General features: G+C 35.7%; 1 pseudogene; it reads left to right on the top strand.

Moving 5' to 3' along the window:
- The first annotated feature begins 7,694 nt into the window (after positions 1 to 7,694).
- LOC143146817 (large ribosomal subunit protein uL10 pseudogene) lies at positions 7,695 to 42,337 on the top strand (annotated as a pseudogene).
- Positions 42,338 to 60,948: the final 18,611 nt, after the last annotated feature.

Raw genomic sequence — 60,948 nt, 5'->3', positions numbered from 1 at the left:
ATCCGATCACGCAGTCATCACGTGCAGTCATTGTCCTCGGTGTTTCGTCTCGTTGGACGAACTATAGTTCTTCGTCACAGAAGAATCTTGGAGTGCGAAATGGTTAATAGTACCGGACAAAAAACGAAGGACATACCACGGAATGATTTCAACGCGTGGAACTTACAATGAACCCGTACCAAGGAAGGGAACTATTCGTGTTAAAGTGGCCTACATTTGTCTCCTGCCAGGAATGCTCGCCGAAGTCGCTTACCAAACGCGAATTTTTTTCTCTCCGATGAAAAAAGACACCCTCGTAGAATCCCCTGGACGAGTTCGAGCAGTCGTTTTCCCGGCCACTGTCGGTGGATAGTTATCGCGCCACCGACACACAAAAGTGTCATGGTGTCGAGGAGGTATTAAGGCTCCGTGAGTGATCCGACTCGTCTCAGGGACGTTTCTCCGGCTCGTTTATTCGGATCGGCTCTGTCCACCGAATTGACCCGATCGGAATCACCCTGGAATCCCAGCTTTCGATCTCCTTCCCGTATGTTCACTGTTGAGGATGATCCTCACGACCCGCGAAACCCGTTTCCGGACGGACTGGCGCCCTTGTACGATCTAAGAAGCTCCATAGTCGCGGCTAATGGACCACGTTGGTGAAATCAATCTGTGTTAAATTATTCTTGGCTCCGTGGTCGCGAAGAGGAAGAGAAAAGGAGACGAATCGCAACGACGTCGCACGATGCCTGTGCATCGTTCACAAGTTGCCCCGAGACGAGGGCAAAAACACGAGCCAACGGTATTTGAATACGAATTAAATCGGTGCAAGACATCGCTGCAAGACGAATTTACGACACGTATTCGAGGAAATGAATAATCTGGACAAATGGATGGCCCGAAAAAGAACGTTTCAACCTGAATCTGGGTCTCCTCGTTCGACCTAAATAATATTAACCCTTTCCACTCGAGTGGAGATCCTACTCGATCGCCACTTAATTCCATGTACTTTCTCCAATATGGAAAACCATCGTGGTTTGGAATTGAAATTAAAATTCAATCACTCCTTCCTCGTAAGATGTAAGCATATATATATGAAATGTTGAGAATGTTCTGTCAAGAGAGATAAGGGATCTCTCTCATTAAGACCGACCACGTTGCGAAGCGACTGGCTCGTAAAGAAAGAAATTTAAAGAAGGAAAGAAAATACACTTCTCTCTCTTCACTTTAAATAAATAATGATTCCTTGCAACTTGCAATGCTCGAAGGATCAGATCAAAACTTTCAAAGTAATCTTCTCGAGGACATTATTGGGTGAATTGAACTGTTTGATTTTTCTTTTTTTCTTTAAAGATTTAATAGTGTACACCTTAGTAAAAATTGTAACAACGACTCTCAGTATAAAGTAATCTACAGGCGAAATATCTGATGAAAAATGCAGTAAAAAATCGGTAAATAAATCCAGAGAGCTCCAGTCTTTTAAATCTTTCCAGTTCCATTAACCAGCCATACCAAATACGTTGAGCTCGATGCCATAATAATAGTTAATATTCTGGTCTACGCCAATGTCATTCACTGTTGTTGTATCTTACTCTCTTTTGTATCTCATTTTGTTTCGTTTGCTTTCATAGTTAATATTCTGAGTTTAGGTCTACTCCAATGTCATTCACTGCTGTTGTACATATCTTACTCTCTTTTGTATCTCATTTTGTTTCGTTTGCTTTCATAGTTAATATTCTGAGTTTAGGTCTACTCCAATGTCATTCACTGCTGTTGTATCTTACTCTCTTTTGTATCTCATTTTGTTTCGTTTGCTTTCATAGTTAATATTCTGAGTTTAGGTCTACTCCAATGTCATTCACTGTTGTTGTATATATCTTACTCTCTTTTGTATCTCATTTTGTTTCGTTTGCTTTCATAGTTAATATTCTGAGTTTAGGTCTACACCAATGTCATTCACTGCTGTTGTATCTTACTCTCTTTTGTATCTCATTTTTTTTCGTTTGCATTCTTTGTTACGTGATGAGAAGAAAACGTGTTCGACTTAACCAATAATATCCAAGATTCTGAAAAGTGGTAGGGACTAGGTGAAGTGGACGATCGATTCCCCTTGTCCCTTGCGTCGTTTAGCTTGTGGGTAGAGTTTCATCTTCTCGGTTCCCAATAGTATTGGCCGTCCACAAAAAGACGGCAGAGCGTGTTTACATCCTCGCTCCTGCCATAGTCCATTGCCGCTCGTACGATCGCAAGCAAGAATCGCCATTGGCCGAAGACGGTGATAAAGACCGACAGCGGTAATTCCAAGTCCGAATGAGAACGAATTCGTAGATAAGGTGCATCGGCGTAGGTTCCCAATAAAGTATCAAGTATTCATAAACAGAACAATTTGCTTGCTGAAAGAGTATAGTATAAGATGTGAAGCTTGTTGGAAGAGTTTTAAAAGGAGAATTAAGAATTCGGTATCTTTTGTTGAATAGAGCACTTGGTAGTGGATTTGCATCACAAAAGAAATACAGTTCGTATAGTTTCATTTTGTTTGTTTATTTTTTTTGGTACAGTAGGTGAGAATGAGAACTAGGGCGAACTTCGACAGTTGTCATTTATTATTCGTCCACGAAAAGAAGGCACAGTGTATTGACGTCGCTACTTTAGCTTTAGTCCGCTGAATCCTCTATTATCACAAACGTTGGCCGCTATTGGTGACGAACACTGACGGCAGTGATCTCAAGTCCGAGTGAGAACGAATTCGTATTAAAGTGCATCGGCGTAGGGTCCCAATAAAGTGTCAAGTATTCATAAACAGAATAATATGCTTACAATTTAGGTACTACCGCTGATTCGATAAGTTGTTCGTAATGAAAAAATGAATACAACTTAACATGCGTGATAATCATCAATATTTTGAGAATTATTTACAGCGGAAAAAACTAATTTGTATTTATTAGAAATAATATAAATCCGCTTATACTTATTTCTATTAAGATAACCTCTATATAATTCAAATTTACCCAAAAACAATGCATGTTAGTATCGAAACGAGTATAACTTTTACGATTTTTAATGTAAGAAAATGCAAAAGTTGTACTTGCTTTAATTTCAGTATGACTTGTTTTTCTGTAAATCGTACTTATACAGAATTTATCTAAATAGAAATATGAGTATAAGTGGAGTTATACTATTGTTAATAAATACAAATTAGTTTTTTCGCTGTAAATAACTTGGAAAATATTAATGCTTATTACAAATATAAAATTAAACTAATTTTTTCGTTATAAGAAACGTATCGAGTCAGTGACAGTATTTAAACAGGAACGAAATCATTCTGTTTCTTAATAACCAGCATTTGATTAGAAGGCTACGCCAATGGCACAATATTCTCTCTCACTCGATCTCGCTACGGTCGTCGTTGATCTTCGTCACCGTCTTTGGCCAATGACGATTCTTGCTCGCGATTATACGATCGGCAATGGACTATGAGAGGTACGAGGATGCAAACACACGAGGATATAAACACACTGTGCCTTCTTTTCGTAGACGAATGATACAAGCGAGTATTCTTTCTCCTCGTTCGTCGAAGGGTCATTTTAATCACCCGAATGCTTTCCAGGCGCTTTCAGGACACAGTGTACGTGGCATAACGTAACTCGTGCTGCAATCGAGAGATATTGGGTCCATTTATAAAAAGAAAGAGAAATAGAAAACGGAGAAAGAACATTTTCCGTAGGAAGCTTCCGTTTCGAGAAAATTGACTTTGAAGTTACTTCTGGTGTGTATCCAACAATGGCACAGCAGAGGTTCTCCAATTCCGATCGCTATTACGTTTCAATGCGGCGCAGACGAATACCATGCTTGTTAAAGTAACGCAACACATTTTCCTTTCACCTTCGATCGATTTTCCGGGGCTCTTGCGGCGAATATATAAAAATTAAGTTGAGAACCCCGGGGAATCCTCACTTGTGCGGGCTCGTGCACAACGGATTTTCACTGTCGCTTTTCTCGAAAACGAGTGCTCCTGCAGAACATTTTCATTGTGCACTTTTTAGGCACTTTTCACACGTTTCAACGCGAGGTGCCACCTTCTATAAGTGTAATTTTTCTTTCACCACCGATTACGTCGCGCTCCATATAATACTTGTTTTTTTTTTTTTTTTTTTTTTTTTTTTTTTACCTTTGAACAGCAACAACCTCGACTCTGTCCACGGGTTATCTTTCTTCTAGAATCGAGAGTTTAATCAATGAGGCGATCGATCCCTCGACCTTGTTCCGGTCCCGTGACTCCTACCAACGCTTTAACAACTTGTTCGTCCCTTGACTACAATCATTAAGGTAGCAAACAGTGTATGCTCGTTAATTATAAGTTTCGACTTTATCACGCGTAAGTACCAAATAAACTTTATAATCACTATGTTCCAAGAGTGTCCATTTCCGCTCGAACTACATAATTATTCACCGAGAACTATTTTTGTATTGCACGATTCCCACAGCCATTCGAACGTGGGCAGAAAAATAATTTTTAGCGAGCTTTGATAAAAAAAAAACATTTGGCAGAACTTATAAAGGCAGATCCATTGTACAAACATTTGTTTTTTAATACTTCGATGGGAAAACGAACTTGATTTACGTTTCGAAAGATTTCTCCTCCCTTGAAAAGCCCTGAAGCGAATCATGCATATTCTAGCATTGGCTTAAAAACTGGAGCACTTAACTGGTGATGTATTAATATTTATATTTCTGTTTTTGCTTCTATCGGATAGTTACAGCTTAAAATATTTTTTATACATAATCGAAGAAAAGGAACAAGAAAGAACAACAAAGAGTGCACACATAGGTGATAAAACTCTGACGCATCGTGTCATTTTGAGTATCTGATTACAATGGTACATATTTGTAAATGGAGTAAGAGATTCTATTGTTGCTCGAAGTTTCAATTAAATCGATGACCCGAATGTCGTAAACTCTTTTTGACAATAGAGTTGGAGCAAAGCTACTGCGAGCAATCGGACCCGAATTTCTCAGCCTCGTCTTCTTTTCAATTCTGAATGGCAATTTAGACTCCAAAGAGATGTGGTCAGTCTCTGGCAGAAATTCGGAGGACATGGATTAAATGTAGTAGATATGTACATATGTGTATATACGTTTTCGTTCAATATTTAAAACTTGTATTATTCACGAGAGTTAGTAAGAAACCAAGGTTTCTTATTTTCTCAATATTTTTTATTGCAATTCGTACAAAAACCGCGAAAAAGGAAAATCTCGAAAATCAAAAGAACGTAAGCTTTTGAAATTTGAACATAGAGTTTTTCGTATTTGGCGCGCTAGAGAAATATAGAAAAACACCAAATATTTAAATCCGTTGTTCGTGCAATAAAGAGGTGTCAGGTGAAGATCTTCTCAGAATTTGAAGCGATGCAACTAGTTTCGAAAATACGAATTCGAGAAAAATGAGTTTAAAATGTTTGTAACATACGCTGCGAACAGTACACTGTTCTCTTTAAACGTTTGTAATTTTGTTAATTCTACGAACTCGAGGAAATCCTTTCGCACAGATATTTTCGAAAGCGTATATCCCTTAAGTGATTGCTGTTCTTTCATTCTTCTCTCTGTACACATTTGTCTCATTCTAGCACAAGTTTGTAAAATCCCTTTTCGGTAAAAATTCGCTTCGCATCGATATCGTTTGTTACAGAAATTGTACCGCCGTTGCATTGTTCATTTTGAACATTCGTTCTCCCGTCAGAAAACTTTCTGCACCACTCTCTCGCGTGTTGCACATTTATTGCTCGTCCACCGAAACTGTCTATGAATACCAGTGGGAGACATGTGTTCCACCCATAAAAAATCAAATTACGGAACGAATTTTCAAACGAGATCGTATTTCAAATTCCGTTGCCATTATGGTCCGCTCTAAACAAATAACCACTTGCGTCAATGGTCTGGATCCTGCTGCACAAATACGAATACTTACCGACGAAAGTCAAGAAACAAAGTAATTATTTTTTAATTCAAAAATTTTTGAATATTCGAATTTTCTTTATCTCGTGAAATACGTAATGTAGAATTAAAGACAATACGAAGAAATAACATCTCATACATCGATAAGCAATCAATTTTGTTTCCAATGTACTTTTCCAAAGATTAATTATTATTTGGTCAAAGAAACAAAATAAATCTTTGCGACAAAAACCAAGAAACATAGTTCGCTTCGATTATATTACTACTTTTAACAAAAAAAAAAAACCGGTGTGTACATGTCTATTAATTTTACGATAATCTAATATTATTTACAAGAACTTGAGATAATTCACATTTTGGGATCCGTTTATTATTTAGTACGCGTGGGTGGGAGAATTCGACGAGAATTTAAGTCTAATGCAGATAATGACAACTTAATCCTCCAAAGGGCTGTTCTCGAGATACAAGCCCTCAAAGGGAGAAGATTACACGGTTGGATTTTGTAAATCACAGTGACACTAAAGAAAGTCGAATGTACACGTGTGTGACCTTATGCTAGTAAATGTTCAAATTCTTGGCCGGTTAATTCAATACACAAGTTTACTTGCTTTCCAAAAGAGGAACAGACCGATATGTACGATCAATAATCCTACATTTGGTATCTTTGGGTGACGTTGATTCAACTAGGAAGACATTACTTTTTAAACAACCACACAAGATTTAGAGGTGTTGAATCTGGTGAACACGGTGCAAAATCTACGGTTCTACTCTCACCAAAATAGTTTACGTACAGTCTTACGAACAATGTAAACACTATGTGCAAGAGTTCCATTCAGGTGAAACCATAGGCGTCGCATTGAGCGTAGATCAATGTCGGTTAGTTGAGATGGCAGTTCATTTTGAAGAAATATATCATAACTTCGAGCTGTCAAATGACCATTAAAGAAGTTAATGAACGGTCTTATCGCATATCCATTCGCTAATCCTCACAGTAGGTTAAAAAACCATTGATCTTGTTAAGGTATCAGCCTGGCACTGGGGATTTCAAATTGATCGTTAAGAAGAGTTATGACGATTCGTATTACATTTGATAGGTAAAATTAGCTTTATCCGAAAATAGTATGTGGAAACAAATTTGCAATCTTGGTTCATTTTTCGACGAGCTCGCGAAGAAAAGAGTAACTTTCGGGTCTTCTAGTTCCGTAATTTCATTCCAGAAATTTTACTTAAAATTTAATTTCAATTTATTACACTCGGGACGGTTAATATTTCATCTAACTCTTCCGGACAAGTCCTCGACTAAAAAATGATCAATTATGCTACCTTTGTACAGTCACTGTACTGCAATCGTTAGAAATTATTCATAGGACAGAATGGACTGTAAATTAAACTGAAAAGGACCTGCTCTTGATAAACAAGTGAACATTTAAATTCGTACAATTCCTGAAATATACATTTTTATAAATAAATAACTAAACAAAACAAAACTAATCGCTAATTGTATAGTTCTAATTTAATTTTCACAATTTTTCAATTCGCTGATAATCATTATCATTTATCTGTCGGTGCAATACAATCTGGTACGGATTGTATTTATTGTACTTAACGTACTGTGTAACACGTACTATGTAACGACTTTCAATCGGACTATGGTTGACTTGATGATTTAATGCAACAATTCCTAATACAATAAATCCAATTATCCGGTCATACGTTTCCGAGATTCCGTACGTTTCGAGATATTAATGTCCACGGAGATTAAAATGGGAGACCCTGGTACGCTCAATGGGCGTGAAGATGTTGCTGCCGCGTATAGAGTTAAAATTGATTTGTTTTCCAATTCTCTCGCGCAAATACGCGGTCGCTACGGACCTTTCCTGGCAGGTAACGCCCAATTACCAGGTTCGGTTCGTCGATTTCGGCCATCGGTAAACTAACTTCCCCTGAAAATTCCGATCGGGTTGCAAACGCGTTACGAGCAATCGTGTTTATCCTCCGGCGAAAACGAACGCCCGCACGAATTTGCCAAAGTGGCGTCGTTAATTATTCGCCGAGGGAGTGCGAATATCAGCGCGTCGGTTTCGAACAAAATGTCCGTGAGCGAGATGCACACTCAGCTGGCACGCGAACTATCGTAAAAAGCTTTAACACTCGGACGATGGACCAGCGGACGATTATTATCCGGCTCGCGAAAAGAAGGCATAGCGTGTTTACATACTCCCATAGCGATTTACACAGGAACGAGTCACATTAAAATCGAGACAAGCATAACCTTTTATATTTTCTTAGATTACAAATTATAAAGGTTATACTTGTTTTAATACCAACGTGCATTGTTTTTGCGTAAATAGTTATTAAATATCAAGTCATTCGACAGCTCGAAGTTATGATAAATTTCTTCAAAATGAACTCTCATCTCAACTAACCGACATTGAGTAACTCTTATTAAAGGTTATGCAAGTATAACCTTTTATATTTTCTTAGATTACAAATTATAAAGGTTATACTTGTTTTAATACTAACGTGCATTGTTTTTGCGTAAATAGTAATTATATAGAGATTATCTTAATAGAAATAAGTATAAGCGGATTTGTATTATTTTTAATAAATACAAATTGGTTCTCTTCCCGGTAAATAATTTTCAAAATATTAAGGATTATTACGCATATTAAATTGTATTCATTTTTTCGTCACGAACTTATTGAATCAACGATAGTACATAAATCGTAAGCAAATTATTCTGTTTATGAATACTCGATACTTTATTGACAATCTACATCGATGCACCTTACCTACGAATTCGTTCTCATTCGAACTTGGTATCACTGTCGTCGGTCTTCACTGTCATTGACCAATGGTCTTCACTATCATTGACAAATGTTCTTGTTTGCGATCGTAGAAGCGGCAATGGGCTACGAGAGGAGCGAGGATGTAAACACGCTATGCCTTCTTTTCGTGGATGGTTAATTCTGGATCTATCGGCGCTGCTGGGTCCATTCGGACCCTGACGTAAACACACGTAAGATTATCTATAACTCATTGGTTTTACAAAATATAATACGAATAATAATAAGAATAATGAATGAAAGAAATGTGTCAGTACATATATATATATGACGTCATATTGGCTCCGTATTGTTTGTGGTGACATGACATACACAAACATTGTTTATCACTATTCTGCACAACGAATTGCAAGGATTTGTGATTTCCTACGTACACTGTACATACGGATTTGACAATTATTACACTTAACTCTACACTTATTGTTATTTCCAGTAGATATACAATATATATAACGTCTTCTTTTTCGAACTATTACATTTATTGATTTTACTATTTTACGGCCTGTAGATTCAAGTGACACTTTCACTCGCTACTTCTTTAGGTAAAAATATACTATTATTCTCAAATTCGTTTGCTGTCATATCGATGTTAAATTGACTCATCAATAATGGTGACTCGAAGTAAAATTGACTCATCAATAATGGTGACTTGAACTCAAATTGACTTCGCAACGACTAATGGTAAACTCGACGTCTCAAAGAATCTTGCATTAAAATCCATTATCTCGTTATTGTTAAATGTGTCGAAACAAAATTCATTATTACAACTGCCGTCACAGAAAATACAATTTTGTTTACGAAATATTATAAATATAATAAAATTACCGCGAAAAACACAAATAATAGCTTCCGTAAAAGTAAGACATACCTCTGTCCAAGGATACGTCAAATTAACGTCATTGGATGTCACTGCTAGCGATACAGTGCCAATTTGACGTCACGTCACTACTAGCGATACGGTGTCAATTTGACGTCATGTCGCCACAAACGATACGGAGCCAATATGACGTCACGTTACCATGCAGTGCTATGAAACTAGTGTTCACCACTTGGAGGTTAACGCTGACTTTTCTCTCGTTTTTAAGTTTCCAAGCACGGTGGAATTGGCTCGATTTTTCTTCTCCGTATTTTGCTCGGTAATGACCTCACGCATGGATCTTCGGCGCGGAATCGGTGACAAATCGCTTCCGATTCAACGTCCCCCGTGTCGCTACGCGAATCCAACAACCCGGAAGAAATACGCCCCGACGACCGATCGATAAAGCTTTTGTCGAAGTTTCATTAAAATGCAACAGCCAGGTAATCGCGTAGCTCGCCACCGCGGCGGCCAGATTTTTATACGAATCGGTAGAAACGAAAAAGACACGATTATCGACAAAGGGTATACAGTCTGTCCGAAAAGAGGGACCAATTTTTTACCTAGAAGTAATTACCAGGAAAATCCACTATTTATCGGTTAGTACGACCTCTACTCTACGGACGAGTTACGAACAAAATCTCGGTTCTTGTCTACTTTGTCTTTCGTAAGGAAACATTTCTGGTTGTGAGCGTTGCGTACGTTGAGCGTTTCGAAGCTGTGTTCTCTGGTCCGAAAGGACCGAAAGTAATTCAAGTTTCAGAAAAATCAATGTTTTGCATAACTCGAGCCAAATTAGTCGAATTTATCGAGCAATTAACCACGGTACCCTTCCAAACGGTTTAGTCTTAAATACTCTTCCCAAAGTACAAGTTTTAGTATAGATATAGTACTATCAGCAGCTGACTTGAAGTCACATGTGCGCCAGACAGAGCCCCATTGGCGTAGATACCATCTGATAGTAAGTATTTTACTATTATAGAATCCATTTAATAGTGGAGAGCAATTTTTGCTAGTTTTTTTCAATATGCTAGGAAAGCATTGGTTATATAATTACCAGTAGAAGTAAGTAAAATTCTTTTCAGGAACAAAAATAATTTAATGAAAATTTAATTTAGGAATAAATGAAAATGAATTTTCATTCATTTCAAAAAGGTTATATGTGGTGTGTGGTGCACAACTGTCGCTACAATTTTTCAAGCACTTACAATAGTCTGATGATAAAATGTTTCAGACAAAAGTTAATCAGTTTCTGGTCAGCTACAAAATTTACATATAAAAGAATTTTCTTGGTAAGTATTATTACACGCTTCCATGTGTTGATGTACAGACAAAATGTATCCATTGCTTTCTTAAACAGATGTATACATTTGAAAAAAAAAACTTAATTTTTCTGATTTTTATTATTCTGTTCGCCCTGTATTTCTTATACTCGGTAATAGTAACGTTGAACTCTGATACCTTTGGAGCATTGTTCTCTTGGGAAACATAGCTTAATACTTTTTTGTGAAAAGTGGCTAGAGCCAAGTTGGATTGTGTCGTACAAAATATTTGATTCCATTGAAGAAAATTAATTATACTTCAAAATCATCTTTATTACTTCACCCATAGAAAAACTGTCGATATTCCATAATATTTTTTTCTGTTGTATTAAATAACTTTCATGAGATAAAAGAGACGTTTCATGCATTAAGTATAAGCATAAACGAAAACTCAGCAGTTTCCAAGCTTTACATTTATATACATACTGAGATGAGCACGCATTTGAAATCTATTCCTACGATTATGGCAATCTGCGTGGCTAAGGTTCAGAAGTGTGGCTCAGGTGGGAATGGGCGGTTCGACCCCTCTTTGCCCCTGTGTCTATTTCTTTATTCACTTGCACAAGTTTAATTAGGTGTGCGAGGACGTGTAACACTTTAATTAAGCTTCAAAGATTGCATAGTGCAACAGTATCTTCGGTACAGATCTCAATAAACATGTAGGGTTCCTCAGAAATACATGTCCGTATTTCAGAGGATAAATTTACACACTAAGGTAAATAAAAAATGTCCTTTAAACGTACGTCTCGTATACCTTAGATTTCGAGTTACACGAATTGAAGAAAATGTTCGAAATGTAAGAAAATCACCAAAATCACCCTTAAGAGGAAAGTAGGAACATGTTATAGACCAATGTGGATATCGTTGAACAATTTTCACTTATTGTTAGCTGCAAGTCTGGAAGGCTGATTGAATACGTTTGGTCCGATACAATTTTGATTTTCTTCCAAGGATTAACTTCCAAACTCCATACAGTACATTGACTTACGTTGAATTCACGATGGATTTTAAATGGCTTCGAAGTAAAAATGTTAAAGGATGAAGGGCACACTTTAAACATTTTCTTCGATCAGCCAAAATTCGAAAACTATGGTATACAGAGTGTACACTCCCGTACAAACAGTTTAGGCTTAAATACCCCTTCCTGAAGTATTCGGAAGAGTGTATTCTCAGTGCCCACAACTTTCCTTAGAAATTAAGGAAAATACGATAAAATAATAGAATCTTTGTCGAAAATGTTTGTGCAAGGTGAGTCAAGTTACGGGTCCGTTTAGACCCAGGACATTCTTTGATCACTAATCTGACGCGACTTTTACCATTTCCACGAAAATGATCGTTCGAGTCTCATTGTCCTTGAAACAAAATATTACAAAGTAGCCATTTCCATAAGCTTCAAAACCTTTATTATTATATATTCAAGAAAAATCATTATTATATATTCAATTTAATATATTCTATATTAAATATTATTATATATTCAAGAAAAATCATTATTATATATTGAATTTAATATATTCTATATTAAATATTATTATATATTGAAGAAAAATCATTATTATATATTGAATTTAATATATTCTATATTAAATATTATTATATATTCAAGTTATTTTCAATCGTTTTCAAATTCTTCACAATACTTATTTTCATAAGGATACAATAGAAAAGAACAGAAGTAACTACGATTCTATTTTTAGATTTCTTTTTCACGCACGTAGAAAGTATCTAGCTCGATCTAGTTAGGCAACTGAGTCTTAATTTTGATCGTAGATCTAATTGATTTTCTTTTTCTTTTTCCAGTACACTTTCTGTTAATGTGTGTCGAAAACGGTTCACTATTTTCGATCGAACCAGCTATTAACATAAAAGTGTCGTAGTAACAGGTTAGAGAAATATCTACAATAATTATCACGTGCTTAGAAAATATGGTTATTAAATCATGCCAGTCACGTTCTTGTTAGGTAGACTGTATTTTCCGCGAATCCTCGCGAAAGATTAACCCCAGGAACAAGAGAAACTTCCAACTCCTCGTTTCGTTAAAAATATGGCGAAATATGATTATTCGCGCGAGTAAAAGTGGAACGTTGCGCACGATGGACGCGCGAGAGCTCATTAGCATAAATCGTAACCAGGAAACGACAAAAGCTACAATCGCGTCCTGTTTTCTAATTACGAAAACATGGCCGGCCATAACGCCGGCACCGATCGTTATGAATCTTTCCCGGGTAGGATTCATCGGGCTGAAACACGAATAATAAGCGCTTGTGCACGATCGATCGGAATCAATTTACGAGCCGAGCAGATGTCGACCGTTATTTCGATAGCGGGTGTTTCTCGAAATCTCGGCCCGATCCGGTTTAAAACGGTCGGATGAACTGCGAAAAATTCGGTCGAAAATGTTGTTTCATGGCGGTTTCCGCCGCATCGGTCCGTGCTACGTTATATTATACGCGTTTACACGTTTACTCGTGACCCCCGCGTTCGTGGTCGGTTTACACCAGCCACGCGTCACGGGTTTCAGCGAGCGCGTCAGTTGTCAAGCACACGCGCCTCCCAGCTGTTGCGTCTTTCGATCGTTTGGCCGCTGAATCGGGGGTGAGACAGTTTACGAAGATGACGTTCCATCTGAAGTGATAAGACGAAAGAGGAGTTTCGTTAACCCTCTCTGTTAGTCAATCCTTATCGTAGTTACAGAACAATTTGTGCGATCTTTGTATAACGTGCATGCCAGTATTCTTTCGCTTCTATCACGAGGGAAATGTCACGAGTGACTCTCATCGATTTCGATGAAATTTCGCAGGTTTGTATATATATAAAAATCGTAACCATAATTATAGCCGTAGATGACGAGCCAGTTAAGAAAAAGGAAGCGCTTTTCCGGCCGAAATTTACCAATCCTTTAACTTTGCACGTGAGTGCATATATATAAGTACATATTTCATGTAAACAATTCTTAAGAAATATTTTACTTATTTCGTTTATTCAATAGTTATTTATACCTATAAGTAACTTTTCTTACAGTTTTATTTAATAGTTATATCTACCTATAAATAACTTTTCTTACATTTTTATTTAATAGTTATATATACCTATACGTAACTTTCTTTTCATTTTTATTTAATAGTTATATATACCTATACGTAACTTTCTTTTCATTTTTATTTAATAGTTATATATACCTATAAACAACTTTCCTTACATTTTTATTTAATAGTTATATATACTTATAAGTAACTTTCGTTTCATTTTTATTTAATAGTTATATAAGTGGAATATTATATAATATCCATTCTTTGACTATTTTAGTCGTATATATACTTATAAGTAACTTTCCTTACATTTTTATTTAATAGTTATATATACTTATAAATAACTTTTCTTACGTTTTCATTTAATAGTTATTTATACCATACTGTGTACACGTCTCACTGTGCGACGCACAGTTTTAAACATACTTCCAGAGCGAAAAAATTGTTATTCCTCTAACAGTTTTATCGGTTCGTCGAATATTGTTTCGGATAGCGAGTTATGATACCGTCCAACCCTCTGTAGACTGTTCTCGTATAGTAGAATATGAAATTCTGAGAAGACGCTATCTCTATGGCGAATTAACGGCGTAGAGTCGAGTGGAGATTGAATTAGGGGAAGTTCCCCTAGCTAGTACCGGACAATACCGATGTCTTTGAAATTTAACACCCGATGACCTCGTCGATTGCAGATGACTCGGAAGGGATAAAGCAAATGGCGGGAAGATCGCGTCACTGTTCACTTGTCCACAAGTAAGGAAATTAGTTCATTGGTTCGCTGAACAAGAAACGCTGGATGGCTTAAATCAAAAAGTATCGTATGTAACAAATTACAGCGATTACAAGAACATGAATCGTATTATTATTCATCTTAGTAAGTATTCTTTTAATTTCCTTTTGAGTTTTGTGTATAGTGGATTGGTTTCAACGAACGTGTCTTCTTTTTTAAATCTTTTCCCTTGTTCCTTGTTTAACAGAATATGTTCGTTGTCCCTTACAAGTTTCGTTGCAAATGAGCAACTTTTCAACGTACGATCGTATATCTTCCCTCGTTTTTCGAAAAACGAAAACATTTGAACGCTTACAAATCTATTCATCGGTTCAACTAATGAAATATGTATGTTAAATTGATGCAATTGATGTAATATCTTGCATAAAATAAGCAACGGGTCTGAAGACTATATAAATAAAATTAGAAAATAATTCAATAATGTAGGTTGTCTGTACAATACATTTATTGTAAACATATCCAAGAAGTAGCCCATAAAAGTATTCGAACGGAATATTGAATAGTTACTTAAATTAAGTAATTTAAAGTTTTAATAGGAAATTGTTCCATCGTTTTCCATTGAGTGAATTAACTTAGAAATAACATTTGAATCTATTGATTACCATATTTTAATAACGTTTCGTTCTAACGCTGTTTTCGAAGTAATAACTATATTTTTCAATCTTCTTACTTTATTCCATTATGTTTAACGGTGTTTAAATCGAGATTTTACGGTGGATGTGGTAACACGTGTGGAATATTATATAATATCCATTCTTTGACTATTTTAGTCGTGTCGCCTCAATGTGAACGTGCTAATACGATGAAAATCAAACTGAACTCTCGGTTGGATACAGAAACGTGATGTTTGCCCAATAACTAAGGCCTACCGTACGAGAAAATTGTTATTAATATTTGACCAGAGCAGACTCGAGAAGGCTGCCCAGATCAGTGTCTACTGTGCAGGTGTGACTACATTTATGGTACTGGTAATAAGTGACTTGAGGGACGACAAGCGTGTGGTTGAAAAGCCTATTTAACCCCTCAAGCCGATAGTTTGGCATGGATTAACTGATGCCTCAGGTGGCAATAAATTTGGAGGGATTTGATAAATTTCTTTAAATTTACGTAAAATGAAATCTATCTCATCCGCTCAATTTCAAATTTTAGGGATGCGTTAACAAAACACCGCACAATAATGTAAAAATAGTAACTTTATCAAAGAAAAGTGTTAAAAATGATACAAGTATTATTACAAATTTTAAATCGTACTAATAACATTGAACCACTGTTTCGAGTAAAGTCCTATTTTGCAATTTCCATAGAGTCCCTTTTTGTAGTTACTCCGTTGTGATACTTTAGTGAACACCTCAGACGATTTCGTTGTTAGAATATTATATAGAATAATAATGTAATATTTAATCCAGATATTTGTAACAAAATTTTACTTATACAGATTCCTACATTTATAGTTCCATTTTGTTAGCAATTACAACGTATTATTCGTTTTATAATTTTACAATAGAAATATAGAAAAGATATACAATGTTTATGTCGAATGAAGTTCAGTGTACAAAATACAATGTATAACTTAAAATTCAATATAGTAAAAATAAAAACAAAAGGAGTGAGGTAGAACCCAAGGATGTACACCGTTGAATCAATGCACGAAGTGAGGTTATGTTGACGTACGGTGTACGTCGAACCAACCTAAAGGATTAAGCCTTTCAATGCTGCATATCTTTGACAAATATGTCACGAACCCGCAGAATACTCCATCATTTGCGGCATGTCTCAGCACTGAATACTTTATTTTGTACTTCGTATAAACACGCCCACAGCGCTTGTAGTGTCCAATTCGGTAAACTGTGTACACGTCCATAGCGCAGATTATGAGACGTGTATACACGCTCGTAGCAAAGTAGGCTTCGAGTTAATTGTTCTATTGGTAATAAAAGATTCCGGAAAGAAACAGAACCATTGTAGCCTATCTGGGCTTGCTCTTAACATGGTTAAACAATGTAGTATATTCAAACGATAGCAAAGAAATATAATTTTATAATTTTGTTTATTGTATGCAGTGACATAACTGACCGATGATTATTTTCAAAGGACTGTTTATACTTCTTAGCCTTGTTTGGAATTGTGTTTGTTACGTTGTGCGATATCGAACATTTTCTCAATCGAGTTATAGTCGTGAACGTTACTTTTTCTAAAGATGTCATTGACTTATTCTTTTAATAGTTTCTTTACATTCTTTAAGGGAGATGTTAAAAAGTGGACAAATTTTGGGTAGCTTTAGCACTTCAAATATCGATGAAGCATTTTTTCTTAGATTTGTTGTAAATAATTATAATTACATTCAACCACATTTCTACATGTTGCCCAATATTGGAACAGAAATTGAAGAAAGAAACGTTTGTGTATTTTCATAATATAATACGTAAGAAAAAAGAATAAACAAGAAATAAAAATTGTCTTGTTAGATAAGCTGAACAAGATTAAACTTTCTCATAAAATTCCATTGATTAAAAAGTATCCTGCTGAAAAATCATTTTCCCATCTTTTGTCAATGTTACAAATGGTAACGAATTGTTGTTTAATAACAATTGTTGATAAACCGTAACATTTAATCTACTTGTCATAGAGACTATTTTATTTAAAATTTGGTACAAAGGAAGCTTAAATCTTAAGAAACCACCTCCCTGGCTTTTTTTTTTTCTTACATCGTGCTGATAATAATTGTACTCCGTAATAAACATGCCTATGCACATTTACTTCCAACCTGCAGTTTTTCAATATTTCGTTAAATTAAGTTTATAATTTTGTAGAAAATTTTTTTGCTTCCAAAAATCATTGTGAAAGTACTATTTTTTTAGACATAAGATGTAAATTGAAAGGCTGATGACTGTCCAGGTGCACTGTATATAATTTTAAGATGTTCCACTCCTCTAACTGAAAGGAGCGCCGCAGTGAAGGGGTTAACTTGCAACGTACTTCGTCAAGATTGGTACACTACCTGAGTTTGCGACGTGGACGTGATTTTCTCGCTGTTCTTGGGATTAAGAATTTTTCTGCACACTCACACTTTTAGTAAATTATAGCTAGGACCCTTGGAATTTCACTTGGAGCTTAGAACTCTTTGAACCTCTATGGCCCTTCCTTCAACCTTTCAGCTACGGAGCACAATGGGCCGAAATGCCGAAAAGTTGAACAAAACTCGATGTTTCGAAGCAAAGAATCGAGTTTAAATGAATCGCGATATCATTGTACAATATTTTAATTTATACGAAACAATAAAAATTAACGAGAAAAAATGATTACTATATGATTAAGTCGTAACTTTAATTTGACTTTTATCGATTTGAAATGTTTCATGTCCGAGGGTGATCTTTGTGGTTGGAAGTTTATCTAAAAGTGTCTAAAAATTACAATTTTATTTAAAAAATGATTTGCTTCTATTAATCGAAAATTGATGAAAAAAATTAATTTGACGTCTGATTCGTGAACAGTGAGATCGAAAACTCTAATATGAAGCGTTTTAAAAGCAATTTTAATAAATTTCTAATGTTTTCAATGTTTGTCCGGTTTTCGGTGTTTCGGCCCACTATGCGGCGGGTCTGCCGTGTAGCTGTACCCCTGTACAAAGAGCTCCACCGCGGACTGTACGCAAACTTCGTTGAATACTGTTGCTAGTGCATCGGTGAGCGAATAATTGCGGATCGAAACAAACGAAGATGCTGTTATTGCATTTAAATAATGTACGTGGCTTTCAAAACGGAAAAACAAGTGATCGACCATAGTGAAAAATTCGTTAAAAAGAGGAGGTGGTGGATAGCCACCACAGTGGCGTAACGTTAAAAAAAAATGACAGACGGAAATCGTTACAGTGGCGTACCGTAGCTAAAAGGTTAATACTTAACGAACGTATGTCACCTCCTACGTGACATTACCGTTTTCATCGGATATACGTCACGTAACTTTGATCGTAGCAGACATACAAATAAATAATATATAAATAAATGACTAAAGCTTATGTATGTAGTAAAAATTATTACGACGTTGGAAATCAGAAATATTTTTTGATTTTATGCAATCAAATTTCTTTTTGTTTCAATTAGTGTTTCAAATTGTGAATTAAATCGAGTTCAGCGAGTTGATGCTTGGTAAGGGTTAATACAAAGTTAATATTATTAATATTGTTAAAACATTATTACTCTTGTTTTAATATTATTACTACTGTTATAATATGGTTACTATTATGTAATATAATAATATTAATCTATAGTATTTGACTAAAAATACGCAGATTTGTAAGTGAGATGAAAAATTTGTAAATTTACCGAACAATCCGTAGAGGTGGCAACACCGTTCTCGATCATTGCACACTTTCAGTCGTACCACACACAGGCGCTCCATTTCCTTGCTTTTCACATCACGCGTACCAATTTGAAAATTACTTTCTCGCAACATAGTTTACACGAGGTATTAAATTTTCCAGCGTTTCAGCAGTAAATTTACATCCATTAAAACAAAGGCATATCGATAAGTTCGAACGAGCGATTTACCGCAGTTTTCCGACGCGTTTTAGCAGAGTGTAGGTTTGTTTGATACAATTCGCACGAAATTAAAATTGCAATGGCAACTACGCGGTATATTTGCGTGTTCTCAAAGAAACCCAGGTCCAGTTTGGCCACGATCGTACCATTGTTGCCCTGTGGCGAAGCAGTACCATTTGTTCGAGCATTCAATGCATACGACCATTTACGTTAACGCTCGAAGAAAATGGTCACAGTAAACATTAATGCTTCGATTGGTGAAATGAAAAAATTTCTAAACACACGGAACACTAAGAAAGAAGTATCACGATAAGTAAAAAAAGAGAATGTACGAGTGCAGGTATACACAGCCGATAACTAATACAAATTATATCGGCGGAATGGCAAGTCTCGTTGCAGTATCTAGACTTCTTAAATTTTCAAAAATTTTTGAACGTAATTTGAACGAATCGAAAGATTTCACATTCGTACAAAGATGATTTAAAAATTTGTCTTTGTTCTCTCTTAAATCGATAAACGTAAATACTACTGTAAGAAAATTTGCACAATTAAAGAGATGTACCCGATACTTTTTATTTTTCATAAGTAACGTAATACATACGTCGAAATACTATTAAATAACTTGTATAAAGCAAAAATATTTTTTCTTCTTCTCTTGATATCTTCTCGCTTTCATTGTTAAAACTGAAACGAATGCCTATTACGAAAGTCGAAAAAACGATTACTCATCATTTATTTACTTATATACACTTGTATTTAATATGTATCGTATATTGTAACGCAAAGTAAATAATGAGAAACTTTTTAGAATGTCCAGTTTGCACTTACATCGCCTCTGTAGTTGATCATGAACAGTTTGATCCATTTTCATAAATGAACCGTAAACGTGAAAACACGATTGTAAACTGTTGCAAACCGCGCGTTCAAGTATGTTTTGCGTCACTTTTCAAGACTTTTACGTATTTATGTAATTATTGTATTTTTATTTTCATTTCTTAATTATTTTAATAGTCATCCTGACCAATATAATATTTTATATACATATATACATTAATTTAAATTAAACGTGTCGAAATTCTCTTTTGAATCCTGACTTTTGCAGCAGCCACTCATTCGTTCCTGACATCTCACAAATTATATATTCTATGAACTAATTTGTTAGTAAGGAGCATAATTCATGTTACGATGAAATGATTTACTCTTTACTTGAACTTTAAACACAATTCAGGGTGTCCTCAGTTCACCGTGACCTCAGTTCACCGTGACCTCAGTTCACTGTGACCTTAGTTCAATGTGACCTCAGTTCATTGTGACCTCAGTTCACCGTGACCTCAGTTCAATGTGACCTCAGTTCACTGTGACCTTAGTTCAATGTGGTCTCAGTTCACTGTGACCTCAGTTCACTGTGACCTCAGTTCACTGTGACCTTAGTTCACCGTGACCTTAGTTCAACGTGACCTCAGTTCACTGTGACCTCAGTTCAATGTGACCTCAGTTCATTGTGACCTCAGTTTATTGTGAGCTCAGTTCATCGTGACCTCAGTTCAACGTGATCTCAGTTCACTGTGACCTCAGTTCAGCGTCACCTTTAAACTCAAACATTGTGTGTATTCCTTTAAAGTTACAGTTCAGTGTAATCTCAGTTCAAGAAGTCATTTGGCCAGTATTTTTCCAGTCTTCTATGCGAGAAAAAAAAAAGAAACTAAAAACAGTCGAGTTCCAATGCTGAGAACTTATCCGGTGCTAAATCCTGGTATTTCTGGACAGGTATATTCCTCGTGTGCCCGAGTTCTACCACGGATCGTGTCGACGATAAGACTCGCCGCATTGTTCGTACAATAGGGGAGCTGTTACAGAGGCAAGTTGTTTATTTATTTATTTACGGGCACAAACCCTTTAGTACACAGATAAAAAGAAATACAAAGGCAGCTAGCTGAAGGTAAACAACCGACGAGAGAGACTACATTTAAAAATAATGCAAAAGCTGAAGAAACCGAGTGAAATACCGTAATTGTTTACATTGATAAAGATTCTATTGATACGATTAAATTGGCCGTAATGTGTTCGTTTTCACAGCGAAGAAGTGTTTAATTCAAAGGGCAGTAATATTTCTAGGCATATCGTTAAAAATTTAGTATACCAAAAGTAGATTAAACACGAAGATGAGAGAGGCGTACCGGCTACCTTCAAAGGGTAGAATCAAAGGGCTTAATCAACTCTGAATGTAAAAAATATCATGGTAAAAGATAAACATTGGTTGACCTAATTTAAGAGCAGCAAAACGCAGAAATCTGTACCTTCTACCACGTTACACAAATATTTCCGATATGGGCACCATACAGTGCTGCAGTATTCTACACGAAGTCGCACAAATGAATATTATCAGGTTGTTCGGAAAGTCATTTCGTTTTCCAAAATGGAGAATATAGAATTTAATAAAATGTTTATACAGTCTAAAAAAATCGTGTTTTATTTTCACAAAAAAAAAAAAAAAAACGAAATTACTTTCCGAACAACCCAATACAATAACCTGATTTTATTAATATCGTGTACGAGTATATATAAACATAAAATGTCTCGAAGTTTTAATAACGAAATCCAAAGTTTCAAGGTAAGTAACATTAATTTAATAAGGTGACATCAAGATTTTCGACATAGTTAATCCTTGTCGTGCCACTCCTGGGTCTTTCTTGACCCAGAGAGACCTTCGTATCGCTCAATTGTATTACTAAAGTGTTTCTTCAAAATTGTGCGAGTATTCAAGTTACGGGTCCGTTTGGACCCACGCGTGGTCTCGTTCGTGGTCCCCTAGGATTAACATAAGATAACGAAAAATTCATAATTTTTTATGTTTCGTACAATATTTTGAAATTGAAATGCATTGTGTGCTTTCGTGGAAGATAATTGCTTGTGCTAGTTGTTTATAGTTCGTTCACGTGTTACAATGGTAACGAAAGCAGATAGTAATTTCTCAATGACCGTTTGAATTTTTTCCGTCGAAGGATCCAATATAGCTACGTAAACCAGAATTACCATATTCGAACTGGTACTCACTTAATTACAAATGCGTTATTATTTTGAGCAACAGGTTGTAAGGCCGTCAAACGCTTTGTACCGTGTTCTCGTATAGCAGAATACGAAATTCTAACAAGACACTATCTCTGCGTAAAGTCGGCCAGAGATTGAATTACGCTTGACTCGGTTTGTTATGTTTATTTCGAGAAATGTGGTGTAAGAGAGCGTCGTAACGTAATCGATGAAAGTTCGTCGATCATGGAAAAAGTCGACTCGATGTTGGCGTGCTAATACATCAGAGATAAAGCTTAATCCTTGATTGGATACAGAGGCGCCATTTTGTTCAATAATCTAGCATCTACCGTGCCTCGTAGCGAGTGTTGTCGCGTAAGAGAAAATTGTCGTTAACATTTAATCCAATCATTACAGAGAAGAAAATTTTAAATGATTCGCAATAAAATTTTAATATTAAATTCTACCACTCATCGTTCCACTATTTCGAATACTATTGTAAACTTACTTTAAATATTACGAGAAACGCTATTATTCGAATAATCGCTTTCTCGTTTTACCACCTTCCATTTTTATGTGCAAACATTATGCTGCCACTGTAAAACTTCCGTGGTGTTTCATTAAACTACTTTTTTAAACGTTCTTTTTTTTTTCTAGAGTCAATATTATCGAATTTTATGCCCGTTAAAAACAACGGAACGAAAGAGGTAATAATCCGATGTGGTTGCGGTAAAATTTTCCAATTGAATTCGTGTAACATTTTTTGCACATTTTTTGCTACACCCGGTCTTGCGTTATCACGATGAAAAATCACGTTCTCCCGATTTTAAACTCTTGGACGTTTTCCCGTTATTTTTTCCTTTAATATCTGGAGCTGCGCACAATATATATTAATTGTTTAATTGCTCGAAAGCAATTCGGGGAACAAAATTTCTTGGTAATTCCGTCATATAAAGAGGAGAATTTTGCGTGGATGTGTACCTGGTTTTGCAACTCCATCCGGTGGATCTTCCCTTCCGGGGTTCAATTTAGTTTCCTTTGAGGATTGTCGTACAAAATCCACTTTTCATTCCTCGTCATTATATGTTTCCAGAATTGCTCTATTTTATTGCGTGCCGACAACGATGTTACCACGCGATCAAAGCGATTACGCTTCGTGAGCTGGTGTAGCTATACATTCAGCTTTGGCACCATTCCCATTTTCTGTAAATGTCTTTAAATTGTTGATCTTGGAATGTTTAGGGTCTGTGACATTTCTTGCACCGATAAACTCCTTGTTTATTTCTCTCGACCACTGTTACTTCGCGACGCATAAAAATTCATAGAAATAGCGAAACGATCAACGGAGAAAAAGTCAATAGCCACTCGTTTCACGTCAAGAAGGAAGATCTCTCGACCAAGGCACGTAAATTGCGAAGGATTATTGCATTATTTATTTAACCTTTGCGCACCGTTGAAATAATCGTTACACTGGAGCAGTTCGAATGAAACGGACACGCCTGGAAATACGTTGCACAATTTAAATAAATTTTATCGTCGTTTATGAAAATAATTTATCATAAATGTAGGATGTGAAATTCGTATTATTTACATACTATGCTTACGCAAAGTGCAAATAATTCTTTTATTTGTACAAAGCGTCATTATTGATTTCGGTTGCTTTATAAGTAATTTGAACTTGATCAAAGTAACGATTTAAAATTAGTTTGTGATAAATATAAACTAACGTACATTTGTACACTTTTTACAAATGATTACTGAATGTTCTTTGCGTATGACTTTTACATGCCGAGCAAACAGAATAACGATATCGTTCAATATTTATTTTTGGTCTTGCAGCTGGAAACGATTCAGGTAGTATTTATAACATATTAAATTCCTATATGTTTTTAAGTATTTAAAAACAAAATTGATTCTTCGATAGCACGGTTTTAATACGGGTGTAAAATTTTATCAAATCTTGGTCCAATTTATTCAGGAATAAGTTTGTATACTTTTGCACTACTCCAATTTAGTACTATCTGTGTTCGTACAATATAAACGTGAAAAAACCATACATCGAGCATATGATAAAATAAAATCGTATGTTTAACGACGACAGGTGTATATATAATACTTCTACCAAGTGATCTAATGCATTCACAGCACCTTTAGTAGAATTGTAACGTGTAACATCTTCTGGCTTTTGATCCAATCTGATGAAAGATTTTTTGTTACTTTGTAATTTAATTGTACCTCGTAATAAAAATGTCACGGCATACGACAACGCTGCAATAGCTTTAATCTATCTTCGAATATCCGTTTTACGCTTGAATTATAACTAGCTGTTATAAATTTCCTGATAAACGAAATAAGTACAGTCAACTCCCCCTAACTTTTGCCTATCTAAAATTGGGACTTCTCCTCCAAGAAGAAAAATGACATTTCCCACCATCGCTTACTCTTTTTCTGTCCTTGTCTACTTTTAGACAAAGGCACTTCTACGTGTAAAGAGAAAGAGGATATATCACCTGTCAAAGAGAGAGACAGATACCATATTCCCTTTCGTTCTATCCGAAGCAACCCCGTAGTACCGAAATTAGGGAGAGTTGACTGTAATACATCTAATCAAAACTAAGTGTCTGTTCTTTCTAAAATCAAAGTGAAACATTTGTTAGATCGATCCGAACAATACCACAGTAACGAACATAGATATCTCGTACGAAACAACGCCAAATGCATTTTTCCTCACCTGACATATTCTTCGGGTAGTGCTTACAAAAGTCAATAAATTTCCTGTAGATCGAATATTCGGTCAAACAGTAATACCAAAATTCGATTTCTGGTTAAATTGACCCGAACAGTGCACAAGAGATATTGAGTTGTTTAGAAAGTAATTTCGTTTTCCAAAATGGAGAATATATAATTTAATAAAATGTTTGTACGCTCTAAAAAAATCGTGTTTCATTTTCACCAAAAAAAAAAAAAAGAAACGAAATGACTTTCCGAACAAGCCAATAAATCGAAGAAGGCTTCGATTATGAATTATCGACGAATCCTAAGAGACACTTTGAAGTACTTTAGTCGCTATTAATAACGCGCGACAGTTACACAGCCTGTGTGCCTAATCGTGTTAAGGGGTTCGCGTCGAGAAGGAAGCTTTGCTCTCTCATCCAAAGCACGTAAATTGCAAAGGATTTATTTAAATCGAAGCAGTCCTCGATTATAAATTATCAAGAATCCTGAAGGATGCTTCCAAGTATGCTTTACAATTCGTTGAGTTCCACTAAACATAAATTCAATAGTATATTGCACCTTCTTGAAGCGATCTCTCGAGATTCGGCGCGTGCTATTATCGATTAAAATGAAAAAAGAAAATCTGAACCTGTTAAATAGTATCTGTATATTCAGATTCGCGCGATTACTAGACAGCATCTATTTTGTGGAAATTGTAAATATATTGAAGAAATGGAAGAGAGAAAAGTTTTGTGGTTTTTTAGAGCCAACGTTAACAGTGCACGAACAAATAAATTTCATGTTTTCTTTACCAAAGCACGAAATTTTCCCTCATCTACTCGAGATGGGCGAACGTTTTTCATCTTCCGAGTTAAAATTTCCTACTCGAAAACGACTAAACCATTTTCTACACGTGCGAAGCGATATAGAGTTTTTCCCATAAACAACACGAATGTTACTTACCGAGATCGTTGCTGTGTTTCCTTTTCGAAACTCGTACAGCATCAGGTGACGAAAATGAGTTTCTAGATCCGTTATGGTCTTTCGCTTTTGAAATTTTTAAACTCATGATAGATGATCTCTAGATTATCCTCGGAACTCTGACCTGCATCCTATTGGTATTTGTTTGAAAAATATTACGAAGAACATTCACGTTACGCGACACGAATTTCTCGGATGATCTAATATACAAGGTGTTCACGCTGTTACTAGCCAGTGATTTTTTCGAAAACTATTGCGATTAGAAAAAAATGAGAGAGAAAGACGTTTTATAGTTTTTTATGATCAATAGGACAGTCTATATCAATTTTGCATATTTTGCATATTTTGATTATTTTTCGAGAAATGAGAATGACGAAGAGATTCTTTCTAAATAAAAAAAGTACACAATGTAAAATATATTACTTACTATTTTGATGATAAAATTATTTTAGTTATTTCAAAACTCTTCATTTTTTCTTGAAAAGACCCTAATATAACTAGATAATATATAAATAATTGGATACCAATTCCAAACTTTTCAATGGCAATGTACGTACAGGGCCAACTTGGACTAACTGATGCAAGATATATATAAATAAATATTAACATGTTCGATAATTTTAATCCGTTCTTGAACCGAGTACGAAGCCGCTATAAATTTTCATAAAATTTTTTACAATCTCCAAAAGAAAAAAAAGAAAATAGTAATAAAACCCTACAAAAGTTACAAATTTTTAAAAACAGTCAGTCAAAGTTGGCCCACCTTATAAATACGTACATAACGTGCACATACACGCGTACATAGGTCCTTAGATATTATTTATAAAATAATAATAATAAAATCCTACAAAAATCACAAACTTTTACAAACAGTCAATCAAAGTTGGCCCACCCTATACATACCTACACAACGTGCACATACACGCTAAATAGGTCCTTAGATATTATTTATAAAATAATAATAATAAAATCCTACAAAAATCACAAACTTTTACAAACAGTCAATCAAAGTTGGCCCACCCTATACATACATATATAACGTGCATATACCCGCTAAATAGGCCTTTACATATTATTTACAAAATAATAATACTAAAAACCTACAAAAATCACAAACTTTTAAAAACAGTCAATCAAAGTTGGCCCACCCTATACATACATATATAACGTGCACATACACGCTAAATAGGCCCCTAGATATTATTCACAAAATAATAATAATAAACTCCTACACAAGTTACAAATTTTTAAAAACAGTCAATCAAAGTTGGCCCACCCTATACATACATATATAACGTGCACATACACGCGTACATAGGTCCTTAGATATTATTTATAAAATAATAATAATAAAATCCTACAAAAATCACAAACTTTTACAAACAGTCAATCAAAGTTGACCCACCCTATACATACCTACACAACGTGCACATACACGCTAAATAGGCCCTTACATATTATTCATAAAATAATAATAATAAAAACCTACAAAAGTTACAAATTTTTAAATACAGTCAATCAAAGTTGGCCCACCCTATACATACATATATAACGTGCACAAACACGCTAAATAGGCCCTTACATATTATTCCTAAAATAATAATAATAAAAACCTACAAAAATCACAAACTTTTAAAAACAGTCAGTCAAAGTTGATCCACCCTATACATACATATATAACGTGCACATACCCGCTAAATAGGCCTTTACATATTATTTACAAAATAATAATACTAAAAACCTACAAAAATCACAAACTTTTAAAAACAGTCAGTCAAAGTTGACCCACCCTATACATACCAACACAACGTGCATTTACACGCGTACACAGATACCACTGACAAGATTATCCATATTTTTCGCATTTAATCAGTTTTAATAGAAACAACGCCCGTACCTCCGGTTCCCTAACAATAGTCCTAGCAGCGTTAGGGTTTAGCCGACGGATTTCAGGAAGCTTCGTCGGGCTTGGTTTACGCGTTGTTCGTAGCTATATATATATATACATATATATATATACATCGGCGCGTGAGGGTGGTGGAAGACAAGCGCCGAAGGGGTGTGCCGGGAAATGGGATGGCGGTGGCGGTTATTGAATTATTAATTAAGTCGGTTAATTAATAAACGATAGGCCACAAGCCCAGGCAGTCGGCCAACCCACGCAAATCGGGCTTCCACCTACTCGTTTTACGTGGCGCGCGATCCTGGTTGCAGTCGTTCTCCCAGCCGGCACGTTTCGTACCCAACTTCGTACATCTTCGATATTAGACAGCCACCGAAGTCAACTTTCTCTCCCCCCACTCTCCCCCCACTCTGCCCCCCACTCTGCCCCCCACGTCCGTGTTCACTTTCTTCCTCCATTCTCCACTCTTCCCGGTTATTTATTTTGTCGTACTTTACCCGCCCTCTTCACCCAACACTTCCCATTCTCGTCTGTCCCGTGCCTTTATATTTTCATTCGCCCGGTGAAATTAATGTTTCCCCGGTACGTGGGTTTCCCTTTCTTTTCGAGCGTCTTCGTGAGAAATTATTAACCCTTTGCACTCGAGCGGTCGATTTGAAGTGTGAACTCGAGCAGCACTGAAACTTTATCATTCGTATACGCTTGTTTCTTTATAAATGGTTTTAAAGTACCTGTAAAATGGTTGCCTAATTTGGCCGAAATCGAGTCGCTGGTTTGCGCAAACGAAAAGGCCTCGAGTGCAAAGGGTTGACACTAGAACTACCGATGGTGAATTTATTTGTATTTGTATCAGAACCGTGTAGGTATCTTCGATGTTAGATGGGGAAAGGGTAAATTAATTTTTCGAGTAACATTGATTGTCTACTTTGATCATTGTTCGCGAATATTGTAGGCAAAGACACAGTTGAGAATTAAGTCATTTTAAAATGAAGTTTGAAACAAATTGACCACTGTGGTAGTTCCAGTGTTCAACGCGATTGCGTCGTGAAGGTTCCCTCGTACGATTTGTTTTCCAATCTCGTTTCGTGTTTCGTTTATGTATTCTGGTAGAAAGGAAGGGTTTAAGGGTTTGAAAAATTTCTAACCTTCTAATCCCTAAATTTCTAACCCAAATTTCTAATTTGGGTCCTACGATCGACCCCCTCGACGTAAAAGTCATTTTTGTTATTTACCGACAACCGGTCTCGTGAAACTGTAAACAGAGTCCCAATAGAATTTTTGTTTTTAAAATTACGACAATTTATCGGCTTTCATCGTTCATAGGAAAAAAAATTGCAACTTGTTTGGTTTGCACGCAAACAAGAGAACTTAGTCGGAATGTTTGGTTCAGTACCGACTGTTTTAAGTATTTTTGTTGTTACTTGTACCACAATCGGCAAAGGAACAACTTTTACATAAGTAATTGGTAGTGTAAACAGTGCCTGATAAAAAGAGAAAAATTTGTTATTGAAAATTCAATGACGAGAATTAATAATTCGCAAAAATGAAAATGTAATTTGGTTAGTAGATTTTCAGGTATTAAGCGGGGGGCGGGGTAATAATGCTAGAATTTGTTAATAAAATACATTTATATGTTAACAAAAAATAGTGTTATTCAAAATTTATTCTTCAAACATCGCCAATAAAATAATTAATATTTTCCTGATTCGTGTATTGCACATTTGCCTATTCTTCGCATTGGGTGTATTGCTTTCAATTTTCATCGAAAAATTCTTCACGCATAACACATTCGGTAACTTTAATAGATTATCTACCAACCTCCCACTCTTACTTTTTCAACCTGTCTTTAATTGTCCAATGGTAGAGGTGAAAGTTATTTACATTTCTTTTACCACTACCAATCTCTGTTTCACGATTTTTCTTGCCTCGAAACAAAAGGGACGAGATTGAGAACACTTTGTCAACACCTGATAATATATCCTATTAGAAATATATTTTTCACTTAGTTCGTCCAAACTTTTGCGAAACATCGATAACGGATTTTCGTTACTGCGCTTTCGAGGTACTCGTATCGATTTCTTCGTCGGAAAAAAATCGATTCAGTTCCGAATGACGTTAAGAAAAATTTCGAGGGGCGATATTTGGACCCCCTTGTCGAATTAAATCAATCGAAAAGTTTCATTTTCCGTTTCGCGCTCGAGCGCTCGTTCCCGTAACCGTTCGACTCCATTTTGAATCTGATCCGTGCTGGAACTCCGAAATCCGACGTTCCATAAATTCGTTAAGATCGATTCCGTTTTCCTCTCGTTTCGTTCGCTATTATCCGTTTTATTCGAATCCTCACCGAACATCCTTCGAACAAATAATACAGCACCGTGCAAAAGCGTGGAACGCGTTCGCTCGTTGCATATTTTAATCTCGACGAATCCGTTCGTCGTTGTTTATTGCTAAACAAGCCGAGAAACATATATATCGATGGACATCGAGGTAACGCGCGACTGATTAACGACGAAGAAGAGACAGAACGAAATACGAGCGAAAAAGGGCGAACGCGTTTTGCTTTTTTCGACGAAACGATTATATACGAGACACGAAAGAAATACAAGGTGATCGATAACTGATGGTTCGACTGGCCCGGAGATGATTCTACGGGATTCCACGTAAAAGGATAAGTCAAAAACGTACAATAACATTTTTTCATAGGGGGCTGGGTTGTCCAGAAAATCCAATTAAACAATTTGCCGGATGCAATTGCAGTGGAACTCCATTTATGCGAACCCAACCGGGAACAAGTACAGTGGTTCAAAAAAGTATTCGTACGTTTGTTGTAAAGAAATTTTTCTTACCTGTGAGACTGATTTTGATGAAAGTTTGTGTGCACGTGGAGCACAATAGTACATGTAAAGAGAAATTTTTTTATCCACAGGAAAGTTCTTTAGGATGGTGACATCAAGTTTCGAAGGTTTCAATGTGTTGTTTTATTTCTTTCGACGCAACTTTTCTTAGGATTCTTTTGCAACAAAATGATAAAGCACTAAGAGGTGAACATTTTTCATGTGAAAAGTTTTGCTCTATTTTACATTATTACAAAATTGTATTTGAAAAATCGACTGGGAACACTATAAGGATTGATTTCAGTCGATTTCAAACGATTGGAGAGCTTGCAACAATTTTCATTATTTTTATAACTTCCTAACGGATACGATAAAAATTTTCTTAGAAAAAGTGTTCAGTTTTTGATTGTCTATCGTTCAACTTTGAGAAAAGTCTGTTTTGTGATAAAAACTCGCTACGATGACCATAATATTCCTTCGAGTTTCTATCTGAAAGAAGAAATAAATAAATTTTTTTAAGATGCATAAAGAAAAGGAGGTTTCTGTCGTAGCTGGTTCTTTAAATATCGATTTTTCATGAAATGGCGTTTCTAAATAATTAGTTCGACCTTTATCAAATCGGACCTCTGGCCTGATAAACGATTCGTCGGTTAATTAAAAAATATAATATAAACGATACCACAAAATCAAGTATTTACAAATTTTGTACGATTGAAAATAAGATTAACGAGAGAACTATGTATTTAAATAATGTTCAACGTGACAAAAAGTTCATTTATTCGAGCGAAACATGACGGATTGTGTCAATAGTTTTTCTAGTGGTCAATTGTTTTCGCGTTAAAAAAAAATTGTCTAAATATGACCAGCTAATGCAAATCGGACAATCGGCCATCTACTATACTAAAATAATAGAAATCGCGATTAGTATCGTTAATTTTTACGTTCTAATAAATTTAGTCAGAGCGGTAAAATTGTGTCGGCGGAATAAGCGACATTTCCAACAATTCCTTTAATAATAAAATTTATCGTACACGAATATCCTGTTTTATCGTGTGCTCTTGATCGCTCGGTACGATAAATACAAACTCGAGGGGAGACAATAATTTACAGCGAGATCTCTTAAGTATAGACATAGTCAAGTGCACGCGAACCCGATGAATATTTAACCCTTACGTCAATAACTATCTTTTTCCATGTTTGTCGATAACAATGTACGTGAAGTGTTCCTACGTGAATAAATCAAAACTACGGCGATAATTTTGTTTCTATGTTTCTCCTTTAATTATTTTTCAAACTTTTCGAAATCTACCATGTGCTGATACAGGAAATCCAAGCAAAAAGTAACAACTGACAATAAAATGATCAAAAACGTGAAAAATGCTCACCGCAAAGGAATTTTACGCTTTTATAGTCAACGAGTTTGGGTTTGAATAGATTTCGGAACGTTTTAAGTTTGATTCGTTTCGATAATATAAACAAACGTGCGCAAGGAATAACGAATGATAAACTAGCTTCTATACGTGCTATAGCCGTGTATTTAGCCGTGCTAAATTTTCATTCAGTAAAGTGTATATAAATCTTCGGCAAATATAACAATATGTGACCAACTTTTCCCTTACAGGAGTGGGATAAAATTTACGTAATACGTTCCTTCAAAGACAGCTAAATATGGCGTAGAAGTATAGTCGACGTACGATTTCAATAATTATTATTCACTGTCCGATCAAATTTATACTGGAAGAGTTATGGCCGACACGAGAGATAAAATCAAGGAGAACGAGTCGCGAAGTAATAAATTAATTCCAATCAAGGTTTTTTGTATTCTGTGCAATTTATTCATGAAATGTTTCTATACTTTTATCTACCAGGTATAAAAACTTAACTACAGTTTTCTCTATATACAGTTAGTAAACGATAAATTTAGGAACGAATTGATAATGTTTAACCAAGTGAAGGTTTAATTTTAATTTATGTCTGAAATGGAAATCTGTAAATAATTGATAGTCTAACGGTAATTTCTACTGTCATTGCTGTAAATTAATCTAGAATCAAGGTGCGTAAATTCTTCACTTACACGAGCACACTCTCGTTTAAATAATAATTATTCCAGTAAAATTTCTTTTCTACGAATCATCGAATTCCTCGACCGACCTGTGTACATAATGTTGCAACACTTCTCTGTTCTTATTTAGGGGTGCAGAACGATTTGAAATTTTGAAAAAATAAATTCTTTTTGTCTTAAATAATAGTTGGAAGTTTTAAGTATAAAATCTGAGAGGACCCAGTCTTTGAAAGAATATTTTCTCGAAGGTACTAAACAAACGTCTAACGTTAAAAATTAAATTTATTGCTTTCTCGTCTAATATTAAACACTACTCCCTTTTCTTACTAATTATATTTTTGTAACTATTATAAATATTTTACAATATTTCGTCAGAAGCGAAACTATTAATCACTATAATTTAAGGCCCCACGTTGAACTTTCCGTTCAAACCATGGTAAAAATTCACCATAATATGCCTTTCCGTAAACAAACATGTAACGTTAAAAATTAAATTTATTGCTTTCTTGTCCAATATTAAACACTACTCCCTTTTCTTACTAATTATATTTTTGTAACTATTATAAATATTTTACAATATTTCGTCAGAAGCGAAACTATTAATCACTATAATTTAGGGCCCCACGTTGAACTTTCCGTTCAAACCATGGTAAAAATTCACCATAATATGCCTTTCCGTAAACAAACATGTAACGTTAAAAATTAAATTTATTGCTTTCTTGTCTAACATTAAACACTACTCCCTTTTCTTACTAATTACTATATATTTTTGTCACAATTATAAATACTGTAAGCTGTACAGTATTCAGTCAGAAGCGAAATTAATCACTATAATTATGGCGTGTACGCCCCACGTAAAACTTTTCGTCGGTCAAAGTTCACCAAAATATGTCTCTCTGCAAACAAACATACAACGTTCAAAATTAAATTTACTGCTTTCTTGTCTAATATTAAACACTACTCCCTTCTCTTACCAATTATATTCCTGTCACTGTTATAAATATTGTAAGCTGTACAATATTTAGTCAGAAGCGAAACTATTAATCACTATAGCATGGGGCGTGTACGCCCCACGTAAATGGAACAGGATGTAACCAAAAATCGATCCAGCACGAAACGTGTTAGGTATCAACTTTCGAAGATATCACCGATACGGTCTTGTGGGACACTATATATCCGAGGTGTGTCGACGCGCAAGGTTTTCGTTCGAGGACTCGCGTTTCGAAAGCGTTTGAAATGTCCAGCGGCTTTGTAAAAATATTTCGATCCGTGTCGGGCACAAGGGAACGATAATACGAACGGGAGACTATTTCGACGATGTTTCCACGATCGGAGAAGAATGACGGTGATCAACGAAACCCCGTGCGCGCTTCGAGCGTAAAAATTGATTTATCGCGAACGTATTCCCGTGTCGGAATTGTCGCTTAACATCGAACATCGACGCGTACGGGCGTCTCGATGCTATTTAATATTTCAGACGCGTCGTTCGAAGGGAAATACATCGATGTTTTTGCGTTAGAAGTTTCGGTGTGTAACGGAACCTCGATTAACCGGTGTCTTGATTATTTAAGTTTCGGTTATCCAGTGTACGGGTCGTGGGTAACACAATTAGCTCGTCGCTTTCCAATCGAAACAATCTTGTTAAATGTGTACAGTTACGCTCGCGAAAGTATTCGAATGCTCGCTACTGAAACATTAAACAATAAATATATATATATATGTGTACGTTGGACTTTAGTTTGTGATTAGTTGATATAAAATTATGAAGATTATAAATGTAAAATTCGAAATGAACGATAAAAATAGTTATGTTGGACATAAGTTTCGAAGGTAATTTTATAACTATTTAAAATGAAACTATGAAGATTATAGATATAAAATTGGAAACAAGCGATAAGAATACGTATGTTGGACTTTAGTTTCGAAGGTAATTTTATAAGTATTTAAAATAGAATTATAGATTTATAATTATTTAAAAATCCGAGGATTAATCAAATAAATTCGAAAAGGAGACTAAATTTCACGAAAATGTGCATTAATACGGACAACACTCTGATAACGTCATAATCGGCACGTGTTTACGATGAATGTTTCATAACTTTTACAAATATAATTCGATTCACTCTCAATTTTATTTTTCATAATTTCCTTGTAACTTATTTATTCGGTAAATGGGAGAAACCTTTAATGGACAAAATTTAGAAAATTCATTCATGGATAAATAAAACGCAAATCACTTAACGCTTAAAACTATTACAAGATTATATTCGTATAATCTTCATAATTGTATCTTCCAATAGTTGTAAAATTACCTTCGAGATTCAAGTTCAACGTACATATTTTTCTTTCTTTATTTTCAATTTTATATTATACAAGTTTCATATTTATGTTCGAAATAGTTATAAAATTACCTTCGAAACTTAAGTTCGACATTTGTATTTCTGTTGTTTAATATTTTAGTAGCGAGCTTTGGAATACTTTCGAGCAACTGTTAATACAGTATTAAATCAAGTTACTTGGTTTAAATTGAACGTTATATTTCTTTGCTCATGATATTATAGATCTTTCCGAGACGAAGCGAACGAGGTGCTACACCATAATATTTACTTTACGGAAGGTTGTAAAATCACGAGAAATGGCGTGGTCTGGTCAACGCGTCGCTCGCCTTAGGTCAACTAAACAAACCAGACCACATATTGTTGGTAAAAGTCTTTCTCTTTCCCCTCTCCCCATGAAGTAGTCACCAACAATCGATGGAAACTAATGAATATTTATAGGGCAGCCAAATTGCTGCAACAACGTAAATTAATTATTTTCAATTACAGTCACTGTGTTTAATTTGGAATCATTTATTAATTTGCTCTGGATATTACTTCAATATGTTCACCGTTTAAATTAATGCAATTGTACAGTCTCGTTGCGAATTCTGCTTCATTTTAGAGCATCTCATGCGCGATTACCGCGTACACTTTTATCATTCTTCTCGAAAATGTATCAACATTTTCGATGGACGTTCGAAAGACTTTGTTTCTTAAATATCCCTGTAGAACAAAAATTACACGATGATAAATCTTGCGATCTTGGAAGCCATGTTACGTTCCTCTCGCGTCCAATCCATTTATTCTCGAATTCTTTAGTTAGCCAATCCACTACTGACACAGCACAATGTAAAGGAGTACCGTTCTATCGATGCATTGTTTCTTAAACGAAGAGACACGTTAAACGAAACATAAGATAAATACAATTGTCAAAACTCCGAGTAAACTTATCCGTTAACAAATCCCTCGAAAAAGTAGGGTTCGATTATTTCTCCATACGAATGTCGCTCTACATCATCACAGACTAGGGATATTGCATATCAGTTTCTCGAATCTATTCTGGATTTGTTTTAGCCTGTATTCTCGAATTCTGATGGCAAACTAATCCGTTCGTGTGAAAGATACACCGATCAATCATCATTATTCGCCGTGGGAAATTCACATTGTCGGTAATTACCTCAGATACAGGCAAAGTAAATTTAATGGCGGGACCAAAATCTCGCGAAGTTCGTGTATCGTTGTTCGAAAGTTCAAAAGGCATAGATTTATTCGTTTTTAAGATTTTACGAACAGTACCCTCTTAAATGGCACAGTTACCAACCAATTTACGAATAAATGCTTTGGCATTATTTATAATCGATTTAAAAAGTAAAGTAACCTAAACAGATAAAATGTACCGTTTCTGTTAGGGAAGATTCAAACACGGAATACGTTAATGGTTAATTCACCTAATAGAAAATTTCGGTAACTGCAACACATTTGAACATCTTTGAATCGTTACATTTCTAACTTTAATAACGTAACATTTGCGCAAAGTAACTTGGTTTAGACTGCTAAAAAAATTCAGCACGTGTGAGTAAATTGGCGCCTATTACATGGCGTATATATACATATATACATTAATTTAAATTATGAGCGAACAGATTGATAATCACGAGCAACGAGAGTATGGAAGATCACGAAAAGATGCAAGATACAAGACGAAAAGAAGATATGAAAACTAACATGGAAACTCTTAGAAACTAATACAACGTATCGAACGATAAAACTTATCGAACAACTTAGTAGAAGTATGTGAACAAATATGTTTGGCGGCGGTTTGAAGATGTTTAAGGTAGGAGAGAACGGAAATAGGAAAAGGAGTGGGGATAAGCGTTTCATCCCGGGCCTGCTAGTGGACTCGTCAGTAATGCATCCTAGCAGGCCCTGCCTTATACGCCGGGACATTGGGAGATCGGTAAGAGGTCGTATATATAGCGATCGGAGCAGATACGGGAACTTGCGGGAAACGGTTGGTGGTGAGTTTCCCTCTGGTGGCAAGCGTGGGTAGTGCCGCCACATAACCCCCTTGCCAGTGGTAAACGATACTTTGAAGTTCCGTCCTGATGTCCCAGTGGCGTAGGTATTTGTTCCGTAGTTCGGTTTGTCACAACAGGCACAGGAGGAGGTTGTCCAGAGCGGTGGAAGAGAAGAATGCTTCTTTTTCGTAGTAAGGCCCAGCTGCTGTCGATTGCGGAATACGCGTGGCGAGCATCGTTTGCTCAAGCCGCGTTTTCGCTTGTTGTCCGACGTTGATGCGTGCGCGTACCAGTATTTATGAAACGCATCGGTGTGGTCGGTGAATAATGTCGACAAAGCTGCCTGCTGTCCTCCTGGGGTTGATCCTGATGGTTAGCCGGGAGTATAGCGTCCGTGTCGTCGCTGGCAGGTTGAGGAGTCAACCCTCGGAGAGGGGGATTAACGAAAATCGGCCTTTACGTTGCGTTCCTTCCATCGTCTTGTGCTGCACCTGTACTGCTGCTGTGCTGTTGTCCAGAAGGTTGCGTTGGTTCTTAGACGGGGTCACCACTTTGGCGGCGGTTTGAAGATGTTTAAGGTAGGAGAGAACGGAAATAGGAAAAGGAGTGGGGATAAGCGTTTCATCCCGGGCCTGCTAGTGGACTCGTCAGTAAGGCATCCTAGCAGGCCCTGCCTTATACGCCGGGACATTGGGAGATCGGTAAGAGGTCGTATATATAGCGATCGGAGCAGGTACGGAAACTTGCGGGAAACGGTTGGTGGTGAGTTTCCCTCTGGTGGCAAGCGTGGGTAGTGCCGCCACATATGTAAGTCGCTGTATAGATTATTTAAAAAATCTTCCAACATTCTACTCGCACCCGATACAAAGGCTCTCTTGTTCATTCCGCTAGATGGCGTACGTGTCTACTACCAACCCACACACATTCTCCCTAGATTTACCAGATTCGTACATAACCCTATCCGTAACCCTTCCGTTCACACACAAGCGCACTCGAACGTTGCATTCGATAAAAGCAACCTCACACTTACAACTCGTTATCGAAACGACTCCCGACAGACGTCTATGCCCTCGGAGCGACACCTCCCTGTTCTACGTTAACCTAATTTCCACCGAGCCGCAATCGTATCCAAACAAAGTTCGTCCACCGTGTTTCATCGGGTCGCCGAAGCGTCCTCGAGAATCTTTACGGTCACTGAGAACTTTTTCGTGAGAACGTCCCCGAACTTCGTAACGTGGCTTTATCGGGATGGCTTTTAATCATCGTGCCGTGTTCTTTCCGGGCACCCATTGGATAAAACCCAGATTCGCGACAAACTCGTGTAAGCCACGGAAAATGGCAAAAAATATCGCGTGGCCCGATAAGCTGGAGGTTGCGCGTACGTACCCCTCTCGGTCTCGTAAAAAAAGGAGAAAAAAAAAATACCATAACTACGCGTCACACGAAAATATAATATACCGAGTGGCACCCCCCCCCCCCCCCCATTCGGGCCACGAAACTCGATTTTACGACCCGAGTTACTCGTTCTCTTTTCTTTTGGCATATTTTTTTTTCTTTTAACCTTCACGACTGACTCGGTCGAGAATGTACTGTACGAGGTATTTGATTCTTCGGGACACGTTGGGTTAACAAATGACCTAACTCTTAACATCACTGTGGAGGACATTTATGCGACATATACGCTTATTTTATATTTCTATTTTAAGAAATGTACCAGTACGAAGATTACTAGAAGATATTCGTCTTCTCGTCGAGATTGATGATAATCTTTTGATTAGGGGTTAGACTATAGTGCGTTTTGGGGATCAGTCGAACGTGCATTACGTTTTACGTTACTTTTTATGTTATTTTTTTTTACTTTTATATATTTATGCAATTATTGTATCGTTTCTTTCTTTAATTGTTTTAATAGTCATCCCAACCGGTATATACGTATAACGTATATACATTAATTTGAATTATACGTATCCAAATTCTCTTTTCAATCCTGAGTCTCGCAATATCCACTTATCCATCCCTGACATCTCACAGTATAATTTTTCGTTTTGGTATTTATTTCACAATTTGGACAATAAATACTCGATGAAATTAAAGTCTGAACTTTTGGTCGGTGTGTTCAAAGTGTGAGTTCGAATCACTATCCTGCTGAAAGTAAACATATCTTAACGAGGTTCATTTTTCATCTTTTGGACACTTTGTTGAAGATTCGTTTTCAATATACAGGGTGAGTCGTTTAACTTTTTCACCTAAATTTACTTGTAAACTGTAACTCTTGCAGAGAGTTCTCACTCTCTTTTTACTGAAAAATACAAGATGTTCTAATAGTTATGAACAGAAGTCCACGATGAGAGAAGAAGCTGAGGCAGCGTTCTCATGGCGAACAGTAGGACAGAAACTTTGAAAACTTGGAAAACTTTGAGATATAAAAATTCGGAAACCCACGGTTTTTAATTAATGAATTATAGTCGACGACATTCTTGTATAAAATTGGAAGCAGATAAAGGCGTTCGAAAAACGAGATTAACCTCATATGAGCTTAAAATTGTGCACTACTTGTCCATATGGTTAAAGAACGAAAAAGAGTTGCACAAGCATTCAGTTTGTTAGTTTTTTAGTTGAAAACTAAATTGACATGACTTATTTGTTCAATCGTAAGTAAAATATTACTCATTACGATATTTATACATATCTTGTTTTGTTGTCTTAAAAACACATCGAAATATTTGTATATATACTCCTAATTGTTTTAGACGTATTTTCCAGCGCATCGGAACAAAATTTTTCTTCGCCAAAATTTCCAAAATTAATCCGACATTTGTATTTCGCAAAGAAAAGTTGCAATTTTCGAGCACTTTTTTTGAAATTACATTTTTCCTGTGCACAGTACTATCGATCTGTGATTCATGACTTTTCTATCGGATTTCTATTTGAATAACAGAGCGTAGCAATATTAGAGCTTTAGACGATCACGGGAGAGATCACACCTGGGTCCAAATGGACCCGTAATTTGGTCCTGCTTCAACAAATATGTCGAATAAAAATTCCATTACTCGATGGTATCTTTCATAAATGAATAAAAAAAGTTATACGAATGAAATAATTCAGAGCGATCCAAAAGACTCTCCGGGTCCAAAAAGACCCAAGCGTGTTACGGCGAGGTTTATACTCACACGCGACACCGATCTCGTAATTTCAACACAGCTTTCCCTATCCAACGATGTCCTCGACGCATTGTGCAAACCTTGGTGTAAAGATTAGAAAAATTCGATAATTTCTGGTTGTATTATTACCAACAACACGATCGAGATTTATTCTTCGCGAGAGAAACGTGAATTCAGAGCGCCGATTATCAATGACCATCACAGCGGTCTTATTAAAGAAGGTCGTCAACAATAATTCGCTGATCGGAAACCGTGGACTCTCCCGTGTTCGTATTTTGAATTTTCGCCAGGTTTTCGGGGTCTCTGTCGAACTCGTCGAGAGGAGAATTTTCTTTCCAATCGGCAAACCATCGGTTGCAAATCGAGCCGCGAAAGTTCTGCTCTGGACGTCGCGTACTTCTCTGGCGACACTCCTGGCAGCGGAAAATTTTGAACCCATTTATCGAGTATGCGCGCGCAGCGATGTACTATTATTTTAACGCCGTTCTCGATTCGTGCCAATTGAAAATTAAATACCCTGCGGAGCTGTCCGGCCGCGAGGAAAAACCGAGCGAAAAGTTGGAAGGGACGACGTAAAAGTACCGAGGCAAATATTGTCGATGCATCGACAGGGTGGCTGCAAGAAATACAGAACCGCGCGAGGGGATGGAAACGAAATGGGGGAAAAAAGGCACCGGCCCGGAGGAACGAAGCCCACGGGACCGAGGGAATCGAATTACACGATATGGACCATAAAATAAATAAACGAATATTCATTCCGCCCCTGCGTGATCATCCTCTCTCTTCGTTCCTCGTTACTTTCTCCCTCTTCATCCCTTGTGTCCTCCTCCCTTTTTATCTCTTATTTCTTCCTCCTCCCCCCCACCCCCTCGCCACGTCCCTTGCTCCCCTCCCCATCTTCGTTCCTCGTTTCTTCCTCCCTCTTCGTACCTTATCTCTCGTTCCTGTTTTCGTCCCCGGTTCCTCTGTTCCACGTCGTTGCGCGCGCGGTTCGATCGTAACTCGCGTTAATTGGTCCCGTGAATTAATGGACTCGTTGATCTTCGTTGACTGAAACAACGCGTTTCGAAGGTTCCCTTCGAAGAGACGGGCCGTGGGAACACGCGCGCCGACTACTCGCGCCCGCGGGTCCTCTTCATTGCATTCCGAAAACTTGCCACGTCCTTAAACTCTTGGTAATCCTTACACACACATCGAGACGGTTAGGGGAAATAGGGCGACACGGAAGTCACACTCCCGAAACTTGTTCAACTTTTGCTTGATTATCCAAAATGTTTCGTTGCGGGTGAGTACAATGTTTGCGCTAAATAGATGCGACAAATACGAATGTCTCTTCGTAAGAACGCTGTTGCCTTAATGGGGCATAGTACTGTGGCGAGACAAGCAATTCGTGATCATATTGAACGCATTACTGATTTGGAGAAACTTCTGCCACTTGGTAGTGGAAATGTTCATTTTGTTTTTACTCGTGGAGACTTAAATGATGTAAGGGATATGCTTTGGGAAAATAACGTCAGACCACCAACCAGAGCAGTTACATATTGGGCTAAGTGTAATCGTTCCTGCTCGACATACTGGACTTAGCCCTGATGAAACATCATTTTTCCAAGCTCTGAGTATTGCTACCAAACTTTCTAAGAGTACCATTGAAGTTACGAATGATGTACGTATATTAAAACCAGGTGACAAAGTAGGTATATCGGAAGCTACTCTTTTGAACATACTGAATATTTCTCCCTTAGCCCTGATAAACATCATTCTTCCAAGCTCTGAGTATTGCTACCAAACTTTCCAAGGGTACCATTGAAATTGCGAATGATGTGCATATTTTAAAACCGGGTGACAAAGTATCTAGGTGCATCAGAAGCTACTCTTTTGAACATGTTGAATATTTCTCCCTTAGCCCTAATGAAACATCATTTTTCCAAGTTCTGAACAATCCTACTAAACTTTCTAAAGCTACTATTGAAATTGTCAATGATGTACGTATACTAAAACCAGGTGACTAGGTAGGTGTATCAGATGCTACCCTCTTTTGAACATTTCTGCCCTAGCCCTAACGAAACATCATTTTTCCAAGCTCTGAATATTCCTACTAAACTTATTAAGGGTACTATTGAAATTACGAATAATGTTCGTATTTTAAAACCGGGTGACAAAGTATCTAGGTGCATCAGAAGCTACTCTTTTGAACATGTTGAATATTTCTCCCTTAGCCCTAATGAAACATCATTTTTCCAAGCTCTGAATATTCCTACTAAACTTATTAAGGGTACTATTGAAATTACGAATGATGTTCGTATATTAAACCGGGTGACAAAGTAGGTGGGTAAATTGATAGCTGCTACTCTCTTTCGAACATGAATATTTCTCCGTTTTCATACGATTTGATCGTCGAACAAGTCTATAATCTCAGCCTCCGGGGGGCTCGTTTCCGACGACATCGATAACGGATTATCGCCGCTCTTTTAATTGTTCCGGCAGTTCACCATCTTTTGTCCAAACAATAATTGTGTACATACGTGAGAAATACGTGGCGTGGCTATTAAGCAACGGAACCCCCAACCTCCAGTGCCCGCGAACCGCTTCCGGCCAAATAAATATAGCAGGGTGGTACTTGCGCCAGATTTCTCGTTTATAACCCCGTTCTTCGACCGATGTAGCTTACCTCGACACATTAATGCTCGTTTAAATTTCAACAGAGTCGTTTCGCTTAAATTTCAATGATTCATCACCATCGTTCACAAGGAACATTATTATTATTTTATTCAATGGATAGTAAGATCGCAGATCTTTTTTGTACACATAGAAATTAAATATACTACTACTACCGTCATTGATGATCAATATTAATTATTTACACTGAAATGCCTATGAAGATTAAAATTCTGTATCATTTACATTTTACGACGAAAGAATAATTTTTTAGCTCGATTCAGATACACGAACATTAATTGTTCTTTCATTATTCAGATAAATGATCATATTTACACTAAAATACCTATGAAGATTAAAAAATCGGTTCGATGTCATTTACATTTTACGATGAACGAATAATTTTAGCTCGATACTTGAATAAAGAGACAAGAAACATAATGAGAAACATTATAACAGATCCTGCTTTATACGCTGCGACATTCTATTAATTGGTGAGAATCGTATATATATCAATCGGAGCCGGTATGGGGACTTGCGAGAAACGGTCAGCGGTCGAGTTTCCCTCTGGTGGTGAGTGTGGAAGGTACCACCACAATATCAAAAGCATATAAACGTGCAGACTAAAATTTAAAAGAAAAATTGAAATCAACATTTTTGAAAAACTATCCACACTGTTTAATACCAGGATGTAATTTACATAATGACTTTTCTACAGATGATTTAGACTTAGAAAATATTGTAGAATACTGTTGAGATTAACCTTAGCATTGTGATCTACCAAAGCCTCTGTTACCATTGGCTAAATTACCTAGAAGTGTGTTAGGTGAATTGGATCCTGTATTAGAATTACTCATTCTCAAGAATCAAATGAAGTATGATGTGCAGAGGTTAAAATATTATTATTATAAACATAAGAAAGTATTAGGAACGATACACAAGAGAGATATTACTGTTATTAAAGTGTCTAAGTATCTAACAGATATCACATGAGAGTGTACATTAAAAATAGTATCAAATCGTCTATTCAAAATTATTTCTACTGCATGAAAATTAATTATGATGAATGAATGATAAATTATTGGTAGATAATAACGAGAAGAAATTAATGGTAATAAATGATAATAAATTATAATATAAATGGAAGCATAACAATGAGTAATTATGCATTACATTATGATCATTTTGTGGATCAGGAGGCTTGAAAAGGTGATTAAAGCAATAATAATTTTCACAATAATTGCAACGAGCGAATATTGGATCTCTTGGATCTCGACGAGTAAGATAATCAAAACATTCATAACTTGGTAACGTCTTGAAATAAAATGCGACCGGTGTTTCAAAGATGACATTGTTTTTTTTCTAGTACAAAGTTAACTTTAAGTCAAGCATACTTAATCTTCTCGTAATAAAGATAAGTAATTTCGAACAGGTGGTTTATCAATTCTCTTTCCCTCGTTTTTCTTTTTTCTATTCTTCTGTCTCTGTCGATCTCTCAAGGTCAGACCAGTCTTTGATAACATTTTTTATTTACATTTTCGTGTTACACATAGTTTCGAGCTATACAGGGTGGACTGCAATTCGTAGTAATACAATCGAGCAGCGAGTGATTCTATGTGAAAAAATGAAACGAAAATTTATATAATATCTTTTCATCCAGGCCTTCATTTTCGAGAAAATCGATTTTGAAGTTTGTTCAACTTTGTAAATTTAGTTATCATGTATCTTTCTATCGTGACTGTGTCCGTCCAAGATAATGTTTACAAACATTGACAATGTTCAAAATTATAGTTTATCATACTGCGTAATAAGTCAATTTTTCTCATTTATGTCGTCTTATTCAATCATCGCCAAGAAATGGCAGCAACGACAAGGACATTTTCAACAATACCTGTTATAGTGTACTGTATTGTACTATTACAATATTTAAAAACTAGCAACAACGACTAAAAAAATAATTATTAATAGAAACACTTTGAACTGCTTTAATTGCACAATAAACAATGTTTGTAAACACTATCTCGGACGGAGACAACGATGCTGGAAGAATAGATGACAACTATTGTAAAGTGTTCACAAAGATGAACAAATTGATTTTCTTGAAAATGGAGTCCCAAATGAAAAAATGTTACACCGAATTGTTTTCTTATTTTTTCACGTAGAATTATCCCCTGCTCGGTTGGACGGATGATCCACCATAATACTTATTTGTAATCGAAATAAGAAATCGAACTCGTCATGGCTCAACTCAATGACGAGGAAGCAGCGTTTAACGTTCAGTTGTTTTTTCACCAGCCATAGTTGCATTCGACTATACACCGATCGAATTCGCCATTAAGGTAATATATACGTGCCAGTGCACATAGATGCTGCTTCCATCGAGCAATGTTTACTCAACAAATTGGACCGTAGAATTTAAACGTCTATTTACTGGGAGCTTACGAAAGGGGTTCGCTTCAACGTATCGCAAATGCATAAAAAAAAAAAAAACAGCGTCTAATGAAAACAATTACGCTCGGTGATGGATTCAAACATCGCGACGCGTAAATTAGGAAGAGTAATAGGTTCGAGGGTGCAGCTTTTAATCCTTTGCTCTACGATTTAAGGGGGTACTGCGGTTCAGAATTGAAAAAAAATCGATTCTTGTCATTTCATTTTTTAAAGTGTATGACCGTGCACTTGAATATACATGTCTGCGCAAAACCATTTGCTTCGATTCGTGAAAATACCGATTCCATAGACATTTCAATATACATTCTTGCTACGTGTAAAATTGATAAGAGAAAGTTTAAACGCGTTTCCCTTGAAACGTTATTTTTTAAACTGGCTTCCAAGATCTAGTTGACCGATTAAAAAATGTTACACCGAATCGTTTTCTTATTATTTCACGTAGAAGAGAATCTTCAGTAGATATGTCTTTATCGCTGGAATTAAAGATTCGTAAAAATATTAAGTTTTATTATTTTTCTTAACACGCTGAACACAAAACGAAGGTAAACACTGTAAATTCGGAATTGAAAGTTTCACCATTTTTTCATTCATCGAAATGAAACTTCTTTCTAATTCCTGCTATAATTACATATATCTTTCTTAACGAAGATACCCTATCAGCTTCTGTTTCTAATGAATAGATCGGCTGGAATCGTGGAAACAAATGGAGCATCTTGTTCAAAAGAGTCATTAAACAAAAAGCTACAACTCCAATCATTTTTGATATTTATGTATCAAAAAAATAATACTTATAAGACGAATAAACATCGTGGCAAATCTTGCTACAAAATATCGTACCTGCCATTAAAAAAAAAAAAATCGTAAAAGGAATCAAAAGAATGACAGTCTAGACAACGATACACCCTAAAGTTTCGTAATCTTTCTTCTCGAAGACAACTGTATAAACGTTTCTTCAAATATTTTCAAGAAAATATATTCGAACGTGATCAACATTCGCCCATAATTCTTACATTTGTATTTTCTTATCGCGAGTTTCACACGATATTGTAAACGAAGAGATTAAATTACAATATTTTCGAAACATAATATAACGCACAGATTCGCGATACAAGTTCCTGCGAGGTACCCACCGAGTAATTTATAATACCAGTCGACGTTCGAAGCAACTTCTGCGATTAATTATTCGCAGCCGTCTCGATTAGGTTACCACCAAGCATCGACGCGAGATTTTTCTTCTCAATGCGGATTCCTTTCGGATTCTTCGAGAGTCTGTACACCCTTCGAATTTTTCACGTTTCCGTTCGCTCGCGATCCACCCGGATATCTTCGTTTTCCTTCCTTTTCCCGTGTATCCGCGCGAGGAGTTATTCAAAGGCCGGATGCGTTCAAAAGCGATTGAGATTGTCCACGATATCCCCGATCACTTCCTCTTCGAGCCGAGACAACTCAAATCCCGACAACTCTGGAATCGGACGTATCAGCGAAAACCACGATCGACCGCTACGATGACGTTTCTCAGTGTTTTCGAAGATTGAAATCGAAAATAATTTTCAGCAATAATTCTCTTACGTAAAATCTCGATGAAACTTTTCGTCACTTTCCATAGGTGTTCTCTAACATTTAAAGATACAAATATTTCCTTTCGATTCGAATTTATCCATTTTTTACCATGTAATAATTGTTATTTTCCATGGACGATCCCATTCACGGTGTCGATCGGCGTCACGTTTACAATTTCGTTACTTTGATCTGGAAGAAAAAATAACACAGAGTTTTTTCTATAATTGAATCGTGGATTGCGCGAACCTAAAAATACTGTTCAGAGAATATAAAATTGAAGACAATACACAGTGGACTTGAGAAGAAACGAAACTTTTTAATTTCTATTTTATTCCGATGAAAATATTTGTGACGTCTTAACGTTCCATTCTTTTCAATGAAGATAAGACCAAACGCGATTCAATTTGAATTATTTTCACTTCCGAGAGCCAACTGTGCTATTACTAACAGTCGACTTTACGTACCTGCCACTTGCATCTGAAACGACGCGCACCGCTGTCCTTAACGGCTCGTTGCACGTGCAAAAAGCGATCGATTTGCCGTGAAACGACCCACAAGTTAACAATTTCGTTCGATCTCCGATTTCAAACGAACGCGACGAACGAAAAATCGGCGCTCATCTTGTACACTTTCATTTTTCTCAATCCACTTTGGCTATTTGTGACACATTGTCTTTTTCTTTGACTTTCACTCGTTTCTTGTCACAGTCAGCCGAATGAAAGAATTTATTAACATTTTTGTATTTTTGTGAATGATTTCTGTTCGTTTAATAATTAGTTTCTTCATTTCTTTTAAATTCAATTCCTCTAAAGAAGTGTCTTTACCTTTTCTTGTACCTATTCCATACCACCTTTTTTATACCTATTATAACCTATGTTTTTCGAAGTAAATTATAATTGCAAATCGAACGAACTTTGTATTTTTGAATTATAAGGAACAATTGAATAGTATTATTATGAATTGTGGCCGAATCTATACTCAAACAAAGTAGAGTGTATAGTGAAAATAAAAAGTAATGCTAAAATTATATTCAATTCTGCTAAACGTATAAGTACGGAACTTAAATATATAATTTACATGTAACTAAACAATAGGCAAATATATACGTATAATGCACTAAACACAAATGCACTGTATATACTTTAGAAGAATCATACGTTAAATATAATTAAAAGGAACAAAACGAAACAAAAACGAGTTAAAAAATAGAGAATTTACAATTGGTCGAAAGTTTAACTACACTGTATGGCAAACATCTCGTGCGTCTATAATATAAACAATTCTTTACGAGAACTCTTTAACGTCTACCAAAAAATTCATACGCTGCAGCTTTTAACGATAATAATTTAAACAACAGGATGGAATAAGAACTAAGTTGCGCACAAGCGCCCTGAAAATATTTCATTTTACATTCGAAAGATAAAATTTGGACAATTTTCTTTACTGCAACGAAGATTATACTTTTATATTACGAACGATAATTTTAAACCAAAGTTATTTATTGCAACGCAGTAGAGTACACCATCGTCGGAACGATTTGAAGAACAGAAGCAATTTTTTCCAATGAAAAATGCTATCTTTAAAATGTTCGATTTAACAATTTTTATTTCAATTATAATTTTCGTTCAATTCCATTAATTTCTTCGTTCTCAAGATCGATAGAATTTAGGTATCGATACATAATCACTGGATCAAGTGTATCGAGCTGAAAGGAGACTGTATACAGAAATAAATCGCCATTTTTCCAAAATTTTCGTTTCTCTTTTGTAGGCTAAGTAATTATCGGACTGTAATTATAAGCTAAGTACTCCTTAAGTACTTATTCTTCGCTAAATTCTTCGATTCGGGCGATTTTATATTCTCTGAACAGTATTTTTAGGTTCGCACGATCCACGATTCAATTATAGCTATGCACCAGTAAAATACAAAGACGAGCTTGTCACGTGCACTGTACTGTAGATTGGTGGTAATTTGGAGAGTCTAAGGAATGTGGATAGGACTGTCGGGTTACTCGAATATTCGAGTAGCTCGAAATTCAAATCGAGCTTCATGGCCACCGCAATGTGTTTATCGAAACAGTAGACAAGCAACGGTTTCGTGAATATGCACGTATAAGCAGAATTTAATTTAATAGTAACAATAGTTTACTGCAAATATTTCTAGAACTAAAACCAATCGCCAATTTTTTTCGAAGGGAACAGTCGTTCAAAATACCATCTTTCGTTACTTCAAAATCATCGAAATTGGTGACAATGTAGCTTTTCAACGACTCAATTCTTTCCAGTTAAAGAAACAAGTTTTTCCCAGAAACATTTGAAAATAACTTTTTCAAATGCATTTATGCATTTTTGCATAATATGTAATCGTGCAACCTTTGGAGATTGTTTATTCTTCTATACGTAAATATAGAAATATGGAAAAGTAATTGAATAAGTAAATAGACAAATATTGTAGATCGAATTCTATTTAGAGAAAAAGTATGACACTTTCAGAATCGTTAATTGGCAGCTTTGTCAATATCCTCGATTGTTTGTTCGTTGTTTCAATGCATGTAACCTGTATCACTTATTCAACCACAGCAAATTCGTTGGAAAACTGCACGTTGGAAGAGCATCGTTCTGTTATAAAACTTTTAGTTTTTGCGTGACGTTCAATTATCTAAAATTTACTTCAGGTAACGATTGAACAATGCAATACGTATTGTACCGATCAAATTTTTATATGTGGTTGAATCGGTTCAAAAATGATCGAGCGAATGTTACAGATACGCAGTGTACAAGACAGTCAATCGAAATATCAATTCCAATACTCGAATTCGTCAACTAATTTTTAGCGACGGGTAAGTTACGATAAAAAACGTCACCGAATATTGTAATATAAGCATGGGTGTTGTTTGTCTCATTATTCGCAAAAAAAATTAATTTCCGTAAAACATGTGCAAGATGAGTTCCCAAACGATTTACCGATAATCAAAAAAAAAAATACCAGACTTCGTGTTGAAACTAAATTCTCGAAAATTATAGTGACTTGTGAACGAGAGTTATCGTTAGCCTAAATCGAAATGATACAGCACGAAGCGGAAGTATACAAGTTTAAAAAAATTTGTTTAAGTCAATTCCAAAACGTCGATCGATAAAATGAATGTGAACGATCTTTAGAAATGCCAGAGTCGAATTTTCGGTAATTTTTTAAAACAACAGCACACTATCGCAAATTGGTATCAAAGAGAAGTGGTTGAGAACAATGTGACGTCTTCCATACTGAAAAAGCGACAATGTTTAAATACGAAAGGCTCGTACTTTTTCTCTTGATAGAATTTTAACAACAATGTTTGTCTATTTATTTATCGAATTACTTTTCTATATCTCTATATTTACGTACAGAAGAATAAACTATCTCCAAAGGTTGCTCGATTACGTATTATGCAAAATTATCGTCAATTAAATATTATTGCGCTGAAATTTTAACTATTTCTTTTTCAAATGTTTCTGGAAAAAACTTCTTTTTTTAACTGGAAAAAATTGAGTCGTTGAGTGTCTTTTCTACAAAATAACGCTACTGCACAATCAACCATCGAACAATTATGTCAAATACCGCTTCGAAATAAATCTGTTACTCCTCGTAAGGAGACACAATGCAGAATATTGCATTCGCTCGTGAAATGCTGCATAACATCATTATGCACTTTTATCTACTTTGAAATCGTGACGTTGTTTCATATTAGTTTCTCACCAATGTTTTCTACAACTATCATTCTTTTTCGACAAGTTCTATTCGTACACTATACGACACACATAACTGTTGACACACGCAATCGTGCCCGCATTCCTTTCACTTGTCATCTTTCCAACAGTACATAGTAGCAATGGATGCGACCGCTTCGGCCAATAATACACTGTAGCTGAAATTGAGTATCAGTAGAGGGCGGTACTGAGCTATCGAGACAAATGAGACCCGCATGTCTTGGTCTTGTCATCTTTCCAGCTGTGAATAGTACAGGGCAAGTGATTTACAGAAGATTTGATTTTCGATTATTCGTGCCTCTTATCATTATATTTATAATTTTTATTTCGACAATCGCACAGATTGTAGTGCATTTGCCAGGTTGCTAAATAAGTTTCATCGAACGACGAAATTGATCGAGTAATCTATTGTGTCAACTTTAAAGCTTTCTCGTTTGTTTACTTTTTCGGTTATCTTTATATACGTTGATCGGTTTCGATGGTTTAACGGTAACTAAAATCTGACTATATCCATGGGTGTGCTTCCACGGATTCTTTCGATGTTTATCGACGTTGGTCGGTAAATCGATCGACACGCCATTCGGCTTTTCAAGTCATGTGGCCTAACCCGACACAGTGGGGACGCGGCTTAAAGCTGTCCTGGATTTCGAGTGGCGATTACACTACAGCAAAAACTTTTCGGCCAAACGTGACGATGGGAAATTTTTTAAAAATACTGTAGATTTCGAGGACTATAGTGCTAGGATATTGATACGGGTTAACCGTACGATGTGAAATAAATAGAAAAGGAAATAATTGAAACTTTGATTCATTGACGAAAGAACACGGTACAAGTGCGAAGTTGTGGTTGGAAATTTGAGGGGAAAAATTCTTGGAAAAATGTATTCGTTACTGTGAATTCGCGAAGAGATAAAAATTATTTTCTTCGATATTTGTATTACTTAATTTTTTCGGTGATTATTCCACGTCGTCGAAGTTGGAATCGAAGAGTGGAAGAACCATAAGGTGTGAACAAAATTTCATGTGTGTTTACGATATCGGTCAGTAATCGAAGCAGGACATTGTATCGTGTTGCTGAAGATTTAAAATAAACAATAATCGAGTTGCTTAGAAAAGGACAGAATTGGAAAAATGTTCAAGAAATTTTACATTGTAGTCAAAGTTTCATCGATGAGAAACCATAAGAATATAGAACAATAAATATACCATAAGAACAAGAAGTTTAATTGTTTAAATCTCAAGGAAAAATTTTCACAGTCTTACGTGGTGTAAAATTGCATGTCAGTTAAAGGTGTAGGAAAATTGTGTATTTTCAATAAAATATCATTCAAAATATGAATTCAGAAGTCTAAACTCGCATACTGGAACGCATTTTATCGTAGCGAAATATTTCAAAATTACCTACGAGACAACAGAATTAAAACAATGAAGTGGCCAACCAATAATCCGGACTTGAATCTCGTGGAAAATTTATGGGCAATATGGAAGAAATTAATTTATGAAAAAAAAAAAGAAGCCACGTAATGAGAACGAACTGCTGGAAACTATCCTGGGGAGAAATTTCACCAACAAAGTGCGAAAAGTTAATAACTTCAATGCCGACACGCGTACAAGCAGTTACGCCAGAAAAAATTAAACGATATAAATGTTTGAAAAAACAATGTTTGTTTCTTCGTGAATTTACAATAACGAATATTTTCCCAGGACCGTTGCCAACCGAACACTTTTTTCCAACTACCAGATTGTTTTTGCACTGTTTTCCTCGTGTTGATAAATAAAAGTTTCAATTATTTTTTTTTCCCAGTTACTTCGCATCGCGTGCTTTATAGTTATTTCACAGTGGTTTACACCTCAAAAGCTACGGTACTTATAAAGAATTTTTTATTGCGCGACGTTCGGACGAAAACATTTCCCCAAAAAGAATTACGACGAAACATTACTGCATCGAATTGAATTCTGTTCTGCGGGTCAACAACAATCTCCGATACATTAATAATTTTTAGAAATGGTAGATATCCGTTATTCGAGGTACAAGTAGGCAAGAATGCGGCAGTCTCGATGGTATTTGCTTCGCAATACAGAGGTTTTAAAGTCAAAGCCTCTATGCAAGAGTTGAAACGTTCATTATTATTCTGTAGATCTGGGTTAGGTACATATTTCCAGTAGATCATCGGATGTTAAACTTTCATATAACAGTCGTATTGCTTTGATAACATGGTCGTTTAGCGGAGAAGCTTCTGACCAAATTATTTAAGTTCATCCTTTGCTTCTGCATGTCACTATTTGCACCAACTTTCATCTCCCTCGGGCAACTGCGATAATATGGATTATCATAAAGAGAAGACACGTGATACAATGTTGTCCACGTTGCTTTTTTTCATATTCTCTATTCGATTAGGGTCTCTCCAAAATTGTGAACAGTTGATCAATTGTTTTTTACGCACATTCTATCTCTATTTCCATCTCTTACTCGCGTTCGATCGTCACGAGGAATGGAGACTGGTCAGTTAAAAACCTGAGACATTTCCACCAATAATCATTCGAGATGCGTTTCAAAGTATTACGCAAACACACATAACCGTAAATTGTTAACGGGGTTGAATTAGTCATCTAATATTAAATTGGCAAATGATGTGGCTAAACTCGGCTGCAAATGGTCAATTACGAGAAGTAAGTACGAGAGTTTTCAACCCCAGAAAGAACGAAAGAAAAGCTTAGGTCTAAATAAACAACGAAACTACTCGAACCCCTGTGCACTGTTGAAATAATTCTTATACCAAAGCCGTACGAGAAAAATATTTAAATAAATTCGATCTCCATGCATAATAAGTGATCTATTGAAAATATTAAATAAGGAATTACACATCATTTTCATACTATAAATCGAAAATTCCTTCCAAAATTTATACAATAGCAAAGTTCGATTTCGGACCAATTGTCGATTAAAATAGAATATCTGGTAAATTAATCGATCAATTATATAGTATCTATTAAACCCATGCGACAGCTGACAACAACTCCACTTGGAAACCTATAAATAACTATAAATAACTTACGACTTTTGCATAGTACATATGTACTATGTACTATGTACATCTTCAGCAAGGATACAGGAAAATAAATAACGTTTTTTTTTTAAAAAAGGTCATTTGAATTGAAAAGAATTTTAATAAATTGTACTATTACAATTATTATTGCAATTGAGTGTATTATTACGTAATACACTTGAATTATCATGGCCATGTTAAATTATCATGGCACGGAAAAGGACCTGTTTAACGATAGAAAGGAAGATTGAAATTCTCAACAATTTAAACGCGGCGGAAGGAACTATCCTCAATTTAGCAGAGTGTAGTCTATACAAATCTGTATAGAAATAGTTCGACGCATTCAACGTGAGGGAAGTAAATGAAGAAGCTATCTAACTAAAAGAGTACGCGAATTAAAATGAAAAAAGGGACAGTTTTGAGAATTGGAAAACCGCCTTCAGACTTGGTTTTTAGAACAGCTGTCAATGACAGCGGTTCATTCACGGATTTACCATTACAGGAAAAGGCATTGGAAATAAAAAAACGAAGTTCAGATATCGCCTTCGTTCAATGTCACTAGAGGCTGGCTAATGAAATATATAGATCGTCACAACATAAGGTTACTTATTAACACTCGAGATCTTATGTTGGTCATTCAGATATTCGACAAAGCAGTCGAAATATTTCAAGACATTTTCCGTAAGTTTAGAATTGTTAACCAACAACTGCGTAAACGTGGAAGATGTTATATATTTATATAAAAAACGATAATAAATATATTTCTGCGTGTGAAAAGTGTCAACTACACATTTGTGATAATCATTGTATTTGCGAAAGTATAACTTTGTGTAGATATTGGGCAGAAAATTAATAAATATTATTTATTTTCTGAATATGCTGGTTTTTCTTTCTCTATAATAAATTTATTTTTTTTAATAATTTATATATTTTCTGTAATAAACCTACATTTTTTTCTCTATAATAATTCTCTATAATTTTCTCTATAACAATTCTCTCTATAATTTTCTCTATGACAATTCTCTTTATAATTTGCTCTATAATAATTCTCTCTATAATTTTCTCTATGACAATTCTCTTTATAATTTGCTCTATAATAATTCTCTCTATGACAATTCTCTTTATAATTTGCTCTATAATAATTCTCTCTATGACAATTCTCTTTATAATTTGCTCTATAATAATTCTCTCTATGACAATTCTCTTTATAATTTGCTCTATAATAATTCTCTCTATAATTTTCTCTATGACAATTCTCTTTATAATTTGCTCTATAATAATTCTCTTTATAATTTGCTCTATAATAATTCTCTCTATAATTTTCTCTATGACAATTCTCTTTATAATTTGCTCTATAATAATTCTCTCTATAATTTTCTCTATGACAATTCTCTTTATAATTTGCTCTATGATAATTCTCTCTATAATTTTCTCTATGACAATTCTCTTTATAATTTGCTCTATGATAATTCTCTCTATAATTTTCTCTATAACAATTCTCTTTATAATTTGCTGTATAATAATTCTCTCTATAATTTTCTCTATGACAATTCTCTTTATAATTTGCTGTATGATAATTCTCTCTATAATTTTCTCTATGACAATTCTCTTTATAATTTGCTCTATAATAATTCTCTCTATAATTTTCTCTAGGACAATTCTCTTTATAATTTGCTCTATAATAATTCTCTCTATAATTTTCTCTATGACAATTCTCTTTATAATTTGCTCTATGATAATTCTCTCTATAATTTTCTCTATGACAATTCTCTTTATAATTTGCTCTATGATAATTCTCTCTATAATTTTCTCTATAACAATTCTCTTTATAATTTGCTGTATAATAATTCTCTCTATAATTTTCTCTATGACAATTCTCTTTATAATTTGCTGTATGATAATTCTCTCTATAATTTTCTCTATGACAATTCTCTTTATAATTTGCTCTATAATAATTCTCTCTATAATTTTCTCTAGGACAATTCTCTTTATAATTTGCTCTATAATAATTCTCTCTATAATTTTCTCTATGACAATTCTTTTTATAATTTGCTGTATAATAATTCTCTCTATAATTTTCTCTATGACAATTCTCTTTATAATTTGCTCTATGATAATTCTCTCTATAATTTTCTCTATGACAATTCTCTTTGTAATTTGCTCTATAATAATTCTCTCTATAATTTTCTCTACGACAATTCTCTTTATAATTTGCTTTATAATAATTCTCTCTATAATTTTCTCTATGGCAATTCTCTCTGTAATTTTCTCTATAATAATTCTCTATAATAACCTATTCATAAAATGCAATGGAAAGATACACTGAAATTTATTTATGCGTAATTTTGGCATTGATCAGAAATGATCCAGCTTCAGCCTCCACAAGCTCCGTCCCTTGAACAGTCCCTTAACACTAAAACTACCAACGGTGAACGCATTCTTATATGTATCGAATCACTTCTTCGAAGTTAGCTGAAGAAAGGGCAAATTAATTTACGAATACCGTTAGTTCTCCGTTTCATTAATTGTCCACGAATAATGTAGGTAAAGACACCGTTAATAATTGAGTAATTTTCAAGAAAGGTTTCAAGCAGATCAAATTGACCCTTTTGGTAGTTCTAGAGTTAATCCCGGCAATTTAGCAATTTTTTATAGCAATTTCTTTTCCTCCCCAGGGGAACCGCTCGTCCGAGCAGCGTTGCTATAAAGCGAGTCGGTTCCGCCTCATTTTACTATATAGTGGGTTAAAATATATCCCATCTTTCTAACACTAGAACTACCCACAGTGAACCTATTACTATTTGTATCAGACCGTATACATATATTTGAAATTACATGGGAAAAGGACAAATTAATTCACGAGTACCATTAGTTGTCTATTTCGATAATTGTCCACGAATATTGTAAGCAAAAACACCGTTAACAATTGAATAATTTTCAAAAGGGGTTTGAAACAGGTCGAATTGAACCCTGTGATAGTTCTAGTGTTAAAGTCTCCAAAGACTCGAACGAACTTTACGATTTTCCGTCGTCGTGAGTTTTCTCGCTCGCTCGCGCTCTCTAGCACTCGCAGTGGCAACTAAAAGCAGTGGAGGGGATAGAGAGGTTACTTACAACGAAACACGAGTGACGACCTATAACGAGACAATACTGTATATCGTCGAAAAGTTGACCACGACCACTGCAACACAATTGTTTCACTCGACGAGAGTTCCTCGACGCGGATCTCGCACGTACCTTCGTTTTTCATCGTTTCTTCGTTTCCGTGACTCCGTGACCCACACCCTCCCGTCATAGGTCCATCCTTGAATCTCCCGGGAAATTTTAAACTCGCTCGCTCCCACTCGCAGGCCGGAAAGAACAGTATCCCTCGACGGAAGAAAGAGCTGGACTACATTTTTCGTTTCGTCACCAGTATACCGATCGACCAACGATACCCTGGTATCCTGAGGCTCCTGAGCAGCCTCGTCCTCGCAGAACCGCGACGTCGCCATGTTGGAGACGAGTCTGTTTTCCACAAAGGACAACAGAGTCCTTCGTAGCCTCTCGGCTTACGAAGTGCTATTATTCCAAGGGTGTCGAGGGTAATACTTCGTCGAAGGAATCCCGGAGCATTATAATAGGTCCATTCGGGGACCCTTATCACTTTGGAATTCGAAACCGAAACCCCAAACGACACCCATCGAATACTTTTCGTTTCGCAAAGCCTTGTGCTCGGTGTCCTGGTAATCGTGTTTTTTCTTCTAGTATTTCTCAAAGTTCTTTTTCTCATGTATAAATTGCAAGGTTAAAAGCCACTGTCCCCTTAAGATTTACTAATCTTTCTAAAAAGATCTTTATGCATTTTCCATCTGGTAACCTAAGCATCTAGCTTTGATGTTTGATGATTTTTCTAAGTATAAATTGCAAGGTTAACAGCCACTATCCCCTTAAGATCTTCTATATAGATCTTCATGGATTTTCCATCTGGTAACTTACGTATCCAGCTTTCATATTTGATGAAGATTCTCTTGGGACGTGCACACTTACAAGAATCATTGCATGGTTATCGATTTAATCGAGATTTTGAGCACAGACAGATTTTGTTACCTCGTTTACAAATACGCATTATTATAGGGTCGAATTCAGTATTGTGTCGTTATAGGTTGCCCACTTGGGGAACAGGCACTATTTACAACGAATCAATCCTCTATTTTGCAACTCTGTTCATTATCGCGGCGCAGCTTTCGAACCAGAAAGTGCAAAAAAATAAATATCGTTTGTTTTTGAAGGGACAGTTATTTAAATTTAGAAAAATGTTATGTTCGACACATTCAACGCGAGGAAAATAAATTAAAAAGCTATTTAGCTAAAGGAATCCGTGGATTAAAATTAAAAAAAAAAACAAAGATATGCAGTTTGGAGGATTCGGAAAAATTTGGAGACCTTCAGACGTGGTTTTCATAACAACGAAACATGAGAAATCCACTCACGAATTTATTATTACAGAAAATAGCATTGGAAATAGTAGAAAATGAAATTGAGATATCGTCTTCATTCAATGCCAGTAGGGGCTGGTTAACAAAATTTAAAGATCGTCGCAACAGAAGATTAGTTATCAAAGCAGCCAAAGACTCGAGCGAATTTTATGATTTACTGTTGTCACGTGTCTTCTCGTTCGTTCTCAGGCTGTCGCGGCAGCTACAAAAACAGCAAAAGGGACACAGAACACTCTACTCAATATTTTTCGAAATATTTACGATTATAATTTTAATATTCCTGGAAGAACAATTTGTTTAGTCGTGGCTCAAGAGTTACGTATCAGATGGGTACATTTTTTTCTCGCTCTTTATATATTTGTCTAAGATACTTTAATTTTTGATTCGAAAGAAATGTTACGAAAAAATATATTTTCACAAAAGTATCTTCACTTACCATTAGTTTAAAATTGTATTCACTGAACAAACCATTACCTATGAAAAAATGTCTTTATTTATCGTTTACTCAAATACAAAAATAATGCCTATCTTTACGTATAAGAGTGGTATTTATCCTAACAGCAAAGTATGACGGAGAAAAACGTTTCGGCATAACCCGTAAAGGCAGATCCATTATACAGACATTTGTTTTTTAATATTTCGACGAGAAAGTAGACTTGATTTACGTTTTGAAAGATTTCTCTTTCCTTGAAAAAGCCCTGAAGCAACCCATGCATATTCTAGCATTGGCTTCAAAACTGGGACACTTACCTGGTGGTGTACTAAGGAATGAATGCGAATTGCATCCTCTTTTGATAATATTTCTCGTTTTGCTTCTATCGGATAATTACAGTTTAATGTATTTAGTATATATAAACGGAGAAACGGAAAAAAGAGGAAGAAAAGAAATTGTATATACAGAGGATAGAACTCTAATCAGTAGTGTCATACCAACGCTTATCCAATGCACTTTATTCCAATTGGTTCAACTGTTCAGCTTCCAGAAATGCCGAAACTTTAATCGTAAATACATTAAGTGTTTAATGTTATAACGGTACATATTTGTAAATGGGGTCACAAAAGCTATCGGTGTTCAAAATCTTAATTAAATTGATAATCCTGAGATCGTAAATTCTCCTTGTTAGCACTTTCACGACGACTATCTCGTACAGTGACGCTGCTTGCTAGCGGTTATTGGCCACAGTGCCGTCCCTAGAATTCGCGAGGCCCCTTGTTTCTATTTGAATATAATCAAAAGTTTTCAGGCAGTAATTGTGTACAATTGTAGTGTACATTGTACACTATGTGTACAATGTGTCTTAAAAATCTATATTTAAAAAACAATTCCATTAATTTTAATTTTTAAATAAATTTTTAGCATATCAGAAAAGTTACTACGTACGATCCAGTAGATACGTTGTGCTTGGACAAGGAGCACGAACTAAGTAAACGTTTATTTGTTCTCGCAGCGTCTAAGTATTTGTATAAATTAACAAAAAAACATTTATTAATGGTGTTTTCCACGAAAGTAACCCGCAATATAGTAAACGCAGTAGCGTTATCATTTTGCACCGTTACAAACTATTACAAAAATGAAATTGCTCAAATTATCACTCAAATTATATACCGCAGTGTTATCATTGGCCCGTAGAACATTTTTTCATCGAAAAGAAAAAAACTTGAAAATTTTTACATACCACTTTCCACAAGAACACCTCGATTGTTGTGTATAAATGAAAAAGTAAATAGCAATCCGTATCAAGTTAAATGCGCGCGTATCAGAAGAATGTTCAAAATCAATTCTCTCAAAAACGTGGAATCATTTATTATAAATGTAAATGATTCGGGTACTTCAGATTCAAACGCGAGTCAAATATTATGTTATTTTAAGTGTACAATCAGTAAACTGCATTCAAAATATAAAAATGTTTTTTCACAATCTACTTTTGCGCACAATCTACTAGTGCTCTTATTTATTTCATTATTTACATATATTTATGTTGTCAACGAATATTACTACATTGATGTAATTTTTCTTTTCTAAATATTTAGGGTTACCTAAAATTTTGTACCGGCCCTGGCCTAGTCCCACGTCGATCACGTGCAGCCACCTTATCTTCTGCCTCGTCTCGTTGGACGAAGTATAGTCGGAATCGGTTGACCGCTAGAGGCTATTTCCCCCACTCTGACTAGTAATAAAAGTGACTCCTGTGTTTACACCATGATGGCTTTCCAAGGCACAAATATCGCGTACCCGCAGGTTTAGACTGTGAGACGATAGACGAAGCAGCAGAGACGGATATTTGCGAACTCTGTACGGAGGAGGTAAGGGTCGTATCCCCGATAGAATTGTTTGATAAACTCCCGTAGAAAAATTACCAAACAGCAAACATCCTAGCAACCACTAGAGACTAAATTTGAAAGTCCTCCGTACCAGCCTTCGATGATTCGAATATCACGAGAGAATTGATTATTTCAAATCAAACTTCCCTCTGAAAGTGACTGCACCAGAAGAGACGGTGATCGATCGTCCAGCGTAACTATATGACCGGTCACTTGCTTATGCAATAAGCAATAATGACTGGACTGAGAAACGAGGAAGCGAGTAAAACTAAGCTAAAAATTGGATAATTACTTGGCAGATCACAGATACTCGTACAGCGTGGCCTTACTACTAACTTAGTCTAAACTTAACATTAACGATCCT

Source organism: Ptiloglossa arizonensis, chromosome 1, assembly GCF_051014685.1.
Source record: "Ptiloglossa arizonensis isolate GNS036 chromosome 1, iyPtiAriz1_principal, whole genome shotgun sequence".
Classification (NCBI taxonomy): Eukaryota; Metazoa; Arthropoda; class Insecta; order Hymenoptera; family Colletidae; genus Ptiloglossa; species Ptiloglossa arizonensis.
This window is presented reverse-complemented; position numbering and strand designations above follow the sequence as displayed.